The 60,948-nt window shown below is 42.0% G+C and overlaps 1 pseudogene; it reads left to right on the top strand.

The window, feature by feature from the left end:
* Window positions 1-765: 765 nt before the first annotated feature.
* LOC140628528 (polymerase delta-interacting protein 2 pseudogene) lies at window positions 766-6,858 on the top strand (annotated as a pseudogene).
* The last annotated feature ends 54,090 nt before the right edge of the window (window positions 6,859-60,948 follow it).

The following is a 60,948-nucleotide window of genomic DNA, read 5'->3' as shown; positions in this document are numbered from 1 at the left end:
TAGAACCCTAAGCATATGTAAAAATGTGACTCCACACAGAATTCTGAGAGAGGAGCATCTTAACACAAGGCAGCTGAATAATTCTGCTTGGCTGAGCCCTCTGGTTTGCTAAATACCAATTAAATGACATTTCTATTTTCTGTTTTGTTTTGTTGTGTTGTGTTATTGTACCAGAAAAGTGCTTATGCTCCAATCAGTACCATGCTTTGATTTGCCTTTATCAAGCTGGGAGGCTTTCAAGTTACTGTCTGGGCTTTAGCCCCAGACAATACAAGGCATTTTATTCTAAAAGTCCTTTGCTCCATGTGTGTTAATTAGAGTCATTTCTTGCCAGTCTCCCGTGTTCTTCAATTCCAGTAATGTCAGTTTGGTTGCCCAAGTCCCTGGAGGTTCATGCAGCCTTCATCGGTGATTTATTTTTGTCCTAACCAGATGGCTCCAGGTTCCTGTGACTGCACAGGAGTCTTTTGGATTATCCTGTTTATCTTTTCCAGTGCTCAAGGTAAGGGTTGATCTTCATGAAGCACATTTGTCAGCAAGATAAGCCATTCACCACCACTGCTGCCTGGACACCATAACCAAAGTTACTAGATTTAATATACATTTTCATAAACTCCACCACAAAAGCTGGAAGGGGATTATTGGCTTGTTTTTTGATACAGCCAGTGGAAGGGCAGCACCTGATCAGGCTCAGCAGAGGAAAGGGACTCTACAGGGGCACCAGAGGCCCCAACTGAGCACTTCTTCACCTTTAAGGAGGCGGGCATGAAGCAAATAAGCAGAATATCTTTAATGAAACTAATAAACATGCGAAGGTAGGTGCGATGTTTAAAGAAACAATAAATCAAAACTGATACATGCAATATTTCACTGCTAGATTAAGGAATTCATCCAAAGGGAACACTTGGCTTTTATTTAAAAAATGATCTCCAGGGGCACCTGGGTGCCTTGGTCAGAAAAGCATCTGCCTTCAGCTCAGGTCAGGATCCCGGGGTCCTGGGATCGAGTCCCATGTCGGGCTCCCTGCTCAGCGGGGAGTCTGCTTCTCCCTCTCCCTCTGCTGTTCCCCCTGCTTGTGCGCTCACACACACTCTCTCTCTCTTTCTCTTGTGCACGCGCGCGTGCGCGCACACAGGCGCACACATAAAAAAAATCTTTAAAAAAAAATCTCCATACATTCCCACACAATGAAAGCTCTCTCACATCAGCCTAAAGTAAAGCTGAGTATGCTCTGGTTAGTGCTGGTTTTGAAAACTTGAAAAACGGGCAGAAAGCCACCCAATGTAAGATTCGTGGCATTTAAAGTTACACACATGGACATGTGTGGACATGCACATCAGAACACATATAATCCAGGAATTATGACTTACTATTGTTAGGGGTTTCAGTCACCAAAAATGTTTATTGTTCAAAATGTGAAGGACTCATAATGAACACAGATTGTCAGATGACTGGTTCTCATTCCTCCATCAATTTCTATTGTGGCCTATCCATGCAAGACAGAAGTCAAGTGGGCTCTGTAACAGCAGGGAGAGCTACTTGGCCTTTATCCTAGAGAAACCAAATCAAGAATTTCTGACTTTGGGGATCTGTTTAGACTAGTCTGTGCCTTTTGGTTGGCCTAGGGAACTCAAAAGCTAATAAAGTAGTATGCTTGCCCCATAAGCCAATTAGAAGCTTTTCCCTACAAAAGCCATTATGACACAGTGCTGTCCACTGAGAGTGCTATAATAAAGGCAAAAACATGCATTGAATGAATCTGGAAATACTTTCCTGATTTAATCTAGACCTTGAAAGCTAAGAAAGACAATGACAGATGAATTCTGTGTGTGTTTGGGGGTGGAAATAGGGTGGGGAGGGAGTCAGGGTACATTCAGAGTTAACAAAAGTAGAAGCCAAGAAGAGCAAGGAATGTTTATGAAAGGGGGAGCAAAGTGGGTGTTTTGCAACATGGTTGCAAGAGGGGATGTGAGAGAATGAAGAACAGAAAGGCAATGTTAGGGGTGTGTAGGTGGCTCAGTCAGTTAAGTGTCTGACTCCTGGTTTTGGCTCAGGTGATGATCTCAGGGTCGTGGGATTGAGCCCCACATTGGGCTCCGCACTCAGTGGGCTCTGCTTGAGATTCTCTCTGGCGCGCTCTCTCCCTCTGCTTGTCACCCACCCCCCCAAGTAAAAAAAAATCTTAAAAAAGGCAATGTCAGAAAACAAAAAGGCAATGTCAATGATAGAGACCTGAAATCCCAACGATAGTGGCTACTACAAATTTCCTGCTTTATTTTTGCTAAGTGCTTTTCACCAAATATCACAATTAAAGCACACAACTCTCTGAAGTAGATATTGTAATTCTTATTTTACAGGTGAGAAAACTGAGGCCCGAAGAGTTTATATCACTCAAAGTTTCAATCTGGGGTATTGACCTGTAACACATCATGTTGAGGAACTCTGTTGGGCACCAGAGGAGCTAAGATGTAGGGTTCTGATGACCAGGTCAGTCTGACTCTGTTGCTGCACACCTTCATGCCTTCTTGCATTAAGTACCCTCATCCTCCTTTGCCTTCCCACAGTTTATTCATATTAAGTTCTACCATGGCCATATTTTTTTTAAAAAAGATTTTATTTATTTATTCATGAGAGACACACAGATATATAGAGAGAGGCAGAGACACAGGCAGAGGGAGAAGCAGGCTCCATGCAGGGAGCCCAACATGGGACTCGATCCCAGGTCTCCAGGATCATGCCATGGGCTGAAGGCAGCACTAAACTGCTGAGCCACCCGGGGATCCCCATGGCCCTATTTTTTTAAAGCATTGTATTAATGTATTTATTTGAGAGAGAGCAGAGCAAAAGAAAGCAGGGGGTACGGAGGGGGGTGAGGAAGAAGCAGGATCCCTTTGATCAGGGAGCCCAATGCAGGACTCCCTCCCAGGACCCCCGGGATCATGACCCAAGCCAACTGTAGATGCTTAACCCACTGAGCCATCCAGGCATCCCTACCTGTAACATTTCTTGAGTGCCTGGTTAGAACACCTTCATCATCAGCTTCACCTGGGAAGGCAGCTTTTCTGCATATGTACAGGATGCGCTCTTGGGCACTGGCACTTTTGTGACCTCACTTAATTTTCTCTAGGTGTGTATTGTACATTCCCATTTTTTTAATAAGGAAACTGGGGCCCATAGAAGTTAGGTTAACATGTGTCAAAGTGTTAGAGTAAACAGGTACTTAGATTTTTAAGAAATAGTTTATTTATTTATTTATTTATTGACTGACACTGAAAAAAAATTTCCAAGGTATATTGTTAAGTGACATAAGCAAGTTTCAAAGTATTATGCAAACTTTATGTAAAGGTGTGTTTATATTTGTACACATCTAGAATACCTCAAAAAGGAAATACAAGATACTAGTAACATTGGTTGCCTCTATGAAGGGAAGGGAAACAGGTGGCCAGGGCATGGTGTGGGAGGGGTATGATTTGGATAGGGAAAGACAGTGGCGTTTTGTTTTAAAAGCCTCTGATGGGGGGGATCCCTGGGTGGCTCAGCGGTTTGGTGCCTGCCTTTGGCCCAGGGTGCGATCCTGGAGTCCTCGGATCGAGTCCCGTGTTGGGCTCCTGGCATGGAGCCTGTTTTTCCCCTCTGCCTGTGTCTCTGCCCCTCTCTGTCTCTCTGTCTCTGTCTCTGTCTCTCTCTCTCTCTCTGTGTGTCTATCATGAATAAATAAATAAATCTTTTTAAAAAAAGAATGAAAAGCCTCTGGTGGGGGGCAGCAGCCCGGGTGGCTCAGCGGTTTAGCACTGCCTTTAGCACAGGGTGTGATCCTAGAGACCCGGAATCGAGTCCCACGTCGGGCTCCCTGCATGGAGCCTGCTTCTCCCTCTGCCTGTGTCTCTGCCTCTCTCTCTCCCTCTCTCTCTCTCTCTCTCTGTCTCTCAGTCTCTCATGAATAAATAAATAAATAAAATCTTTTTAAAAAAAAAAGCCTCTGGTGGGGCACCTGGGTGTCAGTCTGTTAAGCATCTGACTTCGGATCAGGTCATGATCTCAAGATCCTGGGATTCAGCCCCATGTCAGGCTCCCTGTTGAGTGGAGAGTCTGCTTGTCCCTCCCCTCTGCCCTTTTCCCCACTTGTTCTTTCTCTCTCTCAAATAAATACATAAAATCTTAAAAAAAAAAAAGATTTTATTGGGATACCTGGGTGGCTTAGCAGTTCAGCATCTACCTTCAGCTCAGGGCATGATCCCCATGTCCAGGGATCAGGTCCGGGGATTGAGTCCCACACTGGGTTCCCTGCGGGGAGCTTGCCTCTCCCTCTGCTTGTGTCTCTGCCTCTCTCTGTGTGTCTCTTATGAATAATTAAATAAAAAAATAATTAAATAAAAAAGATTTTATGTATTAGAGAGGGAGTAAGCATGAGCAGGGGAGGGTGGGGGAAGGGAGAGGGAGATGGAGAGAATCTCAAGTAGACAACACATTGAGCACAGAGCCTAATGCTCTGATCTTATGACCTTGAGATCATGACCTAAGCTGAAACCAAGAGTTGGACACTCAAATGACTGAACCACCCAGGTGCCCCAGTTAGTTAGGTTTTAACAGGATGCCTGGAGGCCAGCAAACAGAAAGTCATGGCTTGCTATGGGAAAATTGTGGAGGCCGAGAAAATTAAGGCCATTCCACTTTAAGTTCAGCGTTATCACAAGTACAGCCATCCCAGGCCCCTGTGAATAAGAGCTGAACTTTACCTTACTTCAGTTACAGGAAGAAAACAGCTTACAGCTTAACGTCCTAGAAAGCACCATCTTAGAATAAAAACAGAGCCCAAGCCAAGGGCAGGAAGCCCCTATTAGAATGAGAACAGAGCTCAATGCCCTTGAAGGCCCCATATCAGAATGTAAACAGAACTTGAGGAATTGCTCCACCCCTTCGGGAGGTCCCCTAGACCAGTCCTTAAAACTAAGCTGAAACCCACCTCGGGGTCCAGGTCCCTGCTCTGCTGTGTCGGGTATACTTGGACCCAAGCTCGAGCTTGTAAATAAACCCTCGTGTGTTTGCATCGGTGTCGGCTCCTTGGTGGTTTCTCGGATTCGCAATCTTGGGCACAACAAAATTAGAGACGTGTCCTGGCAGCACTCCAAAAACAAAGCAACAGGAAGTTGGATCGAACCAGACAGGCGCATGACAAAGGAAGCCAGACACCCTGACCACGTAAGGGAGAAAAGGCATGAAACCTGCTCCCAAGAAATCCCATTCTCAAGTAATAAATATTCTACCTCTAGTTAACAACTGTAGATAAAAGATAAAGACTCAAAACCCCAGGGAGCCCAGCTTCTCCCTGGAGCTCACCTGCTCTCACATCATGAGAGTATATTCTCTCTTTAATAAGCTTGCACGGCCGCGGCTTGGGCCGTGTCGGCCACCGAGCGGGCGCTCCCCGGGACGTGGCGGGCTGCGTGGCCCGGCGGGCCCTGGCCGTGGGCAGCCGCTGGTGGGCCGAGGCCACTCTGTGTGGCAGGTGGAGCTGGGGCCTTCCTGCCAGCGGCGACAGCGACGACGCGGAGGCACCTCTCGTCCCGAAACCGACCAGAGGGCAAAGTTTTGGAGACGGTTGGTGTATTTGAGGTGCCAAAACAGAATGGAAAATATGAGACCGGGCAGCTCTTTCTTCATAGTGTTTTTGGCTACCGAGGTGTCATCCTGTTTCCCTGGCAGGCCAGACTATATGACCGGGATGTGGCTTCTGCAGCTCCAGAGAAAGCAGAGAATCCTGCTGGCCATGGCTCTAAGGAGGTGAAAGGCAAAACTCACACTTACTATCAGGTGCTGATTGATGCCCGAGACTGTCCACATATATCTCAGAGATCTCAGACAGAAGCTGTGACTTTCTTGGCTAACCATGATGACAGCCGGGCCCTTTACGCCATCCCAGGCCTGGACTATGTCAGCCGCGAAGACATCCTCCCCTATACCTCTACCGATCAGGTTCCCATCCAGCATGAGCTGTTTGAAAGATTTCTTCTGTATGACCAGACAAAAGCACCCCCTTTTGTGGCCCAGGAGACGCTACGGGCCTGGCAAGAGAAGAACCACCCCTGGCTGGAGCTCTCTGATGTTCACCGGGAGACAACAGAGAACATTCGTGTCACTGTCATCCCCTTCTACATGGGCATGAGGGAAGCCCAGAATTCCCATGTCTACTGGTGGCACTACTGTATCCGCTTAGAGAACCTCGATAGTGATGTGGTGCAGCTCCGGGAGCGACACTGGAGGATATTCAGTTTATCTGGCACCTTGGAGACAATGAGAGGCCGAGGGGTGGTGGGCAGGGAACCAGTGTTATCCAAGGAGCAGCCCGCATTCCAGTTCAGCAGCCACGTCTCCCTGCAAGCTTCCAGCGGGTACATGTGGGGCACATTCCGCTTTGAGAGGCCTGATGGCTCCCACTTTGATGTTCGGATCCCTCCCTTCTCCCTGGAAAGCAATAAAGATGAGAAAACACCACCTTCAGGCCTTCACTGGTAGGCTAGCTGAGGCCTGAGTGCCTAGGCTCAGCCCCTGAAGAACAGCTCTCATCCCACAATTGCTGCAGAACTCTCTCTCCACCATGGGCCACAGTGGGTCTTTTTATCATTTGCGCCGTTTGATTGTGGGGTTCTTTTTCAGTGCGTGGGTGTAATCTTTTTCTCCAGAAGACCTGTGTAGGACTCCTCCAAGGCTGGCCTCCCCTGTAAGCCCTGGCTACACTGTGTTCCAGTAAAGCTTTCCACCAGGAATTCTATGTTCAGCTGCCACAGGCCTGGGGTATCCTGGCTTGTCACACAAGTTGTTTGGAATATGAGGTTTGGTCAATAAACCAGTGCACACTTGGCCACCCTTGCCATTTCTGCCCCCCGGGGTCTCAGGCTCCCTTTTTGGTGTAGTTGGGGCCCTTGGTTGCTTTCCTTTGCTGCCTTTCCAAGGAAACTGCCCCATCTACTAGAGTATGTATCTGTTTCTTTCTCTACTGAGGCTGGGGCTTGGCTGGATGTCTCCTGGGGTCATCATGCCTCTCAGCCAGTGGGTTGGAGGCTAGACTGGACTCGTTCTTTATCCTCTGCTAAGTGCAGAGCAGGAGGCCAGCAGCAGGCTCAGGCTCTCAGCACTGGCTAACCATTGACATCGTTGGCCTCACTGGGCCTGGGAAGGAGTGAGGCAAGCCCTTCAAGTTCCCTGGAATAGCTTGCCAACCCTGAGCCTGTCAGGCCTCCACACCGCAAATGCAGAAACTCAGCCAAGGAGCTTTAGTTATGTATGGACGGTGACTGAGCCAAGCTACTTTCTGAGCTGCTCGCAGATCTCCAAGAGCCAGAGATGAAATGTGCTGCATTTTCCCGAGTCTTAGGATTCCTGCTTCCCTACCACCATAGTGATTGTTAAAGAGGTCATTTTATTCTCAGTTCCAGCTCTCAAAAAAAAAAAAAAAATAAGCTTGCCCATTTGTACTACACAGCCACTATGTCTGATCTTTCCTGAATTCTTTCTTGCAACAAGACCAAGAGCGTTTGGTACCATCTCAGGGATGGCCTGGGTGGAGGCCACAGGGCCTGGAGATCTCCCCAGTCCACCTGGCAACAAAAGAATAACCCAAAGGCATATTGTTAATTATTATTACACTAATTTGCTTGAAACAAAACACTAATAATAGGTTGATTTTACCTTACTATGGATTTATCTACTAGAAAGATGAGAGGAAAGAAGGGAAACCAAAGCCGTATTTGGAAATGGTGAACGTTGTTTTCCTCTTGTTGGGTAAGCTGGCCACCAGCAAAAGTTGGGTGTTCTGCTCTTGGGCAGCCAGACTGGGTCCTCAGGGAAAATCAGTGTAGATGTTTATGGATTACCAGAGGATCCTGGGAATTTAACTCCAAGCAATGTGTGACAGGCTATGTCTGTGCTACATTTGTCAGTGTCTTCTCCATCTCAGCTCTGCTAGCCCTATACCATCAACTTTCCCAGAATTTTTCAACTACCCTAATCAGTCACTCAGCACTCAGCCAGGTTGACCATGAGGGCTGCAGGTTCCTTCTGATGCCGATCATGAATTAACTGTTGCTTTGGGATCATGGCTATGCAGCATCATTTAAGAACCTGGATGTTAGATGGTGAAGGAGAGCAAAAAGCCTAAGAACAATCATAATAATAAGAAATGTTGGAATCCACTGTATGTCCAATTTATTAGTTTGCCTAAGTCCAACCTGGAGAGCAATTCACAAGAATTAGTTTGGTCAATATTAGTTAAGCAAATGGCTTTTTAGTTAACTGATTGCTCTTCTTCTCCTAAGGTATTTATTGGGTACAATAAGATGTGTTATCCATTGCCCAGATTCCACTTTGGCTGGTGAGCAAATAAAACTTCTATCTGATAAATTTATGCTCATCTATTATATTTCTAATGCTTGAGCTGTTTCTTTCGCTGTTTGAGCCAGAGTCTGAGATAAATTATGGATAAAATGATCTAGTTCAGGAACTCCTAGCCAGAGCATAAATCCTTGCACTAATCAGTGAAATAATGTCTTCGGTATCTCCTGGTAAGGGAATTTGTCAAAATATTAATAAAATGAGAGCACAAGGAAGTTCAGTTTTGAATGCTTGGGAAAGCTGAATGAGTATACTCAATGTGTAGGCATATTTTAATATGGCAAGCACAGGAAATCCATCTGATTATACCCAAAGAACATCCCAAGGGATTTATGGTAGGTCTACTCTTGGTCTCTCTCCTGGGAGTAAACCTGAAGAGGGAATTTATGGAAGCCTTATTTACCAGAAGTTGTTGCTTTGAGTCAGATGATGGAAGCTCTGAGGGAATTTCTTTCTACATCTCTTGATTCTTAGTTGTCTTCAGCTCAAAATAATTTTTATGCCAGAGCGGCAGATTTTGGGGTAGCATATTAATCTCCTTTAGTGTTGTTTGAAATTTTGTGATTTGGGCTGAAGGGTAGCAGAACATGGCACCCTAAAATATACCTTTTTGGCATGCAGATTATTTTGAGCTGTGGTTTTTTTTTTTTTTTTTTTTTTTTTTTTTTTTTTAGGAAAAGAAGACACAGGAGAATTTCTGAAAACAGAGTCAGAGTAACTTTCTTTATAAGGGTAATTTACATTTGTAAGGGAAATCTCCATTTGTTAGGGTGTCTCCCTCTTTGTACCAGGAAGGGCAGGATGCTTTATTTTCAAGAAACTCTCATCAATAGAGAATATATCTGACTTACAACTGTATAACAACCTTACTAGTAACTTTCCATAACTGCTCCTCGCCAACATTTCTTTTGTCATTAGCTGAAGATGGGATTTAAGCTGGTGGCTTGGACCATTCTGGGGAGTTTTACTATTTTTCTGGGTATCTCCCATGTATACGTGAGGTATACATATTATTAAACTTCTGTTTGTTTTTCTTTTGTTTGTCTTTTATTACAGGGAAGTCTCAGCCAAGAATCTAGAATGGTAGAGGGAAAATTATTTTTCCTCCCCTACAGAGCTATTGAATAAAACTCACTTGAAATTGTGGAATTTTTTTTTTTTAAAGTAGGCTCCATGCCCAGCATGGAGCCCAATGCGGAGCTTTAACTCACAACCCTGAGATCAAGCCGGGAATTGAGACCAAGTCAGCCACTTAACATACTGAGCCACCCAGGAGCCCCATTCAAATGGTTTTTGAGCTAGGGGTTCTGAGCTCTGCCTTTCTTTACAGCTTTTCCTGGGATATAATGACAAGGCAAGATTTGGCCATATTTCTGGGGTGAAATTTCCTCATCAATATTTTTGTAAAGTTTGAACCACTTTATCTTTACCATTGTGAATAATTTCACAGAGAAAACATTAAACATCTGGAGATGGTCTCTGGGGACATGAAGCAGCCATCTTGGCAACACAAATGCCCATCATTGTGATGAGGGATAGAAGCAGAAAAATGTTCACTTTTAGTCCAGAAGGTTGACCTATAGTCTGCATAGTTTCGATAAGGATCAAATACGTGCTGGCCCCCACATTCTTAAAGGATCTCATGACTGCCTATAAATGTCACTGATATAAAAAAATAAATAAATAAATGTCACTGATCGTTAATATCGAACTGAATGATCAGCAGCAGAGAAATCTTGCGAAAGTAGTTTTACCAGTAGAAATATGAAGAAAACATTTATGATCTAATACTCCCTGCACGTCACCTCCCCCTTGAACATAAAGTGTATAACCACCAGCTTCATACAGCAAAAATGCAGCTCTTTATGTGTATGGGTCCTGGCCCTGTGCCACTTAAATACACTTTCTAAGTTGCACCATGAAACATCTCAAGAATTCTTTCTTGACCATCGCGCTCTGTGGAGGCCAAGAAAAATTAAGACCATTGCCTTTGTCAACAGGGGCCCAGGACCCATGATTGGGTCCTGCAAAGTATCCTTTGAAAAAGGGGGGAATGTGGGACCCAGGAAATCTAACAAAAATCCCCTACCCCTGGACAAGCAGAGCAGGACTAACTCCATTTTGTGCTACACCCGCCATCTCATGTAAAACCTCCCACAAGACTTGCCTGTTGTTTAAGGCACTCCCTCACCCTAGTTTAGCTATTAAGCACACCCTTATCAGAAACCAGCACACTTAGGAATGCGGGACCTCTGACCTTTAACCAGCCAAGGAATGAATACCCCTCTTTTGCCCGCCAAACCTGCGCGCCAATTCTAACCAGAATAATAGGCTAGTTCAAATGGTCACTATAGAGTGAATCGTGATTCAATTGGCCACCTGCGTGTGGACCAACATGACTGTGCAACTTTCTGCGTATGTTACAATCTCATTGGCCACTGATCCCTGTAATACTGCTGTGCTTCTTAGTCTCGGGGTCCAAGGCCCTGCTCTGCTGTATGGAGTATACTTGGACCCAAGCTCGAGCTTGTAAGTAAACCCTCATGTGTTTGCATTGGTGTCTGCTCCTTGGTGATTTCTCGGATTCACAATCTTGGGCACAACAGCTCAATGATCCCACAACAATTGTACGTGTGACAGTCTTGAGATGGCTGCTATTTCATTTCTTCCGAGGTGGAAGATGATCATATTTGAATGAGCTTTTCAGGATTCATGAAGTATCATTGAGCAAGGCCCTTCCCCTTGTCTGACAGTTATCCCTGCTTCAAAGTCTCAGCCCTAGGGGTAGCATAAGCTCCATTAACATGGGACACAGGTGTAGGCATGTTTTCTAAATATGCCCGCACAATCTTATGCCCTCATTAGTTGCTCCGAGAGCCAGTATAAACTGGATAGTGTCTTGGGCTCCTTCTCTCAGGTTAGGAATACAGGGTCTTGCTTACTTTTGAAACAGCACTGGGAGTTTTTACCATTGATTTATGGTCTCTGATATAGTTAGGCTATAGGCTTGTAAGTTTTGCATTCTCTTTATTCCTTTAAAATCCTTAACTACTGCGATTTTGCATTTCTTTGTAATTCTGACACCTCCTAGGGAGTTCTGCAAGAAGTGTGCTTGGACAGATAGGGCATAGATCTAGGAAAAGAGCTGGGGTCCCCAAATGACTTTTTTTTGTGTCACAAAAGCCCTCATCTTTCTTCTCCTGGAGACCCCTAACTCTTTCTATTTTCAACAGCCTTATGCTAAGCCCCTGATTTTTGAGCAAGTTTGCTTTCATGGGAGGAGCTCAGCCCAGTTAGAAATGCCTGAAGTTGAGCTTGCTATTAGGCCTGCTCAGAGGAAGAAAAGGGCTACTATCATGAAGCCCAAAGCGGGGGGGTGGGGTGGGGTGGGGGGGTGGGGGGGGTGGGGGGGGTGGCTCTAGACATTGGCCTTAGACAATTCATCAGTGGCTGAGGTCTAGCAATAGTACCTGGCTGCAAGATAGGTCTTCAGCAGTTGTTTTTTTCCTGAAGACCAGTGTTCCTTCCAATGTTCTAATCATTAGAATGGAATGCGAGTAAATTGGCAGGCGTTGATATAATGATAATTTTAACCAAACAATAATTTGGTTGTATTCTTTGTTTTTCAGTAATACCAAATCTATCTAGCATTCTTATAAATGGAGGATATGCCATATATACAAATACTTCACATATATGAACTACATATACCAACAATATATTATACCTTGTCCTACATTTAGCAGAGCATGGTTTCTTTAAAGATTTTTAAAATTTATTCATTCGAAAGAGAGAGACAGAGCACAAGCAGAGGGAGAAGCAGAGGCAGACTCCCCACTGAGTGTGGGGCTTGATCCCAGTGATGTGGGAAACGAAGGCAGAAGAAAAATTATTAAATTGCCTTAATATTCACAGCCCACTGTCAAGTTCTTGAAACAGGCAGTGACATTCCTCTAAGGATTCAACTGCCTCAGTGTTAATACTTTGCTAAGGGTAAAAGGCAATCTTAGCCCAATTCCCAGGATCCTGTAAATTTTTTAACATATAAAAACTCCTTGAGAAATTTTCTTTATCTCTAACCCCTTCAAGATATGTGTTGGGGGATCCCTGGGTGGCGCAGCGGTTTGGCGCCTGCCTTTGGCCCAGGGCGCGATCCTGGAGACCCGGGATCGAATCCCACGTCGGGCTCCCGGTGCATGGAGCCTGCTTCTCCCTCTGCCTATGTCTCTGCCTCTCTCTCTCTCTCTCTGTGACTATCATAAATAAATAAGAATTAAAAAAAAAAAAGATATGTGTTGGCAATCATTTCCCAAGCATAAGACCCACCAATATACATCTGAGAGGGTGTCATTACTCCGGTTTTATTAGATGTAATGAAAGACCTTTTCCCAACATCAGCTAGCCCCTCAAGGTCCTGGGAACCTTGCTTCCAAATTCCTTAGAGACTTACGCTCTCTCTAACCTCCATCCAATTTTAAAGTATATAATAGGTCACTCCTCATGACCCCAGAGCAGCTCTTTGTGCCCATGGATCCAGTCCCCGTGCTTTAATAAAATCACCTTTTTGCACCAAAGACGTCTCAAGAATTTTTTCTTGGCCATTGGCTTTGAATCCTAATGTCTTTTCCTACATCACCAGGACACTGAGATCATGACCTGAGCTGAAGGCAGACACTTAACCATCTGAGCCACCCAGGCACCCCTAGCAGAGAATGTTATATACATAGGTCGAAACTCTTTTCTATAGATACCTATTTTTCAAAATTGAACTGCGGTTCAGTTTATTTGATTTACTCCTTTTCAAAATCTCTTCCCTCTGTTACTCTGCAGCTATTCCTTACCCTTCTGTCATCATGCCTGTTTCTAAGAACACTTTTAGGTCATTGCTCCTAATGTGCTGTAGGAAGGAACTAGACAAACAAGCTTGCTAGTAAGTGGTGTGTATGGGGAGGAATTCCAAATCTGAATGAGGGCCCATGGCAATGAAACAGTTCAGCTTTAGAGCATGGGCTGTGTTAATGGATATTTTTGAGATCCATTGCTTTACTTGGAGGTTTCCTGCCTTCCACTTTTGTGGAAGTGGCTGTCAGATTGACACCTCAGGACATCACCACAAACATTATTTCCACCAGTCTTGTGCTAGCTACTTGTCTGGGAATATCAAAGAAACACACGACTCTCTGGATTCTTGGGAGCTCAATCTAACTTGGGATAGTAAATCCTCCTAAGAACAAAGCAACACATCATACCTTCATCACATATGAAGTGGTTCAACACTGAAGGAACACATCATAAAGATTTCCTGGAAAAGATTTGTGTGGAATCCATTTTCTGGTGCAAAAGTGACAGGTATGTGTAGAGGAGGAAAAATTTCTCCTTATTCCTTTCTAGGTTCTTTGCCTGGACTAATAATTAAATTGATGTAAGACAGATAAACAGGAAAAAACCCCCAACTTTCATAAGGATAGGAACCCTATAAAAATATGAGACCCAAAGGGCAGCCAGGTAATTGAGGCTTATATAACATTTTGAGCTAAGGAAAAGGGTAGGGATCTGGGGATACAAAGGAGAAAAAAAAAAGGCCATTCAGAGAAAGGTGAAAGAAGGTGGCTAGAGAACAAAGGTTGCCTTGTCATATAGACAAATTTCTCTAGTAAAAGGTATCTCTGGTAATAGCTCTCTTCCTGGTACAGGCCCGCTATCCAATGTAAATTTAGGTGGTTGAGGAGGAGGTAAAGAGCTTTTCCTGAATCTGCTGGGTTTTGATTGCCTTCAACTTAAAATAATCCTTATGCCAAAAAGACATTTTGGGCTGGCAAAATATCTCCTTCATATGCTTTGGTGAGAGCAAGAGAAGTCTCTTAAAATACAATTTTTAGAGAAAGGTAAAATCATGACTCTCATACAGATATAAAAAATTAACACATGTTAAGGAATTAACTTTAGTCCGATTAAAGAGGACCAGAGCCTTCCAGTAGTTAAAGCAGTAAAACAGACTTTATACAGGAACTATTGCGTTAGGGAAAAGAGCTCAGTATAGAACTGAGCTCAGTTCCAAATGCAAAAAAAGGCAGCTGGGGACTTATAGCCTAGGAGCAGAATAAGGGGATCAGTGGATGGAAAATTACGGAGAGGAGACATGAAGGGTAGGGAGATTCTTGCTAAATTGAATTAATAGGATTCTTGCTGAAAGCAGAACAGGAGGTTGAGATATCAAGGGTGGGGAGATTCTTGCTACAACTGGGCTATGCAGGCCCCCCTAAGAAGAAGGCTCAGGGAAGCTTGACCAAAGTTTGGTTAAGGAGATGTTTGTCACTTCTATGATATGGGAGAACCAGGCGGATGTTATAAATGGTTCAAAGGAAAAGTCAAAACTGTACGGATTTATATGAAATAAAGGAATGTTGAGACAAATTGCAAAGGTCCACAAAAATGATTTTGCCTCAGAGGAAAGGAAGTTAATTAGAATTACTACCAAACAGGACATAATTTACATATCTATCAGTTACCTACAGCTTACAAAGAATTACAAAGTAGCTCAAAGACAATGAATAGTACTAGAATCTGATAACCCAGAATGGTATGCTACAGGTGATGCAGAGTTTTCCATTGAAATGCAAAGATTTCTCCTTAAGGACCTTCTGGTAAGGTGAATGGAGGGTTAAGAGCAGGGAAGTTAAAAGAGGAAGAATTTAGGAAGAGTAACTCACAAAAGGTAACCCTGTTTGGTTGGACTTGAAATATGATCAGTAGGAGATGCAGTGGTTTTTTCGGGGTGAAAGAGAAAATTTCAGATTCTCTAAATCTTTAATGCATGAAGATCCTGTGTCTGCATATTCGATCCTAATGGCTTTAGGATTCCTATCAGCTGATTCTAGTTGTTTCTAGTTCCTGTGGCTACAGACCTTTTCACTGAGCCAGGTATTCTCTCAAGTTGTTCTTTATGAGGTTTTTGAAAACCTTTGGACAGCTTTGAGCTATATGGGAAGAGAAAGACGATGAGAAATTTGGTTTATTTCTGTGTTGGCTTTTATTTTTAAAATAAGTCTGTACTCCTTGTAAGTTTTCCCCTCACAACGGTTTTCCTCTGCACACTCTCTTTTTCTTCATTATGTTAATGGCTGCAGGTTTGCTCTGGTGAGTCAAAAGGAAGGACCAGATCTTCATGAACCACGTGCTGGAATAGAGGGACCAAATTCTGTAGGAGGGGCCCCTACCGGGATAGTAAGATGAGAGGAGGAACGGGGGTACAGGTAAGTATGGTAAGGGACAGGGAGTATGGGAGAGACCTAAAAGATAAGAGAGCTAGGAGGGGCTTATCACAACAAATGGTTTAGTCAGGAAATGAGAGCCAAAATTCCATTTCTGCTATAACATGCCCACATTGATTTTGCTCAAAAGTTTTTTGAGTGCAGCTATAAGGGAGGAAAAAGGTTTCCTTGACCCTCTTAGTGTCCCTGGGTAGGTCTGAGAATTAAACTGACAAAGACAGATTAACAGGAGGAAAGCATACAAATCTGTTTAATATATGTTTTATGTGATGTGTGAGCCTTTATAAGGCCTGACCTAACAGACTCGAGTATTTTTATGCTAGGTTTGATAAGGAGTAGACAGTTGCAGAGGAATATGACAGACAAGGAATATAAAGTTTAGTAAACTGAGGGAAACTTAGCAAGGCCTGTTCATTTTTTTTCCTTAACGATCTCACCTATTCATTAAGGAGAGAGGCAGAGACCTAGGCAGTGGGAAAAGTAGGTTCCCCATAGGGAGCCTGATGCGGGACTTGATCCCAAGACCCCAGGATCATGACCTGAGCTAAAGGCAGATGCTCAACCACTGAGCCACCTAGGTGCCCCAAGACCTATTCTTTCAGATTCTTCTCAGCATCCTTGTTGTCTTCAGACTTAATAAGGATGCGCCTTTCCTCTGGGTATGGGCAGGGCATCTCTCACATGAGGGACTTATGACCTGCTTCAGGAGGGAAGGATGAGGGAAGGTGCTTCTGCTATTTTTTCCTACTCCTTCAGCTTAAAATATTCAATATGCCAAGGTATCCTATTTTGGGGTAGTGTGTCCTGATCTCCATCACAGCCAAGAATCTTTATTCCCTTTTTTATTAAAAAACATTTTTATTATAAAATGGTCTTTATTTTCTTCTATAATAGAATTCCCACAGAAAGGTTAGGTTTTATGGGATTTGAAGGAATATTTAATACTCACTGGGGGGGCAGCCCGGGGGCTAGGCAGGCGGGGGGTGCTCAGCAGTTTAGGGCCGCCTTCAGCCCAGGGCCTGATCCTGGAGACCTGGGATCCAGTCCCATGTCGGGCTCCCTGCATGGAGCCTGCTTCTCCCTGTGCCTGTGTCTCTGCCTCTCTCTCTCTCTGTCTCTCATGAATGGATAAATAAAATCTTAAAGAAAAAAGAATACTCACTGGGGCACCTGTGTGGGTCAGTCAGTTGAGTGTCTGCCTTCAGTTCAGGTTGTGATCCCAGGGCCCTGGGATTGAGCCACGTGTCAGGCTCCTTGTTCATTGTCTGCCGCTGCTCCCCCTTTGTACTGTCTCTCTCTGTCAAATTAATACATAAAAATCTTTAAAAATATATAATTAAAAAAGAATACTTACAGAGTCATTTTTCAGATGAGATATAATTGACATATAACAGGGACGCCTGGGTGGCTCAGCAGTTAAGCGTCTGGCTTGAGCTCAGGGCGTGATCCTGGGGTCCTGGTATCGAGTCCCACAATGGGCTCCCTGCATGGAGCCTGCTTCTCCCTCTGCCTGTGACTCTACTTCTCTCTCTCTCTGTGTCTCTCATTAATAAATAAAATCTTAAAAAATAATTGACATATAACATTGTTTAAAGTATATAATGTGTTGATTTGATATATTTATATATAGCAATGTGATTACCACCATAACATTAGCTAACACCTCTATCATGGCACATAATTATAATTTTTTTGTGGTGACAACATCCAGTCTCTTGGCAATTTGAAGTATATAATACAGTATTGTTGACTATAATCACTATGCTGTACATTAGATCTCCAGCACTCATTTATCCTGTATAACTGCCGCTTTGACCAACTTATATGTATATATACACATAAACCCTTTGACCAACTTCTCCCCACTTCCCCCACCCCCCAGCCCCAGTAATCACCATTCTACTTTCTGTTCCTATGAGTTTGGCTTTTTTAGATTCCACATATAAGTGAGATCATACAGTACTTGTTTTTCTCTGATTTATTTCACTTAGCATAATATCCTCAAGGTCCATCCGTGTTGTTGCAAATGGCAGGCTTTTCTTCTTTCTCATGGCTGAATGATATTCCATTGTATGTATATATCATATCTTTTTAATCCATTCATCTGTTGATGAGCACTTAGGTTGTTTCCATATATTGGTTATTATGAATAATGTTGCAGTGAACATGAAAGTGCAGATATCTTTTCAAGATCCTGCTTTCATTTCCTTTAGATATATACCTAGGAGTGAGACTGCTGAATCATTCAGTAGTTCTATTTTTAATATTCTGAGGAACTCCATACTGTTTTTCACAGCAGCTATATCAATTTACATCCCCACTAATAGTGCCACATCCTTTTTGCCACATCCTTGCCAACGCTTGTTATCTCTTGTCTTTATGATAGCCATTCTGACAGGTGTGAGGTGTGCCATGAGCAAAGGTGCACATACGAGTTGTGTCTTTCCACGATGTTGGCTTTATCAATCATAAAACAAAGTTAAATCACAATTAGAAATCAGGTTCAGGATGCCAAATTCAATGACATTTCACCATGTGGTTAAACTTGGCTTCGCACACAGAGCAGGACAGGAGACAAACCACACAACAAACAACTTAATGGACGAAATGTGAAGTCAGTCTGTGGGCATGCAGTTGAGATAAAGCCTCTATCTGGTCTGGGTCAGCTCTTGGCATTACTGCTTCTTATGTTCAAGCAGTGAAGGATCTCAGTTCTGTTTGGAGATCAATCAGGCAGAGCCTTTGGTGGCAGTTGCCTTTTTTAAGTGGTCAGACAGAGGGGTCATGTCTGAAGAGTCTGACAGTTTGCTGCCAAAATCTTTCCTTTTTTAAAGGGTTTAATCGATTTCAGGTCCCCACAGACCATCTCTGGGTCTGCTCATTATCAGTTCTAGGGTGTCAGCTGATGCTGGTCCTGGTGATGATAACTATTAGCTGCAGTGCCTTCAACTACTTGTATCATTGCTTGACAGAGACTTAACATGAGAGATTCCATTTTGCTCTCTTACAAGGTGATGGCTGGTTTTGATTTGCATTTCCCTGGTGACTAGATATTGAGCATCTTTTCACGTACCTATTGGCCATTTGGATATATTCCTTGGAAAAACATCTATTCTGTTCTTCTGCCCATTTTTACATTGGATTGTTTTTTGTTATTGAGTTGTATGAGTTCTTTATATATTTTGGATACTAACCTCTTGTCAGGTATGTGGTTTACAAATATTTTTTCCCATATCTTATTTTGCCTGGGTCATTTTGGGTTAGATAACATTTCTCCTTCCTTTTTTTGTGAGTAGAGCATGGAAAGCAACATGAAAAATATAAATCCAGAAGGCTCAAAAGCCACATTTGTGTCTTTGGCTCCATTTAGGCAATGGTCACTTGGTGTTCAGATGACACCCAGCAAAGACAGCTTCAGTTTGAGTTCACAAGTGACAAAGACTCTCTCTTTTTTTTCTTCAATATTTTATTTATTTATTCATGAGAGACACAGAGAGAGGGGCAGAGACATAGGCAGAGAGAGAAGCAGGCTCTATGCAGGGAGCCTGATGTGGGACTCCATCCCAGGACTCCAGGATCATGCCCTGGGCTGAAGGCAGACGCTTAACTGCTGAGCCCCCCAGGCATTCCAAAGACTCTCTGACCAAACTTCAGTCAGGCTCCTTTGAGATGTCTTTTAAACTAGGCCTTGTCCTTGAGCCCTCTCTTCAGCTTGCCTAGTCTAGTTGCAGCAAGAATCCTGCTAAGTCAGTTTAGAAAGAATCCTCACTCATTTTTTTTTAAAAATTAATTAATTAAAAGATTTTATTTATTTATTTGAGATATATATAGAGAGTGCACAAGCAGGGGTGGTGGGGAGGACAGAGGGAGAGGGAGAAGCAGGCTCCTTGCTGAGCAGGGAATTGATGAGGGGCTTGATTCCAGGACCCCAGGATCATGACCTGAGCCAAAGGCAGATGCTTAACTGACTGAGTCACCCAGGTGCCCCTAAAGATTTTATTTTATTTAAAGATTTTATTTATTTATTTATGAGAGACATACAGAGAGAGGCAGAGACATAGGCAGAGGGAGTAGCAGGCTCCCTATGGGGAGCCCGATGAGGGACTCGATTCCAGAATCCCAGGATCACACCCTGAGCTGAAGGCAGAGGCTCAATCACTGAGCCACTCAGGCGTTCCAAGATTCTATTTTTAAGCAACATCTACATCCAATGTGGGGCTCAAACTTAAAACCCCAAGATCAAGAGTGGCAGGACCTACCAACCAACCGAGCCAACCAGCCGGGTACCCTGAGAATCCTCGCTCTTAATATCTGATCACCCTGACTTGCCTTCAGTAAGAATCCTGCTGAGTTCCTTTAATAAGAATCCCCCTACCCACAATGTTTCCTTTTAGTAATTTTCCATCTATTGACTCCTCTCATTCTGCTCATTGGTTATAAATATCCACTTGTCCTTGTTATATTTGGAGTTGAGCCCAGTGTTTCCCCTCTATTGTGATAGTCTTGACACATGAAGGGGTCCAGAATAAGCTACTGTGGCATAAAAATTATTTTGAGAAGAAGTCATTTGAGTTCCTGAAATCTCTTATCTGCCTAAAAGCAGAGCCTCCCCAAAGAGCTCAAGTGTCATAAATCCCCTTCCTGGAGCAACCAGGGATGACTGACTCTTATCACTGGAGAGGAGAAATCTCCACACCATGCCTGAACAGTCATTGTCACAAAACTACCATATCTCCCATCTGTTCTCTTAAGGGCCTATTTATATTTCGACAATCATTTGTTTTCCTGTAGGTACCCTTATCCCCTACCACTTCCCCTATTAAGATGGTATATAAGCCCCAAATTTTAAATGCCCCTTTAAGTTATATTTTTCTGAGATGTACAAACAGGAATAAAAAATCTGTTTTTATTCTTGCTAATCTTTGTAGGAGAGGAAAACAAGATCTGTTTCTTCTACCCATCCTAGGTTCATTGGCTGTGGCTCTGCAAATTAGACCCACAAAAGGCAGTTTAACAAGAGAAAAACAAATAGAAGTTTATTAATGTGTGCATTTTAAATACACATGGGAATACTTGCTGATGATTAGCTCAAGAGAACAACACATTTTTAGAGACGTGACAAGAGAAAGGAAAAGTCGTTTGGGTTTCTAAGGGTAGTAAATTATGGGAAGGTAAACATATGGAAGAACTAATGGAAGATAAGGGCTAGTTAGAAAGGTTTGCTATGTAGACTTTTCTGGTGCTCTTTCTGGGCTAAGTCTAGAGTTGTCTCTGGTGATTAACTTCTTCCTGGTGGAGAGGAGGGCAGGGGACATCTTTATGAATTTATGTTCTACTTATAGACAGAGGGAGGGCAGAAAGCTTTTCTTGTATCTGCTTTTCAATTCCCATCAGCTCAAAATAATTCTCATGCCAAAGTAGCATATTTTGGTGTGGCATGTTCTGCTACTATTCACTGTCTTTTGTCAATTTAATTTGCAACCTCCCAAACACTGAAGATAAGAGAGTAGAGGAAAAATTTTTCCTCCCTGATGTATCTATTGCAATAGTCCTGAATGAAGCCTTCTGTATTGTGTTAATAAGTGTCAGAATCATTTTTTTTAACAAAGGGATTTTAAGAGTCTATAAGTGATTTCTTGCCTCAGCTTCTTCCTCTTCCTTAAAAACATCCTTATGTTATAAAAGCTTATTGTCATCTCTCTGGCATGCTACTGAAGGCATTAGGTCAGCTACATTGGCTAGCTCATTTATTGAATTAAATTTTCGTATTTTTTAACCTGTCAGTTTTGGTGCTTTTTCTTACTGAGCCTTCCCAAACCAGACATACTAAAGTGTAGAAAAAACACTTTCCACCCATTTTCCTTGCGTTTTTGAGTTAACAACAATGGTGCAGAACATGTTTCAAGTACCAGCCAAGTAGTATTTAGTGAGAAATTAAGTGCAGTGTTATTTCCATGCTGGCTTTTTTGGGGGATTCCATTTTATGCACTCATTCAAGGTCTATATTTTTAAAAGATTTACTTATTTATTTTGGGGGGATCAGAGGGAGAGGGAGAGAGAATCTTGAGCAGACTCTCCAGTGATTGTGGAGACTTATGTGGGGCTTGATTTCTTGACCCTGAAATCATGACCTGAGCTGAAAGTAAGAGTCAGATGCCTAACCAACTCAGCCACCCAGCCACCACTCAAAAGCTATTTTGGGGCACCTGTTTGCCAGTCTTTGTGTTAGGCATTGGGATTAGAATTGAGGATGAGATCAAAACTGTCCCTGCCCTTCATAGTGCTTACAGTCTATACTCTAGACAAATGGAAGCCTGGACCTCCATTCAGGCCATTTCTCTATGAATAAACATGAATAAAGGTTCCTTTTGACCTTTCTGGAGCTTCCCCTGTAGGGAAGACAGACCAAGACCCACAAAGAAATGATTTCATTACATTAGGGTAAAGTATAAATAAGAAAAAGGTACATAGAGAATTTTTAGTCAAAGCTCATCAAGGAGGTGACATTCAAGATTGATAGGTTTAAAAAAAGGGTATCCTAGACAGAAATTTATAAGTATTGGAAGAAAGAAACAGCGTGGTGTGTAGCAAGAACTGCAATAAATCCAGTGTAACCATTAAAGTAAATCACAGAGCAGGGAGTTCCTGGAGATGGTAGTGAAAAGTAGGGAAAGCAATGCCCTGAAAATTCTGTATGCCAGGCTTGGGCTTTTGCTTGTAGCCAATGAAAGGTTTTCTGGCCATACTGTGGAGGAGGGATTTAAGGGGGCTGTGCTGGTTATCTGCTGTGTATTCCCCTAGATCCACTTTCTGCATTTTTTTCCTGTTTTGCTCTGTGCCCAATAGGTTGTGTCCTTACAGACTGCATTGCTTGCACTCTCAGAGCTCCAGTTATAGATAACTGCATAACAAATCATCCTAAACCTAGTGATGTAAAGCAAGCACAATCATTTATTGCTATGCCTCACAATCTAGGGGTTGATGGGGCCTAGTGAGGCAGTTCTAAGTTGGGGCTCTCTCAGGCAGTTGAAGTCAGACAGCTGACTGGTGCTGGAGTCATCTAGAAGGTTTCCTCAGTCACTGTCTAGTGGTTGTGCTGGCTTCCAGCTTGGACCTCTGCAAGGGCTTTTGCCAGAATATAATCCACACATGGTCTCTCTAGGTTACTTGGTGTTCCTCACAACATGGCTGTGTTCCAAGGGCAAGTATCCCAGGAGAGAGAGCCAGGCAGAAGCTGTATTGCCTTTTATGCCTTAGAAATTATATAGCATTACTTCTACCACATTGTATTTGTTAGAGGTGAGTCATTAAGGCCAAACTATATTTATATTTAAGTGAAGGAGAGTCAGACTCCGCCTCTTGATGAAGGGACTGTAAATGAACTTTAAGATGGTTTAAAACCACTTTATCCTCTAACTTTTGCTTGACTTTGGACAATGAATGTCTGTGCGAAGGGGAGGTGGTGGTAGGAAGAAGTGGGCACCAGCAGATCAGAGTGTAGTTAGGGAGAGAGAGTTTGTGAGTATTTTTCTGTCCATTCTGCACCCTCTAATTCCCTCTCTGCCTAGCTGTGGATCCATCGATGACTCTGGTTTTCTACCTGCTGCCATAGCTCCTGTCTGCTGGCTCCTCTTCTGCTCCAGTTTTCACTGGGTTCCTGTAACACTTCTTCCTCCCCTTGCCCCTTCACATTAAGGGATATTAATGGCTTATCTCTGTTGCTATTTCCAAGGTGTCTCATCACCTGTAACTTCCTTTAACTTTGTTAAAACCTTTGTGATGGTCCATTAATTCAGGTCTTTCTATTTAAACATGTTGAACCATATTTTTTATTGCCATGAAATGGACTAAATTCAAAGGACTAAAATGGAGATAAAGAGATGATTGGGAGGATGTTATGGTGGTACAATGAAAGATGATAAAGGCCTGAGAGTGGCAGATGGACTCCAGATGGATTATTAAGGTAGATTTTGCAAAACTTTGTGACACATCATACATTACAAGAGTAGGTACTGTAAATCAAATCTAAAGGAGTCATTGTCAAGAAGAGCAAATAGAAGGGGTGCCTGGGTGGCTCAGTCAGTTAAGTGACTCTTGATTTTGGCTCAGGTCATGATCTCGGGGTTGTGAGATGGAGCCCCATGTTGGGCTGTGCACTGAGTGTGCTTGGGATTCTCTCTCTCCTTCTGCCCCTCCCTCTCTCGCACATGTGCTCTCTCTCCCTTTTGAAAAAAGAGCAGATAGAAGATTACAATAGATCAGGCAGTTATAAGAGGTCAATGTTTTGGAGGTCACAAGGCAGAGCTGATGATCCCAGGAGCCAGATATATCTACATGAGCACTGAACCTAAGCCAGAGGTTGTTTGGATCAGTCTTGTCTTCTTGTTAGAGTTGTAAGAATTAGATGAACTAAGTCACACAAAAATGCTTTGAATATTGTAAAGTGCTATACATGTGTGAAATCCAATGGTAATTCGTATTATAATTACAATAATTGTTGTAATTATTTCTGGGTATTTGTATATCTAGATTACTACATTTTGATCATATACAGAAGGGAACTTGAGTTCAATTGAAGAAGTGATAGAAATGTTATTTACCTGTGGCTCTTCTTGTTAAACTGGAGAGATTTTATAATTTAAGATACTCTTTCCCACAAATGCTCATTCTTGTGTCTCTGTCTACTCATTGTCACTACTTACTATTCTTTGCCTTTAAGGAAGGGGACAGTAACATAGATGATCCTCCACAATTACATTTGTGTTTTTGCAATTTCTAACCCTCATTCTATGGGCAATGAGAGCAGTGGTAGCTAAGCAATTTGACAGTGTACTCAGAAGAAGCTACAGGTTGGTCCAAGGCTAACAACTCAGCAGATAATACAGAGATGGATAATCCAGTTAATATCCCCAATCTCTATACTTTTATTTTTAATTTATTTTTAGGAGTTTATTTTTTATTTATTTGAGAGAGAGAGAGAGAGAGAGAGAGAGAGAGAGCACAGGCAGGGGGAAGTGGCAGAGGGAGAGGGAGAAGCAGGCTGTCTACTGAGCAGGGAGCCCAAAATGAAACTTGGTGAGCTGAAGGTAGACACTTAACTGATTGAGCCATTCAGGCACCCCTGCAATCCCTATATTTTTAAATGTGGTAAAATACATATAAGATTTATCATCTCAACCATTTTTAAGTGTACAGTTCATTAAGGACATTCACATTATTGAGCAACAGATTTCCAGAACTTTTTCATCTTACCAAACTGGAACTTTATAACCATTGAACACTAACATCCGATTTACCCCTTCCCCAGGCCCTAAAAACCACCACTTCTATGAATTTGACTACCCTAAGTGCCTTATATAAGTGGAGTCATATAGTATTTGTCTTTTTGTGTCTGGCTATTACACTTAGCATAATGTCCTCAAGATTCATCCATGTCATAGTGTCAGATTTTCCTTCTAACACTGAATAATATTTCATTGTATGTATATATTACATTTTGTTTCTCCACTAATTCTAAATGGACACTTGGGTAGTTCCTATCTTTTGGCTATTGTGGATAATATAGTAGTCAGCACTTTCATACAGTCTCTCTTGCAAGGTTTGTGTATTATATATTTTTGGTCTATATGTAGGTGTTGGGTCTCTGAAATCCTTGAGGGTTTGTATCCCAAGGTATAACTCTAAAGTATTGGGGGGCAGGGCAAGATGGTGGAGGCGTAGGGTCCCCAAGTCACCTGTCCCCACCAACTTACCGAGATAACTTTCATATCATCCTGAAAACCTACAAATTTGACCTGAGATTTAAAGAGAGAATAGCTGGAACGCTACAGAGAGAAGAGTTTGTGCTTCTAACAAGTACAACTCGTTTTTAGCCACTCTTCACTGAGCAAAATGACTAGAAAGAAGAACTCATCACAAAGAATCAGAAACAGTACTCTCTGCCACAGAGTTATAGAATTTGGATTACAATTTGATGTCAGAAGGCCAATTCAGAAGCACAATTATAAAGCTACTGGTGGCTCTGGAAAAAAGCATAAAGGATTCAAGAGACTTCATGACTGCAGAATTTAGATCTAATCAGGCCGAAAATAAAAATCAATTAAATGAGACGCAATCCAAACTGGAGGTCTTAATAACAAAGGTTAATGAGGTAGGAGAAAGAGTGAGTTATATGGAAGACAAGTTGATGGCAAGGAAGGAAGCTGAGGAAAAAAGAGAAAAACAATTAAAGGACCATGAGGAAAGGTTAAGGGAAATAAATGACAGCCTCAGAAGGAAAAATCTATGTTTAATTGGGGTTCCAGAGGGCGCCGAGAGGGACAGAGGACCAGAAATCATATTTGAACAAATCATAGCTGAGAACTTCCATGATTTGGGGAGGGAAATAGGCATTCAGATCCAGGAGATAGAGAGGCTCCCCCCCCAAAAATCAATAAAAACCGTTCAACACCTCAACATTTAATAGTGAAACTTATAAATTCCAAAGATAAAGAGAAAATCCTTAAAGCAGCAAGAGACAAGAGATCCCTAACTTATATGGGGAGACATATTAGATTAACAGGAGACCTCTCCACAGAGACCTGGCAGGCCAGAAAGGGCTGGCAGGATATATTCAGGGTCCTAAGTGAGAAGAACATGCAGCCAAGAATACTTTCTCCATCAAGGCTCACATTCAGAATAGAAGGAGAGATAAAGAACTTCCAAGATAGGCAGAAACTGAAAGAATATGTGACCACCAAACAAGCTCTGCAAGAAATATTAAAGGGGCACCTGTAAAAGAAAGAGGATGCCCAAAGAAATAATCCACAAAAACAGTGAGTGACCAGGTATTATGATGCCACTAAACTCATATCTTTCAATAGTACCTCTGAACGTGAATGGGCTTAATGACTCCATCAAAAGACGCAGGGTTTCAGACTGGATAAAAAAGCAAGACCCATCTATTTGCTGTCTACAAGAGACTCATTTTAGACCTAAGGACACCTCCAGCTTGAAAATGAAAGGTTGGAGAGCCATTTACGATTCAAAGGGTCCTCAAAAGAAAGCAGGGGTAGCAATCCTCATATCAGATAAATTAAAGTTTATCCCAAAGACTGTAGTAAGAGATGAAGAGGGACACTATATCATACTTAAAGGAACTATCCAACAAGAGGACCTAACAATCATGAATATTTATGCCCCTAATGTGGGAGCTGCCAAGTATATCAATCAATTAATAACCAAAGTTAAGACATACTTAGATAATAACACACTAATACTGGGAGACTTCAACATGGCACTTTTCTGCAAATGACAGATCTTCTAAGCACAACATCTCCAAAGAAACAAGAGCTTTAAATGATACACCGGACCAGATGGATTTTACAGATATTTACAGAACTTTACATCGAAACAGAACTGAAGATACATTCTTCTCAAGTGCACATGGAACTTTCTCCAGAATAGACCACAACTGGGTCACAAATCAGGTCTTAACTGATACCAAAAGATTGGGATTGTCCCCTGCATATTTTCAGACCATAATGCTTTGAAACTTGAACTCAATCACAAGAAGAAATTTGGAAGAAACTCAAACACGTGGAGGTTAAAGAGAATCCTGCAAAAAGATGAATGGGTCAACCAGGAAATTAGAGAAGAATTCAAAAGATTCATGGAAACTAATGAGAATGAAGATACGGCTGTTTAAAATCTTTGAGATACAGGAAAAGCAGTCCTGAGAGGGAAATACATTGGATACCTCAAAAAATTGGAGAAAACTCAAACACACGAGCTAACCTCACACCTAAAGGAACTGTAGAAAGAACAGCATATAAAATCTACACCCAGCAGAAGAAGAGAGCTAATAACGATTCGAGTAGGACTCAATGAAATAGAGACCAGAAGAACAGTAGAAGAGATCAACAAAACCAGGAGTTGGTTCTTTTCTTTTTTAAAAAGGTTTTATTTATTTATTCATGAGAGAGAGAGAGAGAGAGAGAGAGAGGCAGAGACACAGGCAGAGGGAGAAGCAGGCTCCATGCAGAAGCCTAACGTGGGACTCAATCTTGGGACTTCAGGATTGCACCCTGGGCAGAAGGCAGGCGCTAAGCCACTGAGGCACTCAGAGATCCCCCAGGAGTTGGTTCTTTGAAAGAATTAATAAGATAGATAAACCATTAACTAGCCTTATTAAACAGAAAAAGAAAAGACTCAAATAATAAAATCATGAATGAAAAAGGAGAGATCACAACCAATACCAAGGAAATACAAACGATTTTAAAAACATATTATGAGCAGCTATACGCCAGTAAATTAGCCAATCTAGAAGAAATGAATGCATTTCTGGAAAACCACAAACTACCAAAACTGGATCAGGAAGAAATAGACAACCTCTTATCTGATAAAATATTTGTGCCTGTGTCAGCCCTTTATCTGATAAAATATTTGTGACTATCCTCTCCCATTCCATAGATTTCTTTTAGTTTTGTTGACTGTTTCTTTTGCAGTGCAGAAGCATTATATCTTGATGAAGTCTCAATACTTCATTTTTGCTTTTGTTTCCCTTGCCTTCATGGATGTATCTTGCAAGAACTTAGAACTTAGGGAAATCTTAATTCATAGTGCATGGTAAGTAAACTTTTTAAGCATCTGTTCCAAGGTTTGCATCTGAGGTATTTGTGGGTCCTAGTTGAGGATGTGGGTTCTGTGAAATATATGAGTCTATTTTCTAAGTTTTGAATCTGAGGTATTTTGAGTCTGCATCCAGGGTTTGAGTTTTCTGAGCTCTTTGAGGGTCTGTGTTACATGGCTTGATTCAGAGATATTTGGGAATTGTGTTGAAATTGTGAGGTCTCTGTCTTTTCTAGGATCCCTCCTATAGTTTGAGTCTAAGATATATTAGGGTCCATATTTAGAGTTAGAATTCTTTGAACTCTTTGTAGGTCTGTGTTTATGTTTTTGGTGAAATCTGGTCCAGGGTATGAATTCTGCTTTAATACAGGTTTTATTATTATTTAGGTATGGTAAGGCTGGCAGATCAGGAAATGACTCTCATTGAAAAGATAATGTGTTATCCTCACAGATCCGAAGAAAAGATGGCATGCCATACAATGGAGTGTCACATAGGGAAGCACCAGGATCAGTCAGGAGGCAGAGGGGGAAGAGGAAATTATGGGCAAGAGTCTCTCTTGTGGTTTTCACAGGAAGGAATGGGCTAGGCAGGGTAATTAGCTTAGGATTTGGCTAGTTTGAATAATTTCAGTGGACTCTGGGTATAGGGGCTGTCTCTAGTTGTTTGGTACTTGGCCCTGGGTGATTGGGGCAGAAAGAATAGTGGTCTGGAGTATAAGAGCCTGATAGAGGAGGTGGTTATGGTATGGGCTATAGATTGGTTGGTGTGTATTTGAAAAGTGCTCTCTCGGGGATCCCTGGGTGGCACAGCGGTTTGGCGCCTGCCTTTGGCCCGGGGCGTGATCCTGGAGACCCGGGATCGAATCCCATATCGGGCTCCCTGCATGGAGCCTGCTTCTCCCTCTGCCTGTGTCTCTGCCTCTCTGTCTCTCTCTGTGTGACTATCATGAATAAATAAATAAAATCTTTAAAAAAAATAAAATAAAAATGAAAAGTGCTCTCTCAGGCAAGTTATTTACTATTTGAGGACTTGACTAACCTTGGGTGGGGGGCAGTCCCTCGAGAGTCCGCAAGGCCCCTGATATCAAATCATAAGAATACAGAAAATAGGATACATGGTTAATGCAGGGTCTCTGAAATCAGGGAGTGTTTCTCAGTTTTTGAGTCCAAAGTATTTGAATTCTTGTTAGTGGTGTAAAGTTTCTGAATGTGTTCATGGTCTGTGTCCTGTGGTTTTAGTCAGAGGTGTTTGCAGTATATTTTTAGGGCTTGAGATAGGTGATTTCCTTGAGGATCTGTGACTCAAAAGTTTCAATGTAGGCTATTTGGGGTTTTTTTGTTCAGGATGTGAGGCTTCTGAACCCTTTGAGTTCATGTTCTTGGGATGCCTGGGTGGCTCAGCGGTTGAGCATCTGCCTTCGGCCCAGGGTGTGATCCTGGAGTCCCAGGATTGAGTCCCACATCAGGCTTCCTGCATGGAGCCTGCTTTTCCCTCTGCCTATGTCTCTGCCTCTCTCTGTGTGTATCTCATGAAAAAAAGGAAGTTTATGTTCTTGGCTTGAAGTCTAGGGCTTTCTGTTGTTCTAAGTCTGAAATATTTCAGGTTCTTCATTTAGCATGTAAAATCTCTGAACTCAGCATGTTTGTCCTCAAGATTGAGTATGATGTATCTGAAAGTCTTAGTTCAGGGTTTGGTGATCTTTATTTCAGTGACTGAGTATGAGGTTGTGAGAACTCTGAACTTTTAGAGGTTCCATGTGTCAAGTTTGGTTTGAACTATTTGGGGTCTGTGTCTTTGAGGTCTTTGAACTCTTTCATTTTCTTTTTTTTTTTCAATTTTTAATCTGAGATTTGGGGAGCTGTGTTCAAGGCCTGTGGTCTTTGAACTTTTTGAGAGTATATGTTCTAAAATTTGAGTTTGATGTCCTTGGGGTCTTATTCAAGGCATGCTATTTCCAAATCCTTTGATAGTCTGTTCCAAGGTTTGGGTTTGGGTCTGAGTTATTTGGGGGTCTGTTTTCAAGATATGATATCTCTGCACTCTGTAGTGTTCTATTTCCCAATATTTTACTCCAAGATATTAACAAAGTGCCTTTGTTCAAGGTGTGAGATCTGTGAATTCTTTCAGGGTCTGTGTCCTCAGGTTTGAGTCTTAGGTAGGTGGGAGTCCATCTCGTTGGCATAAGGTCTTTGAATTCTTTAAGTGTCTATCCCAAAGTTTGAATCTGGAGTGTTCAGAATTTTCTTTTCAGGGTGGGATGTCTCAGAACTCTTTTAAGGTCTGTCCTAATGTTTAAGTTGAAGTATTTGGGTGTCTTTGATCAGGATGTGAGGTCTCTGAATTCTTTGAGGGCCTGTGTCTAGTAAAGCAAAAATGCATCTAGATAGGACCCAATCTTTACCTAAGGGATTTCCTATGTGTCTCACATATTTTTCTTTGCTGAATTATAAAAAGCACCTACTAGAAATGGGAGAACACACCCACTAGAGCAGCATAGAACCATTCTGAAGCCCTGGCTGCCACTCCATGGTACAATCTTAGGGTTCAATCCATGTGAGAGGCTGCTCTGAGAACTTAAACCACCACTTAATTCTAGAGCCTCTGGCACCTTGGGAGGTTGATTCAGGAGTGGGTCCCAGATAACCAAGAAACTGTCTGAGCTCTTCTCCTTAAAAGATTGTGTACTAATGATTCCTAGGGGCATAACCCAAATGGAACCAAGAGAAAAATCAACATACATAATACCTAGCTAAAGCCAAATCCTGATTTTACATGGAAATGTCCAAATGAATGGAGAGTCTAGTCCTGATAGTCCAAGAGCTTGACATCCAGGAGGCATTCAATGTATACAGGATAAATGAATGAATTCAAGGGGCAGCAGGGTATGGGAGAAGAGGTCTTATTTGCCAGTAAATGGCTCTGAGCTTATAGTCTAGCTCTGCCTATTATATCTTGTGTGACTCTGTGTAGGTTAATTATGCCTCTGAGTTTCAGTGTCTTTTTTACCTATAAAACAGGCATCATTATACCTATCAGATAGATTTATTGAGATGGTATGGAAATGACTTATTTACACAAATAGAGGACCTAAGGACAGTGCCTGAGCCAGAGCAAGCAATGCCTAAGGTCATTGTTATGAATAAATTATCACAACCCATGCCGGTAGGCACTGCTGTGCCTTTGGAAGCCATGAATGTGTAGTGCTCACTTAGTCAGTGGTTTGCACTCCTGTGCTCTTGCACTTCCTAGGGCTGGCATTTTCTCTGTTGGCATTCATCTCCTGGAGTATCACACCAAACTTGACCACATAATAACCACTCTTTTCAGGCAGCCCCGGTGGCGCAGCGGTTTAGCGCCGCCTGCAGCCCGGGGTGTGATCCTGGAGACTCGGGATCGAGTCCCACATCGGGCTTCCTGCGGGGAGCCTGCTTCTCCCTCTGCCTGTGTCTCTTCACTCTCTCTGAATGAATAAATAAATAAATCTTTAAAAAAAAACCCCACTCTTTTCCAAGATCAACTATCATCTTTCTGCAGTAACACTCACAGTCAGGACACAGCACATATATTGTTTCCAATTCTTACAATAATAAAACAAGGTCCATTTAGAGATATGGAAAGTGAGCTGAAAGAGGCTAATAAATAACTTTCCCCAAGCTACATAGCCCATAAAGGGCATTAATTGGTGGAAGAGTTGCACCAAAACTCTAGCATGTCCATAGTAGGTACCATCTCAGAAGGGACACAAAATGTGACTCAGGAGTAAGTTCATGTTTCAGCTAGTATGGAGTCCCAATTTCAGAGATACTCAAGATTGGATGAGTCAAGATCAGTGACAAACAATGCAGTGTCAAGAGAATAGAGTGCATTTATATTTCTTTTGCTGCTTTCAAGATTTTCTCTTTGACTCTGTCAACATTTTTATTATGCCATGTCTAGGTGTGTATTTCTTTCTTTTTAAAAAAGATTTATTTATTTGAGAGAGAGAAAGAAAGCATGATCAGGGGGTAGGGGTAGAGGGAGAGGGAGAAGCAGACTCCTCGTTGATCAGGGAGCCCGACATGGGGCTCAATCCCAGGACCCTGAGATCATGACCTGAACCAAAGGCAGATGCTTAATTGAATGAGCCACCTAGGTGTCCCGTGGATTTCTTTTTTTGTTTTGTTTTGTTTTTACATCTATTCCAGGGCTTCTCAACCTCGGCTGCATATTAGAATGACCTGGGGAACTTTTAATTAATTTATTTATCTGGAGATGGAGAAGGAGAGGGAGAGGGAGAGGGAGAGGGAGAGGGAGAGGGAGAGGGAGAGGGAATCTTAAGGAGGCTCTATGCCTAGCATGGGGCCTTATGTGGGGCTCGATCCCACAACCCTGAGATCATGTTTGGAGCCAAAATCAAGAGCTGGATGCTTAACTGACTGAGCCACCCAGGCACCCTTAGGTGTGGATTTCTTTGCATTTGTTTTATGTGTAGCTTGTTGAGCTTTTTGGATATGTCAATTAATGTTTTGTAACATATTTAGGAAAATTTCAGTGGTTATTTCTTCAAATAATTTTTCTGTTCATTTCTTCCTCTCCTTTTCTTCTGGTACTCCCATTATGTATATGTTGGTGTACTTCATTGTGTCCCATAGGTCTCTGAGGCTATGCTTACTTTTCTTCATCCTTTTATCCTTCCTGTTCTTCAGATTGTATAATCTTGAATGATCTATCCCTGAGTTCAGTAATTCTTTTTTTCTGCCTGCTCAAATCTACTTTGAGCCCCTCTCGTGATTTTTAAAATTTCAGTTATTATACTTTTCAGCTCTAGAATTTCCATTTTGTTTTTTTTATAATTTCTATCTCTGTATTGATGTTCTTTATGTGATGAATCATTGTCATAAAACTTTCCTTGAATTGTTTATACATCGTTACCTTTAATTCTGTAAACATATTTATAATAGTGACTTTGAGGTCTTTGCTAACTCCCAAATCTGGGTCCCCATAAGGTGGTTTCTGCTGTCTTTTTTTTTTAAACTGTATAAGAATCACACTCTTCTGTTTCTTTGCATGTTTCATAACTTTCTGTTGAATACTAGGCATTTTAGATAACATATAGCAACTGTGGATTCTAATGAGCTTCACACTCATATAAAGATTCTAATGAGCTTCACACTCAGTATAAAGTATACTTCCCTTACACTGTGCAGTCTCTTATATCACTCTCCAGCTTTTTCCCCCTCCAGTTTTTATTTTTTTTAAAGATTTTATTTATTTATTCATGAGAGACACACACACACACAGAGAGAGAGAGAGAGAGAGAGAGACAAAGACACAGGCAGAGGGAGAAGCAGGCTCCATGCAGGGAGCCTGATGTGGGACTCGATCCTGGGACTCTAGGATCACGCCCCAGGCTGAAGGCAAGGGCTAAACCCCTGAGCCACCCAGGGATCCCCCTTGTTTTTATTTTTAAGCCTAGCTTCCTAGAAATTACCCCAGGTCAGCAGAGCTGAATATTCAATCAATGATTACTTAGGTTGTGCTTATGCTCCTAGAGCCAGTGATGGGGATCAGGACATGCTACTCCAAAATATGGCACCTTGGCATGTTGAATATTTTAAATTGAAGGAGTTTGAGAAAATGGCAGTGGCAGGAAGGTCACTCTGACCTTCCCCTTATACTTTTCCGCAGAAGCAGGTCATAAGTCTCTCATGTAAGAGATGCTCTTTACTCAGAGGAAAGTGGCATCCTTATCTCTGAAAACAAAGGGATGTGGAGAAAAATATGAAAGAACAGGTCTTGCTAAGTTTTCCCCAGTTTACTACATTTACCTCATACTCCTTGACCTATCATATTCTTCCATGGCTGTTCACTTTTCATCAAACCTAGCAATAAAAGAATTCAGCTTTAATAATTTCTTTGGGTTTTTGTTTCTTTATGAAGGTCCCCATGTCATGTAAAACTTAAATAAATTTGTAAGTGTTTCTCCTGTTAATTTATCTTTGTCAGTCTAATTTTCAGATCCAGCCAGGGACTCTAAGAAGATTGAGGAAAACTTTTCTTCCCTTTGCTGATGGATCTGTGAGTGATGTGGGGGATGCTTTACATTCTGCTACATGTTTTAATGGAGACTAGTAGCTCTGAAGTGCATGCTGCAGGTGCTTTTTAGTGGGTGCAGTCTGCCACATGTGCACAGCCTCATGACCACCAGGGAGAAGTGTTGTCTTAACCAGGTACTTTTGGGCTATTTCCCTGGTTCTTGCTGTTAAACTTCTGGGTGACTTGCTGCTTTGTCTTCTGGTACTGGTTTCATGAAACCATTAGCCTTCTCTTAATTGTCTGACAGTAAGATTATTATTGTTTTTGACTACACCTTAAGACATGAGTTCTGGGATGCTTGGTGGCTCAGCACCTCTGCCTTCGGCTCAGGGCATGATCCTGGAGTCCCCGGATTGAGTCCCACCCACATCGGGCTTCCTGCATGGAGCCTGCTTCTCCCTCTGCCTGTCTCTGCCTCTCTCTCTGTGTGTCTTTCATGAATAAATAAATAAAATCTTTTAAAAAGAGACATGAGTTCCTCTTGTTGGAGAGGAAAATATTTTAGTTCTACCCTTTTAAATTCTTGGTTAAGGCCCTATCATAAAAGACAGATAAACAAGAGAAAAACAACAGAAGTTTTTTTTTTTAAATTTATTTATGATAGTCACACACACACACACACACACACACACACACAGAGAGAGAGAGAGGCAGAGACATAGGCAGAGGGAGAAGCAGGCTCCATGCACCGGGAGCCCAACGTGGGATTCGATCCTGGGTCTCTAGGATCATGCCCTGGGCCAAAGGCAGGCACCAAACCGCTGTGCCACCCAGGGATCCCAACAATAGCAGTTTATTAACATGTATACCTCATGTATACATGGGATATATCCAGGGAAAAATAAATAACTTCCAGAGTTGGCTTATGTTTTAGGCCTAAATCCCATTTTTAGTTGAAGACAAAGAAGGATACGGTTTGTTATGCAGAATTAAGTCAGTGCCTTCTCTGTTGATGGGAGTCTTTTGTGATTTAGAGTAACCCTCTTCCTGATAGAGATACACCCTTACAAATAGAGATTTCCTTTATAAATGTAAATGTCCCTCACAAAGAGGTAACTTCTTCTCTGTTTCCAAACCTTCCATGTGTCTGCTGTTTCTCAAAATAATCAGCTCAAAATGTATATGCCAAATATACTAAAAGACATATTTTGGGGTAGATTTTCTGGTTTCCTATACTCAACACTCTGTTCTAAGTAACAGCAGAGTTGTGGAGTTACCAGTCCTCTAGTCTTGCCTTTCTCTTGGGCAGAGCTTCTGTGCTCTTGCATTGAAGATAGGGCTGGAGATGGGGATGGTGGCCTGCTTCTTCTAGATGGACACCCGTGCTCTGAAAGTGGGAACTGGAAGGGACCGTAGCTCCTATCTTCTTCTGTTTCTCCCTGCATAGAACCACCACCCTATGAGCAGGATCTGAGAGTGGGGTTTGCTATTGGGGCTCCAGTATTGCCTTGCTTGGGGTACAGCTTCCTCTATACACTATGGGTAGAGGTGGGGGGGGTAGGGAGCCCTGGTCTTCTCTGCCATGGGCTAGAGCTTCTATAATACAGAGCTGACTGGTGGGTGGTGGTGAAGATGAGAGATGCCTGTAATATACCCCTCTTGGGGTGGAACTGCAGCCCTAAAACTGGGAGCTCTGGGTAAAGGGAGCCCCCACCTTCTTGGCTGCACTTTCTTGGAGTTAGAGCTTGTGTAACATGGAGCTGGTTGAGGTCAGAGTTTAAAGGGGAGGTAAGAAGGCGGGTTCTAGCTCAAATGCCACAGACTCATGCTGTTCTAAGTGTTTATTATATTTTATTGAAAAAATGCTTCTCAATTTGCTGTATGATCTTAAGTCATTTGACTTCCAGAACTTTATTTATTTAAAAAATTTTCATTTATTTATTTGGCAGAGAGTGAGAGAAAGATGGCAAAAGAAGGGAGAGTGGCAGGCAGAAGGAGAGGGAGAAGCAGGCTCCTTGCTGAGCAGGGATGGCTATATGGGGCTCATCCCAGGACCTTGGGATCATGATCTGAGATGAAGGCAGACGCTTAACTGACTGAGGCACCCAGGTGCCCTGCTTTCCAGAATTTTAAATGGTTGTGTTTTATAATTTTTACCAGTTTATTTTTTTAATGGAGTGAGAGAGAGTCCACTGAGCTCCTCACACTGTCTAGAAGTCCCACCTGTCTTGCTGTTTTCGTTGAAAGTATCACGATCCAAATAAATTAACAGACAAAATGGAGCAAATATAACAAAGTCTTGCATTCAGACTTTTTCCTATAATTGTGTCCATGCCTTAGCTGTACCCGCTGACATAGATCTCTGTTCCATTGGTGACTTATCCTCTCTTTTGTCCTTGGAGGCTTGAGAGCCTTTTTTAAAAGTTTATTTATTTATTTTTTTTAGTAATCTCTACACCCATTGTGGGGTTTGAACTCATGACTCTAAAATCAAGAGTCATATGCCCTTCTAAGTAAGCCAGCCAGTTCTCTAAGCCTTTGTTTAAGGTGAGAGCAGTGTAAGAGTTCTCCTGACTCTGTCCTTGGGTGTATTCCTGCCTCTATAGCAATTGCCAACTTACTTACCCAAGGATAAAGCCATCATAAGCTATGGTCACTTGTTAAGGACAAAACACTCAGGGCACCTGCCAGGAAGACCACCCAGCATGCTGTTTCACCCCTTTCCTTTGCTCATGACACATCTCCTCTGCTTAGTCACTCAGCAAACATCTGTGGTGCATCCATGAAGTGCAGCCATGGGCATAGTAGGGAAGCTCACAAGGTTCTCCTATTGTGGGCTCACATGCTATCTCTTAAAAGGAATGGCTCTTCCTCTACTTTTTGCCTTCCCACTTAACCTGACCTAAATGACCATTTCCCTTTCCTCTGAAATTCTGCATTTCCTAAGATGGGGACTGAGCATTCAGCCTTCATCACTGGATGCTCCTGTAGTGAGTGAGTTTGCTTGGGCTTGCTCATTGTTCTCTGCAACTTGATGTCTGTCCTGCAATAAAGGGATCCTGTCCTGGTTCTTTACTATCTCTAAAGCACCTGTTAGATTTTTGTTTTGCAATTTTGTTTGACTAATTATCACATGTGTTATTCTGTCCTAAAACAGCTACAGTGGAGTCTTAAAAAATACCTCACATTTGTACGGCACTTTAGTCATTTGTGCTAATGTGTTATCCTGATGTTTTCACTATAATCCTATGATTTTCTGAGGGCAAGTAGGTATGGGTATTTTTCCCCCATTTTACATAATGGAGGATTGGTCCCACCAAAGATAATTTTAGGGACTCATCTAGAGTTCTAGAGTAAGAATAGATCTGAGGCCTCCCACTTCCTAACCTGGTGTCTAGTTCCTTTCACAGGACTCTAGAATTAAGAAATGCCCTTCTAAAAAAAAGAAATACCCCTCCATCAAGAGCAATCAGTACCTCAGGTTAGAACACAATTTGGTGTGCTGAGAATTTTCTCTATCACTTCAGATGGGGCAAGAGACATTCAGCTGTTGGCTGAACTTCCATTTCCTTCCTGTATCTTCCTCTACAAAATCAGTGGCTAAGATGCCCAAATAGGGCTTCTCTCTAATTGTTATATTTATAATTCCTGGCAGTCATTCCAGCTCCACTGCCCAGCTGTATGGGTTCCCACCTTCTGGACCAGACCAAATTTACCTCCTTTGGCTTTGGCTTTCCTCTGTGTAAAATGGGGGCTAATACTCCTTTCCCATTTATACTTTAACAAATCATAGGTTATAATGTGGATGCTTAAGCCCAAATTAAGCTATTGCCATGCAGAGTTACCATGTTTGTTAATGGCTACTAACCAAAAGCCTGAATTATTCAAGAAAAGCAGCTTCAGACACAAACAACAGGAGGAATTACCTAGTGGCCATGGAGCATTCCTGCTTGAAAGGAATAACATTATCATCCTCTATTTTGAGGAACTTCTGCTCTGCTTTCTGAAGTGAGGTTTAAGTGCCTAGAGAGAAGAAAATCCTCAATTAATATGGAGCATATCCTACACAGTCTCACTAATGTATTAATTTAGCTAGTGAGCATATATTAAGTGCTGATTTTGAGTCTAAGCCTTTGCCATACATTTTTCCATTCATAGAGTTATTGGGAACATGTGACTTGTGAGTATCTGCTGAGGAGTCATTTATGAAAAGCTTGTGGTCATTGCCTTCTAACAGCTTTTAGTCATGTCACAGAGAAGACAAATCAACAGCCATGTGTATGACACAGAGTGACCATACAGGGTGCTATTAGAGTATAGAGAAGGAATCCCAATGTAGCCTTTGGCAATCAAGGAGGGTGAGAAGGTGGCATCTAAGCTGAACTCAGGAGGACTGGACACAACTTGGTGAAGAAGGTGGGCAATGCCATTCCAGGTGGAGGGAACAGCAGCGCACAGGCCTGGAAGTGTATTACGAGTGTAGATGCAATGCAGAGCCATTCAGGAGTGGTAGGGAAGAGTGGGTCTGATCATATTTGCCTTTTAGAAAGCTGTCTCTAGTTTCAGTGTGGAAAGTTGACCATGGAAAAGCAAACCTAGAGGCAGAGAAATGAAGTTGGTGGTCTTCATTTCTTTGGTGAAGGATGGTGGTGGCTAGCTGGAAGCTAGTGAAGTCAAGGGATGGAGAGAATTAACATCTTCAATATATACAGGTGACCTTTAAACAACACAGGGGTTAGTGTGCCAACCCCCCCATGCAGTTGAAAATTTACATATAACTTTTGACTCCTCCAAAACTTTACTAATAGCCTACTGTTGACTGGAAGCCTTATCAATAACATAAATAGTTGATCAACACATATTTCGTATGTTATATGTATTATATATTGTATTTTTACAATAAAGTAAGCTACAGAAAGGAAAATGTTAAGAAAATCATAAGGAAGAGAAAATACATTTACAGTACTGTACTGTATTTATCGAACCCGTGCAGCTCTAACTCATGTTGTTTAAAGATCAGCTGTATTTAGGAGGCAGAAGAGTCAACCAGATTGCCTGGATGATTAAATGTGGAGGAGGGGCATATGTTGGAAAGAAAGAAGTCAAATGCAGAACTTCTGCCCTCCAGGAATTTACAGAATGCTTGAGGGACATAACCTGTAAGCATAAACCGTGACACATACCAGTTTTGGGTAGTGAAAAGAGCCTGGGCTTTGAAATCAGCCAAATTTGCCTTAATCCCTGTCATAACCTTGATTAGCCATATGACAGATATACACCACTTGAACATACTGCATCTCAGTCTCCTTATTACCTTACAGGTGGTTATGAGCTTTCCTGTGTGAAAAACGTATGGTACAGAAGAAATGTTCTAGGGGCGCCTTGGTGGCTTAGTTGGTTAAGCATCTGCCTTTGGCTCAGGTCATGATCCTGGGGTCCTGGGATTGAGCCCTGCATTGGGCTTCCTGGTCAGTGGGGAGTCTGCTTCTCCCTCTGCCTGCTGCTCTCCCTGCTTAAGCACTCTTTCACTCTCTCACTCTGTCAAATAAATAAAATCCAAAATAAAGGAATGTTCTATAAATATTAGTAAATATTTCTATAAAAATAATTATTACTGCAACACCAGGAAGAAAATACTGGTCACTATTATGTAAAACTGTTAAGAATGAATATGGGGGGGATGCCAGGTGGCTCAGTGGTTGGGTGTCTGCCTTTGGCTCAGGGCATGATCCTGGGGTCTTGGAATCGAGTCTTGCATCAGGTTCCCCACAGGGTGCCTGCTTCTCCCTCTGCCTGTCTCTGCTTCTCTCTCTCTCTCTCTCTCTGTGTCTCTCATGAATAAATAAATAAAATCTTAAAAAAAAAGAATATGGGTTAATGTATATATTTTGGAGGTGTCAAAAGAGTCTTAAGAAAAAACTCACTCTAGTGTGCAATTAAGAAAATAGAAATGTGTATCATGTTTCTGAATTTCCACACCTCCCTGGATGAACATTTTATACCTGTGATGGTCAGGAAGTTCTTTCACATATCTGACTGCAATCCCTTTTGCTTTATTAAAAAAATTTTTAAAGATTTTATTTATTTATTTATTTGAGAGAGAGTGTGTGAGAGAGATCACAGTGGGAGAGGGAGAAATAGACTCCATGCTAAGCATCTCTCACTTTATTTTAGTATGTCTGCTTTTGCCTGGTTCTGTTAGGTTTCTTCTTCTTGTTCCAAGTGTAGTTATTTTCTCAAGGAGTGGTTTATTGTCTCAGATGTTATTGTGTTGGGGCTTTAACTGTATTCTGATTTCTTAGCTCTGCCTCAAAATCCTGGAATTGACGTTGCGTTCTCTATACACCTTGCTCACCAATTTTCTATCTAGACAAAATATTTATAAATTTTTTTAAGAAGATTGTATTTATTTTTTTGAGAGAGAGAGAGTGAGAGAGAGCGAGAGCGAGAGAGAGAGCACAAGCAGGGAGAGCAACAGGCAGAGGGAGAGGGAAAAGCAAGCTCTCTGCTGAGCAGAGAGCCCAATGTGGGACTCTATCCCAGGACCCTGGGATCATGAACCAAGTCAAAGGCAGACACTTAACTGACTGAGCCACCTAGGGCCCCCTACAAATTCTTTCTTTTTTTTTTTTCCAGAAATGTTCCCTTCTCTGATGGAAGTGTTTTGGAATTAGATAGTGGCATTGGGGACGCCTGGGTGGCTCAGTGGTTGAGCGTCTGCCTTCGGCTCAGGGCGTGGTCCCAAGTCCTGGGATCGAGTCCCGCACTGGGTTCCTTGCATGGAGCCTGCTTCTGTCTCTGCCACTCTCTCTGCCTCTGTGTCTCTCATGAATAAATAAATAAAATCTTTAACAAAAAGATAGTAGCATTGGTTGCACAATATAGTAAATATACTAAAATCCACTAAACTGTGCACTTTAAAATAGTGACTTTTATTTTACATGAATTACATCTCCATAAAATAAAAAAGAAAATAAAATGTTTTGGTTGTAAAATAAAAAGTTCTTTCTTCTTCTGCTATCTTTTTGGTGGTTATCTTTTTGAATGGGTTGTATTTGCATGCAAAACATTGCCCAAGCCAGCATCATGTAGTTCCAGGGAAGCCATCCTAGTTCCTTGATATTCAGAAATGTTCATCCTCACTTTATAGATGGGAATCTGAGACAAAGAGAAGCACCTGATTGACCCAGAGTCACCCAGTTGCCAGACACCTGTACAGAATCAATCAGACAGCAAGATCTGGTGGCTGCAGGCAAACTGGACTTGGCAATTTCTGCTTTTAGACTTTCCCTGACCTCCTTCTTTAGGGGTACCGACAGCCAGCCCTCACTTTCTTCTATTTTTCTTTCTTCTGATCAAATTTGCTTCTGGAAAGAATCTATTCAACTTTCAGTGTATTTCAGAGCAGGTGCTACCATTCTCTAGAAGATCTTCTTTTAAATCCTTATCTGGGGGCACCTGGGTGGCTCAGTGGTTGAGCATCTGCCTTTGGCTCAGGTCATGATCCTGGGGTCCTGGGATCAAGTCTCCCTGCATAGAGCCTGCTTCTCCCTCTGCCTGTGTCTCTGTCTCTCTCTCTCTGTGTCTCATGAATAAATAAATAAAATCTTTAAAAAATCCTTATCTGTATTTAGTAACCAGAGGTATTGTTCCCTATAAGGAAAAGCAGGTACTACCAAGCTGGTAGGGCAGCTCAGGGAAGGAATGATCTGGGTCCTCCCCAGAGTTCTTCCAGTGCTACCACACCACTCCATCTATTCTGTCTCTACTTGAAGCCAACTGTATATCTGAATAATAGCTGTCTTCTTCCCTCCAGCTGTCAGTGGTATTGACTCTGAGGCGGCACTCTATGTGAGGGTGTATGGGGTAGACAGACCCCCGTCTCCAACCTGAGCCTGTCCACAGATTGCTGGTAGACCTTTGGTGGGTTATTTCGAGCCTCAGTATCCTTGTCTACAGTCTGGCCACAGCAATTCCTATTTTATAGGATTGAATGGAAGCAAGTGTAGAGTTTCCAGGCCAGCATAGTCCTCAGATCGCTGGGCCTTGTAAATTCTATCTACCTGCTTCTTTTCTTTTTTTTTTTTTTATCTACCTGCTTCTAAATCAAAACCCCTGAGCTTGGCCCATGTTTTCACTGAGTTCCTGTCTTTAGTCCTAGTCCTTGAGGCATAAAAAAAGAGAAAGGAAGTGCTTTTGGGATGGCTGCAATTTGTAATGAGTCAACGTGCCACAAGAAATCTTGTATATGCTGCCTGTAGTGGGTTGAACTGTATCCTAGCAAAAGGTATGTCCACGTTCGAACCCTCATGTACCTGTGAAGGTGAACTTCTGCGGACATACGTTGTGAAAATTAATAAAAGGAGATCTTGTTTAGAATGGAGTCCAGGAGGCCCTCAGGGGGGGCTCTAACTCCCTACCACTTGTCAATTGCACACCTGACAGTAGAGATGAACCTTGTATGTGGTTATTACTTTACTACTCCAGCAGGAGGAAGAAAGGCTTCCTTCTCCCTGGGCAAGAGCCCAGCAAGCGAGAGACTGTCACAACTCGGCCAGAGAAAGGCCACTACACTTAGAGCTCCTGTTTATGACAATGGCCTTTTTGTTTATAACCGTCTTTCCAACTTCCCCCTTTTCTCTATGAATGAGTGTTCCTTTACTTTGTATCTATGGTTCTGCTGTAGCTTGCTTGTTCAGATTGCAATTATCTGCTATTCCTGAATAAACCCATCTTAGCTCGTAAGATAACAGGTGGTTTTATTTTTAAAGTTAACAGGGACTTTGTGGAGGTTATTAAGATGAGATCATCCTGGATTTAGGGTGGGCCCTAAATCCAATGATTGATGTCCCTTATGAGAGAAAGGAGAAGGAGGTTTGAGACACAGAGACACAGAAGAGAAAGCCTCATAAACATGGAGGCAGAGATTGGAGTTATGTTGCTACAAACCAAGGAATGTCTGAGACTGCTTGAAGCTGGAGGAGGCAAGGAAGGATTCTCCCTTACAGACTTCAGAGGGAGCATGACCCTGATGACATCTTGATTTCAGACTTCTGGCCTCCAGAACTGTGAGGGAATAAATTTCTGTGTTTTAAGTCACCAAACAATTTGTTAATTTGTTACAGCAGCCACAGGAGACTAATACACTGCCTGAAGGAAGGACATTTATTCATTAATGGATATGTCCAGAGAAACTAGCATGCATGTTTGCTAGTACTGTCCCATCTGGGTGTGTTTAGAGCATCAGGAGAGGCAGGAAGCCTCCCAGTATCCATCTGGTCTCTCTCCCCATCTCCAGGCAGAGCTGGCACCTTCACATGGATGGTCCCATCCCATGCCCAGATTGCATGTGGTGGGGTTACCAACTGTGCTGCATTATATGGGAGGTATCTGTAGACCTCTTCACATGGAGGCAGAATAAACATAGAGTTCTAAAAATGTTCTCCCAGAAAGGTCTGGCCTGAAGCACAATAGCAGTAGTAATTATATCTCCCCAGGAACATAAATTGCCAGTTACCACAGTGCTAGGCAGTAGCTGATAATTTTCTTTTTTTTACCAAAAATATCTTAAAATTGCTTTTGATGAAATAGGATCAACATTATTTTCCTTTATATGCATTGCATCTATCAATTGAAATGGAAGAAAAAATCCATCCCCAGCTTTCATAGATAGATGGATAGATTTTTATGATTTTCCCCCAGGACTCACAGGAGCCAGTCGAAAGGAAAAATTATAATACTAAATGCATATACTTTAAGGGGATGGCAAAGAAAACAAAGCCCTGCTAGCTTAGGTGGGTAGCTTTGTATCTCTCCCTGCAGGGCTGTGTGTGTGTGCCAGAGAGAACATGAGGTGGCCACCTCTTCACAACTTTGGTCCTATAGAGAGTTGTATACCCCACTCCTCACCACTGGAATAAAATCATTTGAAATATATAGCATCTAAAAGTGACAAAATGAACAGTGGACCCAAGTAGTAGCAACTTAGACTGACTATGAGGACCCACAGCCAAAATCAACGAAGAAAGAGCTGGGCTCGGGATCCCTGGGTGGCGCAGCGGTTTGGCGCCTGCCTTTGGCCCAGGGCACGATCCTGGAGACCCAGGATCGAATCCCATGTCGGGCTCCCGGTGCATGGAGCCTGCTTCTCCCTCTGCCTGTGTCTCTGCCTCTCTCTCTCTGTGTGACTATCATAAATAAATAAAAATTTATTAAAAAAAAAAGAAAGAGCTGGGCTGCTGCCAATGTCACAGAGGTTCATTGTTCACACACTAAAGGCAATATCACAGATGCAGGGGATATTTGTGTCCTCCCATTTGCTGGAAGTCACTTTTTAAAAAAAGACTTTATTTATTCAGGAGAGACACAGAGAAAGAGAGAGGCAGAGACACAGGCAGAGGGAGAAGCAGGCTCCATGCAGGGAGCCTGATGTGGGACTTGATCCCAGGACTCCAGGATCATGCCCTGAGCGGAAGGCAGAAGCTTAACCGCTGAGCCACCCAAGCATCCCTGGAAGTCACTTTGGTATCTCTTACCTCACCTCTGAAATTTCCTTTGAGGGAAGAGGGACTGGAATGTGTGCAGATTTTGACAGTGAATTCGACTTCCTCTCCCCAGCAGAGCTAAAGGGCCTTCCTCCCAGAATGATCCCATCTGACATTTAGATAACACTGGATTGGGATCCCTGGGTGGCGCAGCGGTTTGGCGCCTGCCTTTGGCCCAGGGCGCGATCCTGGAGACCTGGGATCGAATCCCACATCAGGCTCCTGGTGCATGGAGCCTGCTTCTCCCTCTGCCTGTGTCTCTGCCTCTCTCTCTCTCTCTCTCTCTGTGACTATCATAAATAAAAAATAAAAAAAAAAGATAACACTGGATTGAGTCCATCCCCCTCAGAGGAATTTACCAGTCAGGCTTCTGTCCAAGAGAGGACAACAGCAGAACACTTAGCTTGTTTTCTCACACAGGACTCTGAACATTACTCAGCCCGGACATGTTCCCATTCAATACATTTTCATGGAAAAAATTCATGCTAGGTGATATACAGTAAATACATCTACTATCCATTTTGCCATCTTCAATCAATCCGTGGATGACTTTCCAAAATCTGATTAAAATGTTTGAGTAAGATTGGGGAGAAGAAACTCTGTTTTTTCTTTGAATTCCTACTTGAGTAGAATCAAGAAAACCCAAATGCCTTTAGAATTTTCACTTTGGGGACACCTGGGTGGCTCAGCAGTTGAGTGTCTGTCTTTGGCTCAGGTCATGATCTCGGGGTCTGGAGATCGAGTCCCACATCAGTCTCCCTGTGAGGACCTTGCTGAACAAATGGATGAACAAATGAATCAATGAATGAAGAAATTAGAGCCAGTAGAACTATGGAATTGCAGCTATAATCCCTTGGAGAGAAAATGGGGAATGAGAAGCAATGCTTTCTCTTAATCATATAAGCAGTTACTGGCAATTTGTTCTGGCCAGCAGAACATCTGATATCATGACTCCAGGTGACTGTGTAATAACCAATCTAGGAATAGAAATGAAATCGTTATTTTTCTGCCTGAGGAAATTTTTTTCTGTCCTTTGATTTAAAGGCCAAAGGCTATTCACCATGTCACTGAGAATTATAAAACCTTTATGAAATATTTATCAAAGTTTTGAATTGAATTGAATGTGCAGTAGATAGGAAAGCTGGGCTAATTTAAATCCCTAACAGACCAGTCTTCATGAGGTAAAATGAAATATAAAAATTATATTATATATTATATATATAATTTATATATAAATTATATATATTATATATATATAATTTATATATAAATTATATAAATATAAAGACTCCTGTGGAAGCCACCACACCCAATGCTGTGAACTCATAGATAGCCACTGATTTTCAACTTTCTGGTGGCTGAATGGGACTCAGGCAGTGACCAAAGGGAATGCTCCTCTCTTACTATGATTGTGCAGATCTCTTGAGCTCTTCAAAATGGCATGTGGGTCAGTGTTTACTGAAGCCTGGACTAGCACCTGCCTTCTGGCATCTTAAGAGAAATAATCTCCAGGCTTGATAGAAACCCTTGATCTTCTTGCTTCAAAAACTCAAAGGTCAATAAAAAGTCACATTCCCATCTCATTTTCACCCTGATTTGCTAAACTGATCCTTGCTAAATCAGGCCGAAAAGAAAGCAGTTAGAACCTTGACCTTTCAATTTTAGATAAATACTGATCTCTACGTTAAAGGCTATACAAATATGTGTGAATTTATCATTGGGACACAGAATTGATATATTATCTCCAGGTGATCCTCTTCTTTCAGCATTTGTATTTATATATTTATATATAAAGTTTAAATTATTTATAAGGGTATCTATCTATAACTATATTGATCAGTTGCTGTAATGGACAGAAGGATGGAAAGAGAGACAAACTTATTAGTTGACGTCATATCATGGTAGAACACAAGGCTAGAACAGAGATTTCACCTTATTGAAACCTAGCTGGTCTGACCTTGGGAGGGGCTTCCTCTCATTGAGCCTCAGGGCCTCCATCTGCAAATCCAAAGAATTCATCTTTACTAAAAGCCCATCCAATCTTTTGATTCTATATAAGTGCGGTGGTCAGATGCTCTTTTATACTCTGCCACCTGGAGAGTGCATTCTACTTTTATTTTCCATTTTCGTGATGGGGAATTTGAAGCCAGGCAAAGTTATGAAAGACCCAGAGCAATTGGTGATGGAAGCTCATTTCCAATTAAGGGCTTTGGCTCCTGGCTCTCTGCTGCATGAGCTGCCTTTTAGGTATGTGTTGACATCATATTGGCCTATGCAGAATGCCATTCTGAATGACACCACTCACTGGGCAGAAGTGTTACATTATTAAAATATTTTGCAGAGTTCTCTTACTGAGATTTATACTCCCTAGAAAGCAGACCTAACAGCAAGCATATAGAACATATGTAGTATTATTTTTAGTTCCTGATAATTACCTAAAACGTTTGAAGCAATTTACACTAAAAACAGGAATAACAATCTTAAAAACCCCGGAGGAAAATTTGTGCAGAGATGTCTCTGAGAAGCATCCCCAAACTAATGGCTAGGGAAAACAAACCACTCCCTCTCTCTTTTTCTTTCTTTATTTTTCCTATTCTTTCACTTGATTTATATTAAGTTTTCTCTAGTATTTTCTCTCTTTTAAAAAAAGATTTATTTGACAGAGGGAGAGTGAGAGAGAGAGAGCACAAGCAGAGGGAGAGGGAGAAGCAGACTCCCAGCTGAGCAGGGAGCCCAATGTGGAGCTCAATCCTAGGACCCCAGGATCATGACCTGAGCTGAAGGCAGACACTTAACCAACTGAGCCACCCAGGCACCCCTATTATTTTCTCTTTTCTGTCCTTTTCTTCTTTCCCATCTATCTGGTTTAAGGTAAACTGAGTCAGGTTTCTGAAGCTTAAAGCCAAAAGCATCCTAGTAGACATATTTAATTCTCATGGCAGCTCATTAAGTATGAACTATTATCACCCCTATTTTACAGATGAAGAAACTTGAGCACAGGAGGGTTAAAAATTGCCTAAAGTCAAACAACTGATAAATATGTGGAGCTGGGATTTTAATCAAGAAATTCTGAATGGCTACACAATTAACTATTAAATTTATATGCTCATAAGTGTGAAGTCAGATTTTAAACCAGATCTATTTGAGTCAAACCCCATTAATTTTGACTTCTAGACCCTGCTACCTGTGATAAAAATGATGATAAGCATCACAACAAATGCCCTCTTTAATACCCATCGCCCATATATACCACCCCTCCCACCTCTCTCCATCAACCCTCAGTTTGTTCTCTATCATTAAGAATCACTAAGGCAGCCTGGGTGGCTCAGTGGTTTAGCGCCGCCTTCAGCCTAGGGCGTGATCCTGGAGTCCCGGATCCAGTCCCACATCAGGCTCCCTGCATGGAGCCTGCTTCTCCCTCTGCCTGTGTCTCTGCCTCTCTCTCTCTCTCTGTCTCTGTCTCTGTCTCTCATGAATAAATAAATGAAAAATCTAAAAAAAAAAAGAATCACTTAAGGCTTGTTTCCCTCTCTCTCCTTTTGTTGTGATGAGCTCTGGGCATTGTATGTAAGTGATGAATCACTGAATTCTACTCTAGAAACCAATATTGTACTGCATGTTAACTAACAAAATGTACATAAAAAATAAATTGAAAAAAATAAAAAATGAGGAGCATGATAATGACAATAACAGGAATGATTATTGTAGCTGACATTTATTAAGCTTTTATAGTATGTCAGTATTAGTCTAAACATGTTAAATAAATTAACTTATTTAATCTTCACAAAAACCCTATAAGGTTAGAAATACTATGTGGTATTTAGAAATACTCATTTCTATTCATATTCATATACTGAGGAATAGAAAATTTATTTCTAAAAATTTTTTATTAAGGCAATTCACATACTATAAAGTTTACCTTTTTAAAGTGTAAAATTTAGTGATTTTTAGCATATCTATTATTTTCCACAACCATTGCTTCTGTATAGTTGTAGAACATTTTCATTACCCCAGAAGAAGGCCTGTATGAATTAGCATGCTTTATTGCCCCTCCCCCCAGCCCCTGGCAACCACTGTCTCTATGGATTTGCCCATTCTGGACATTTCATATAAATGGAATCATACAATATGTGGCCTTTGTGTCTGGTTTCTTTCACTTGGAACAGAGAAAAACAGCTACCATTTATTGGTTGCCATGACTACTGTGTCCCAAGCACAGCTTTCAGGGGCTTTGTGTGCATTATCTCTAATCCTCCCAATAATCTTGTGGCAGAGTAAAACTATTATCTTCATTTTAATGAGGAGAATGAGTCACAGTGCTGTTCAGTAACCTGCTCATAAATGGCAGAGTTAAAATACAAACCTAGGTCTCTGTATCCAAATCCCACACCCTTTGCACTCCATCCCTTTGCCTCAAGGTCACATTGAAAATGTGGAATAGAAATATGGTGGCCTTGGGATTCCTGGGTGGCTCAGCGGTTAAGTGCCTGCCTTCAGCCCAGGGCATGATCCTGGAGACCCAGGATCAAATCCCACGTCAGGCTCACTGCATGGAGCCTGCTTCTCCTTCTGCCTATGTCTCTGCCTCTCTCTCTCTCTCTCATGAATAAATAAATAAAATCTTAAAAAAAAGAAATATGGTGGTCTTGACCAGGGCAAAGGAGTCAAGTCATTCTGATGGTGGTGGAAAGTACAGCCCCAAGCTCTCTTGGACTGATGCCTGTCAGTGGGGTGGGCAAAGGGGGCAATCCCCTCCTGAGCCTGCACTGTAAACCTCAGCAAACTTGTCTGCTGAGGTCCTGCTTGACCTACCTCTTCTCTCTGGAACTCCCTTGAGGCACCAGGTGCACTCTTTGGTTTTACTCAGTTTGGATGTGTAGGTTAAAGAGCTTGTACGGTAAAATTTCTGTATTTCTTCATCTGGCTTTGGAGTACACATGGAATCATGATGAAGCAAGTCAAAATTTCTATTGAGGGAAGAAAAAAATCAATGGAATTTCTTCAAGCATTCCCCCAAATCTGTAACTCAGGTACATTTCCTTCTGGGACTCACCAAGTGGGCACCAGCTCCCCTTTTCTGGATGGGCATCCAAGGCTGACAGCTCATATATGTTTCCACGAGAAGAGGTCTTGGGGTTGCCCATTGCTTTGGTGTGCAGAGGGCCATATATGCTGTTGATTTACATCGACATTTTCTTCCAATGTAAAATTCTTCAAGCTATGCCCTGGTGGAATCTAGGGTAATGCACTTTGAATAGGGAGGATCATGTCTGATTCATAAAGCTGAGATGTGTGCCATGCCATAGTGATAATTATTCTTTGTTGACTTTGGAAGTTTTCACATAAAAGAAAAAGTCATATCTCAAAGAGCAAACTCCTAAAATGTTAGAGCTGGAAGTGATCCCCAAGACTGCGTATTCAGCCTTTCTTTTTAGTGACAAATAAATCTACCAAGTCCCAGAAAGGAGTGTGGCACAGAGCCCGATTGTGTATAGGATCTGTGGGTGCCAATGAAACAGCCCACAGGGATCATGGTTCTCTGGCTGCTTAACTCAGTGAGGCCTTTGCCCCAGTGATCCTCAAATTTCAGTGACACACAAATATATCAGGTGGTACTTATATCATAGATTGTTCTGTCTCTTGGTGTTGTGGTATCACTGGCTCTTTTGTGAAAATGTGCCCTCTGTGGGGTGGACCCTGGTCACTACCCAGAGTACTGATAATGATCATTATCATGATGACTGTGATGACAATGACAATATCATCTCAGAAAACTCCAAGAATGGTGGAAATGACTCATGTTCTAGTGGTTTGCAAGGATGCCTCTGGGTACTAGACTCCCCAGCTGCCACCTCTCCTCAAACTCATCTAATGTGCCCCCCTTTCCTTCTGAATGACCACTGGGGCAGCCTGACAGGGGTGAGGAGACAGCGCAAACAGAACAAAATACCCAACACTACAATTAGCTCTCCCCATGTACCTAGAACTCTTTTATTTACATACTGCACACAAGCAGATGTTTTATACTAATGTTTACAGACAATGAAGAATTAAGTGATATTTTTCACGCTCTGTATAAGAAGATACAGAAATGGATATTACTCTTCTAGAAATCGTGACTTCCAAAGGAGTTTATTTCAATGATTTGGAAAATGCAGGTCCAAACAGCTCCTTCCTTCAGACTGCTGAACTGATTTGCTGTTACTGCAAATAGAGGCCTTTAAGAATCACTGTTGAGTTCTCAGATGTAGTGAGAAGCTGGCAGGAAAGAGGGTGTCCGAAGGGAATCTTTGCCTTTTTGACATTGGGGACAATGTGTCTCAGGCTCCCCTTTTTAACTTTTTATCTTGAGATCATTTTAGACTTACAAAAGGATTTTGAAAATGGTACAGAGTAGTTCCCATATGCCCTTCACCCAGCTTCCCCTTATGCTAACATCTTATATAACCATAGAATAGCAAAAGGCATTAACCTTGATACAATACTGTTAAGCAAACTATAGAATTTATTCAGGTTTCATCAGTTTTTCCACCAAAGTCCCTTTTCTGTTCCAGGATTCCACTTTGCATTTGTTGCCTTATTCATGTAATGTCTCCTTAGTCTCCTCCTTATTCTGGATCAGTTCCTCAGTCTTTCTCTGTCATTCATGACCTTGACATTTTTGAAGATTAGTGGTCAGGTATTTTGTAGAACATCCCTCAATTTGGGTTTGTCTGATGTTTTTCTCATGATGAGAACAGAAACATCTTATTATTAGATAGAAATAGATTTAACTTAGGGGAACATATGAGGGTTAAATTTAAGAAAGAGAATTCCTTTTCTCTGGTTTTCTTCACTCTCCCTCAATGTCCTCTGTCTCCATCTTCCATCCTTCTCTCTCTACCCTCAGTGGCCAAGACTTTAAAAGTACTTGCTCTGTATCCAACCCAAAGGTAGAGGCATGTGGCACAATGGAATAAAGGTGCTTTTTTCCCCTCTTTCCTTTCTTTCATTTTTTAAACAAGTGTCCTCAAACTTCAGGAAGGAATTATAATCTCTTACATCAAGACTATAAGGAGAGGCAGCACAGTGCTCCTTTTGAAATGGTTTAAGAAGAGGGGCAGTCCCTTTTGCAGCTGGGATTCATCATTATGCCACTTATTGTGTGAAAAACAAGAATGTCTCATTAGCAAAACATTAAACCTGCAATTTTTTCTACTGAAGTCTGGGGGAGCTTCCTGAGGTTGCCTCCCCAACTGGTGATGAGATGTTTCATCTAAGAAGTTCTGATATTTCTTATTTTTGGTAGAGGGAGAAACACTAATTCTTAGTTTTCTAGAATTTCTAGAAAGATGGCAAGTATTATGAAATCATCAACATTGTAGCTCAGAACATGATCCTTCCAATTTATGCCAATGGCTAAATTTCTTTTTCTTTTTTTTAAAATGTATTTTATTTATTTATTCATGAGAGGCACACAGAGAGAGGCAGAGACATAGGCAGAGGGAGAAGTAGGCTCCCTGCAGGGACCCCGATGTGGAACTTGATCCCAGGACCCCAGGATCATGCTCTGAGCCAAAGGCACACACTCAACCACTGAGCTACCCAGGAGTCCCAAGATCATCTTTTTCTGATAAAAGTTTAAGGCTTTTAATTTTTTTAATTTTAATTTTTTTATTCAAGTATAATTAACATATAGGGGTTATATTAGTTCCAGGTATAGAATATAGTGATTCAACAATTCCTTTTTTAAAAAGATGTATTTATTTATTTGAGAGAGAGAGAGAGAGAGAGGAGGAGGAGGAGCAGAGAGAGAGAGAGAGAATCTCAAGCAAATTCCTTGCTGAGGGGGGAACCCAAGACAGCTGCTATCTCACAACCCTGAGATCACGACCTGAGCCAAAATCAAGAGTTGGATGCTTAACTGACTGAGCCAACCAGGTGCCCTAATGTGTACAAACACACACACACACACACACACACACATGCTCACGCATGTGTATACCGTGTCCTCTTTATCCATTCATCAATTGATGGACACTTGGATTCCTTCCATATCTTGGCTGTTGTTAATAATGCTGCAGTATACACAGGGGTGCATTTGTCTTTTCGAATTGGCGTTTTCATTTTCTTTTTTTTTTTTTTTTTTTTTTAATTTATTTTTTTTTTTGCGTTTTCATTTTCTTTGGGTAAATAGTCAGCAGTAGAACTACTAGATCATATGGTAATTCTATTTTTAATTTTTTGAGGAACTTCCATAGTGTTTTCCACAGTGGCTGCACCAGATTGCATTCCCATCAAAGCAAAAGTGCACAAGGGTTTCTTTTTCTCCACATCCTTCCCAACACTTATTTCTTGTATTTTTGATTTTAGCCATTCTGACAGATGTGAGATGGTGTCTCATTGAGGTTCAATTTCCATTTCCTTGATTATTAGTGATGCTGAATATCTTTTCATGTTTCTGTCAGCCACCTGTAGGTCTTCTTTGGAAAAATGTTCATTTCCTCTGCCAATTTTTAAGTTGGATTATTTGTTTTTGTTGGGTGTTGAGTTGTATATGTTCTTTGTTTATTTTGAACATTAACCCCTTCTCAGATATATAATTTGCAAATACCTTCTCTTATTCAGAGAGTTGTCTTTTTCATTTGGTTGATGATTTCCTTCACTGTGCAAACCCTTTTTATTTTGGTATAGTCCCAGTAGTTTGATTTTGCTTTTGTTTCCCTTGCCAATGGAGACATATCTAGAAAAATATTTCTACAGCTGATGTCAAAGAAATTACTGCCTCTGTTTTCTTCCAGGAGTTTTATGGTTTCAGGTCTCATATTTAGGTAAAGTTTAGGGGTTTTAAAAAATTCTCTTTTGAAGGGATGCCTGGGTGGCTCCGTTAGTTGGGTATCTGCCTTTGGCTCAGGTCATGATCCCAGGGTCCGGGGATGGAGCCCTGTGTCAGGCTCCCTGCTTAGTGTGAGACTGCTTCTCCCTCTCCCTTTGCTCCTCCCTCTGCTTCTGTTCTTTCTCTCTCTCTCTCTCTCAAATAAATAAATAAAAATCTTTTAAAAAATGCTCTATTGAACATCGAAGTTAGACAGGATGTTGTTCACATTGCTGCTATTTTACAGATGACATCACTGAGGCTAGAAAAGGAAAAACAACCAACTACTTGACCAATGAAAGCTCTATTGCCCATTTTCTAGATGCTCAGTTCTTTACTGGTTAGTATAAAGGCATATAGATTTATAGGACATGGTCCCTAGCCTTAAAAAGCTTAAAAATTTAGGATGGGAATGATTACTATTCTATTTAAAGTGACAATGATGGGACACCTGAGTGGCTCAGTTGGTTAACCATCTGCCTTCATCTCAGGTCATGATCCCAGGATCCTGGGTTTGAGTCCTACATTGGGCTCCCTGCTCTGTGGGGGTCTGCTTCTCCCTCTACCTCTGTGCTCTCTTTCTCTCTCTGTCTCAAGTAAATAAGTGAAATCTTTAAAAAAAATAAAGTTACGATGACAAGGCAGTGTGTTATGGTGTTGATGCTAAGTGTCAGAAGGATTCATAGACAACTCCAATAAAAGCTCAAAAGAGCTTTATTTTTTTAAAAAATATTTAATTTATTTATTCATGAGAGACATATAGAGAGAGGCAGAGACATAAGCAGAGGGAGAAGCAGGCTCCCTGAAGAGCCTGATGTGGGACTCCATCCCGGAACCTCGGGATCAAGACCTGAGCCAAAGGCAGATGCTCAACCCCTGAGCCACCCAGGTGCCTCTCAAAAGAGGTTTAAAGAGGAAAAAACTGAGCTGGATCTTTAACAACTTGTAGAATTTGGAGAGATGAAAAAAAAAAAAAAACAGATAATAGAAGGCCTGGGAGAAAACGTTGGAGGATTGAGGGCACATGAGTGATATGAAGAAAGTAGTATTTACAGCAGTTTAATTAGCCTGAGATATGCAGTTGTTGCAGGCCAGAGAGTCATTCATTGACAGGAAAGAGCGACAGTTTTTCTGGGCCTCCCAGAGGCAGCACCAAAGCACTGTGGTTCATTAGTGAGACTAGGAATCATGAAGGAAAGGAAAGTTGCTGTATGGATCAAGGGGGAGAAAATTTCTGGTATATCCCTGAATGCTTCTTAAAATTTTTTTTTAATTTATTTTTTATTGGTGTTCAATTTACTAACATACAGAATAACCCCCAGTGCCCGTCACCCATTCACTCCCACCCCCCGCCCTCCTCCCCTTCTACCACCCCTAGTTCGTTTCCCAGAGTTAGCAGTCTTTACGTTCTGTCTCCCTTTCTGATATTTCCCACACATTTCTTCTCCCTTCCCTTATATTCCCTTTCACTATTATTTATATTCCCCAAATGAATGAGAACATACAATGTTTGTCCTTCTCCGACTGACTTACTTCACTCAGCATAATACCCTCCAGTTCCATCCACGTTGAAGCAAATGGTGGGTATTTGTCATTTCTAATAGCTGAGTAATATTCCATTGTATACATAGACCACATCTTCTTTATCCATTCATCTTTCATTGGACACCGAGGCTCCTTCCACAGTTTGGCTATCGTGGCCATTGCTGCTAGAAACATCGGGGTGCAGGTGTCCCGGCGTTTCATTGCATTTGTATCTTTGGGGTAAATCCCCAACAGTGCAATTGCTGGGTCGTAGGGCAGGTCTATTTTTAACTGTTTGAGGAACCTCCACACAGTTTTCCAGAGTGGCTGCACCAGTTCACATTCCCACCAACAGTGTAAGAGGGTTCCCTTTTCTCCGCATCCTCTCCAACATTTGTTGTTTCCTGCCTTGTTAATTTTCCCGATTCTCACTGGTGTGAGGTGGTATCTCATTGTGGTTTTGATTTGTATTTCCCTGATGGCAAGTGATGCAGAGCATTTTCTCATGTGCATGTTGGCCATGTCTATGTCTTCCTCTGTGAGATTTCTGTTCATGTCTTTTGCCCATTTCATGATTGGATTGTTTGTTTCTTTGGTGTTGAGTTTAATAAGTTCTTTATAGATCTTGGAAACTAGCCCTTTATCTGATAGGTCATTTGCAAATATCTTCTCCCATTCTGTACGTTGTCTTTGAGTTTTGTTGACTGTATCCTTTGCTGTGCAAAAGGTTCTTTTCTTGATGAAGTCCCAATAGTTCATTTTTGCTTTTGTTTCTTTTGCCTTCGTGGATGTATCTTGCAAGAAGTTACTGTGGCCGAGTTCAAAAAGGGTGTTGCCTGTGTTCTTCTCTAGGATTTTGATGGAATCTTGTCCCACATTTAGATCTTTCATTCATTTTGAGTTTATCTTTGTGTATGGTGAAAGAGAGTGGTCTAGTTTCATTCTTCTGCATGTGGATGTCCAATTTTCCCAGCACCATTTATTGAAGAGACTGTCTTTCTTCCAATGGATAGTCTTTCCCCCTTTATCGAATATTAGTTGCCCATAAAGTTCAGGGTCCACTTCTGGGTTCTCTATTCTGTTCCATTGATCTATGTGTCTGTTTTTGTGCCAGTACCACACTGTCTTCATGACCACAGCTTTGTAGTACAACCTGAAATCTGGCATTGTGATGCCCCCAGATATGGTTTTCTTTTTTAAAATTCCCCTGGCTATTCGGGGTCTTTTCTGATTCCACACAAATCTTAAAATAATTTGTTCTAACTCTCTGAAGAAAGTCCATGGTATTTTGATAGGGATTGCATTAAACGTGTATATTGCCCTGGGTAACATTGACAATTTCACAATATTAATTCTTCCAATCCATGAGCATGGAATATTTTTCCATCTCTTGGTGTCTTCCTCAATTTCTTGCAGAAGTGTTCTATAGTTTTGAGGGTATAGATCCTTTACATCTTTGGTTAGGTTTATTCCTAGGTATCTTATGCTTTTGGGTGCAATTGTCAATGGGATTGATTCCTTAATTTCTCTTTCTTCAGTCTCATTGTTAGTGTATAGAAATGCCACTGATTTCTGGGCATTGATTTTGTATCCTGCCATGCTACCGAATTGCTGTATGAGTTCTAGCAATCTTGGGGTGGAGACTTTTGGGTTTTCTATATGGAGTATCATATCATCGGCGAAGAGGGAGAGTTTGACTTCTTCTTTGCCAATTTGAATGCCTTTAATGTCTTTTTGTTGTCTGATTGCTGAGGCTAGGACTTCCAATACTATGTTGAATAGTAGTGGTGAGAGTGGACATCCCTGTCTTGTTCCTGATCTTAGGGGAAAGGCTCCCAGTGCTTCCCCATTGAGAATGATATTTGCTGTGGGCTTTTCATAGATGGCTTTTAAGATGTTGAGGAATGTTCCCTCTATCCCTACACTCTGAAGAGTTTTGATCAGAAATGGATGCTGTATTTTGTCAAATGCTTTCTCTGCATCTAATGAGAGGATCATATGGTTCTTGGTTTTTCTCTTGCTGATATGATGAATCACATTGATTGTTTTACGGGTGTTGAACCAGCCTTGTGTCCCAGGGATAAATCCTACTCGGTCATGGTGAATAATTTTCTTAATGTACTGTTGGATCCTATTGGCCAATATCTTGTTGATAATTTTTGCATCCATGTTCATCAGGGATACTGGTCTATAATTCTCCTTTTTGGGGGGGTCTTTGTCTGGTTTTGGAATTAAGGTGATGCTGGCCTCATAGAACAAAATTGGAAGTACTCCATCTCTTTCTATCTTTCCAAACAGCTTTAGGAGAATAGGTATCGTTTCTTCTTTAAACGTTTGATAAAATTCCCCTGGGAAGCCATCTGGCCCTGGACTCTTGTGTCTTGGGAGGTTTTTGATGACTGCTTCAATTTCCTCCCTGGTTATTGGCCTGTTCAGGTTTTCTATTTATTCCTGTTCCAGTTTTGGTAGTTTGTGGCTCTCCAGGAATGTGTCCATTTCTTCTAGATTGCCTAATTTATTGGCATATAGCTGTTCATAATATGTTTTTAAAATCGTTTGTATTTCCTTGTTGTTGGTATTGATCTCTCCTTTCTCATTCATGATTTTATTAATTTGAGTCTTCTCTCTCTTCTTTTTAATAAGGCTGGCTAATGGTTTATCTATCTTATTAATTCTTTCAAAGAACCAACTCCTGGTTCTGTTGATCTGTTCCACAGTTCTTCTGGTCTCGATTTCGTTGAGTCTGCTCGAATCTTTATTAACTCCCTTCTTCTCTTGGGTGTAGGATCTATTTGCTGTTTTTTCTCTAGCTCCTTTATGTGTAAGGTTAGCTTTTGTATTTGAGTTCTTTCCAGTTTTTGAATGGATGCTTGTATTGCGATCTATTTCCCCCTTAGGACTGCTTTTGCTGCATCCCAAAGATTTTGAACGGTTGTATCTTCATTCTCATTAGTTTCCATGAATCTTTTTAATTCTTCCTTAATTTCCTGGTTGACCCTTTCATCTTTTAGCAGGATGGTCCTTAACCTCCACGTGTTGGAGGTCCTTCCAAACTTCTTGTTGTGATTTAGTTCTAATTTCAAGGCATTATGGTCTGAGAATATGCAGGGGACGATCCTAATCTTTTGGTATCGGTTCAGACCCGATTTGTGACCCAATATGTGGTCTATTCTGGAGAAAGTTCCATGTGCACTTGAGAAGAATGTGTATTCAGTTGAGTTTGGATGTAAAGTTCTGTAGATATCTGTGAAATCCATCTGGTCCACTGTATCATTTAAAGCTCTCGTTTCTTTGGAGATGTTGTGCTTAGAAGACCTATCGAGGGTAGAAAGAGCTAGATTAAGTCACCAAGTATAAGTGTATTATTATCTAAGTATTTCTTCACTTTGGTTAATAATTGATTTATATATTTGGCAGCTCCCACATTCGGGGCATATATATTGAGGATTGTTAAGTCCTCTTGTTGCATAGATCATTTAAGTATGATATAGTGTCCCTCTTCATCTCTCACTACAGTCTTCGGGGTAAATTTTAGTTTATCTGATATAAGGATGGCTACCCCTGCTTTCTTTTGAGGACCATTCGAATGGTAAATGGTTCTCCAACCTTTTATTTTCAGGCTGTAGGTGTCCTTCTGTCTAAAATGAGTGTCTTGTAGACAGCAAATAGATGGGTCCTGCTTTTTTATCCAGTCTGAAACCCTGTGCCTTTTGATGGGGTCATTAAGCCCGTTCACATTCAGAGTTACTATTGAGAGATATGAGTTTAGTGTCATCATGATATCTATTCAGTCCTTGTTTTTGTGGAATGTTCCACTGAACTTCTTCTTAAAGGGGAATTTTAAGAGTCCCCCTTAAAATTTCTTGCAGAGCTGGTTTGGAGGTCACATATTCTTTCAGTTGCTGCCTGTCTTGGAAGCTCTTTATCTCTCCTTCCATTTTGAATGAGAGCCTTGCTGGATAAAGTATTCTTGGTTGCATGTTCTTCTCATTTAGGACCCTGAATATATCCTGCCAGCACTTTCTGGCTTGCCAGGTCTCTGTGGAGAGGTCTGCTGTTACCCTAATACTCCTCCCCATAAAAGTCAGGGATTTCTTGTCTCTTGCTGCTTTAAGGATCTTCTCTTTATCTTTGGAATTTGCAAGCTTCACTATTAAATGTCGAGGTGTTGAACGTTTTTTATTGATTTTAGGGGGGGATCTCTCTATTTCCTGGATCTGAATGCCTGCTTCCCTTCCCAGATTAGGAAAGTTTTCAGCTAGAATTTGTTCAAATACATATTCTGGCCCTCTGTCCCTTACAGCGCCCTCGGGAACACCAATTAAACGTAAGTTTTTCTTCCTCAGGCTGTGGTTTATTTCCCTTAATCTATCTTCATGGTCTTTTAATTGTTTGTCTCTTTTTTCCTCAGTTTCCCTCTTTGCCATCCACTTGTCTTCTATGTCACTCACTCGTTCTTCCACCTCGTTAACCCTCGGCGTTAGGACTTCTAGTTTGGATTGCATCTCATTCAATTGATTCTTAATTTCTGCCTGATTAGTTCTAAATTCTGCAGTCATGAAGTCTCTTGAGTCCTTTATGCTTTTTTCTAGAGCCACCAGTAGCTGTATAATAGTGCTTCTGAATTGGCCTTCTGACATTGAATTGTAATCCAGATTTTGTAACTGTGTGGGAGAGAGGACTGTTTCTGATTCTTTCTTTTGAGGTGAGGTTTTCCTTCTAGTCATTTTGCTCAGTGCAGAGTGGCCAAAAGCAAGTTATATTGGGAAAAGGAGAAAAAGAGAGGAGAGAAAGAAGGAAAGAAAAGAGAAAGAGAAAAAAAAAGGAAGAAAAAAAACGAAAGAAGAAAAAGAGAAAGAAAAAGAAAGGAGAAAAAAAGGGGGGTGGGGAAGGAAACAAATCACAAAGCAAAACAAAACAAAACAAAACAAAACAAAACAAAACAAAAAAAAGAACCACGGGGGAGTATCTTCTGATTCTGTGTACTTTAAGTCCCTTGGCTTCTCCTGGAAGTTGTCAGTCTAGCTGGTGTTCTGGGGGAGGGGCCTGTTGTGCTGATTTTCAGGTGTTAGCAGTTGGGGAGCTGCTGTGCCCCTGCCTGGTGCAGGGCTCAGTGGGGGTTGTTTACCCCGTGAGGCCCCTGGAGCAACAGCCCTAGTGGCGGTGCCAGCTCTGGAGCCCTGGATTCAGCCCCTGCAGTAACCCCGGAGCTCTCCGTCTGCAGGGCCTGGAGGCTCCGGGGCGGGGCCGCTGATCTGCTCAGCTGGGGCAGGAGCGTCCTTGCTGTCCTGGGCCCTCCCGGCCTCTGCCTGTCCCGGGGGGAGGCCGGATCCTGGGCTGTGTCCCGGCGCCCTGTGCTCCGGGGCCTGCGCTGTTGGATTCGCGCTCCCGGGCCGCGCAGCCCCCTCCGCGGAGCCGCCACCCGAGCCCTCCCGAGCTGCTCCTGGAACCGCGCAGCCCCCTCCGCACGGAGCCTCTTCCTCTGCCCGAGCCCCTCCGAGCTGCTCCCGGGGCCGTGCAGCCCCCTCCGCGGAGCCGCCGCCCGAGCCCCTCCGAGGTGCTCCGGGTCCCGCCGGGTCCTGCCGTGCGCGCTGCAGCCCTTAGGGAGCTCGGCGCACTCTCCCGGGGCGCAGGTGTCTGTTAGTGTCCCAGGGAACCCGAGGGCATCCTCGCCCTCCTGGGTCCTGCTCCAACTCCCTGCGTGTCCCTTTCCGCCCGGGAAGGTTGGTGCAGCTCCTGCGT

Source organism: Canis lupus, chromosome X, assembly GCF_048164855.1.
Source record: "Canis lupus baileyi chromosome X, mCanLup2.hap1, whole genome shotgun sequence".
Classification (NCBI taxonomy): Eukaryota; Metazoa; Chordata; class Mammalia; order Carnivora; family Canidae; genus Canis; species Canis lupus.
Note: the sequence above shows the minus strand (reverse complement) of the source record. Positions and strands in the feature narration are given on the sequence as shown.